Below are 72,089 nucleotides of genomic sequence, written 5' to 3'. Positions count from 1 at the left end.
TGCAATATAGAGAAAAAACTGGTTTACTCTATTAATAACCTCCTAGCAGTTTCATCAAGTAATTGCAAATATGTTATGACATGTTCCAAAATGTACATCTAATTGTGCCGAATTTAGTGAATCATTCATGGCAAACCATAAAAGTGGAAAACATCCTTGAAGTGGTAAAATATTACTGTTTTTGTAATTACAGTTCTGGTGAATCAGCAAAGTATTATCACTGGGTGTGACTGCAAAAATGTAAACTAATTCATGTGTGATAATGCACATAAGAGAATTATCAATTTAATTATTCTGTTAATTTTTCAGTCATCAGTTTCTGAAGTTTTCATGTGTCCCCTTTTCACAATAAACTGTGCATGCAAATAATTCCGGTTGATTTATCCCTGAGTCAACTATATTGTTTAACCATTTTCTGTGTTTTAGAAAATGGTGACAATTAGGGAGTACTTCCTTGGTAATAAATTTTCTTTGTGATGACTTGATGTCCCAAGGTCACCAAAGATTTTATATAAATTCACATTTTTCTTTTATAATTATGTATTAGCTATTTTGTTCCCTTCTGTTTCCTTTTGAATTTCTCTCCTTTCCATCTTTCCTTCATTCCTTCTTTTCTTCCTCCACACTTCCTTCCATCCTGTATATCTGTTTCCTTCACTGGCTCAGTGTGCACCCTGTCAGAACCAGATTGAGGTTGAATAACACTGGCACATGTCGTTAATTTTTTTGTTTTGCGGCAGCAGTACATTACAGTACATAATAATAATTTTTAAAGGCTATAAACTACAATAAGAATTATATATTTAAAATAAATTAAGCAAGTACAACTAAAAGAGTGAGGGAAAAACATAGTGAGGTGGTGTGCACGGGTTCATTGTCCATTCAGAAATCTGATGGCAGAGGGGAAGAAGCTGTTCCTGAAATGTTGAATGTGTCTTCAGGCTTCTTTTCCTTCATTTTGATGGTAACAATGAGAAGGTGTATCCTAGATGATGCGGGTCCTTAACGATGGATTCCACCTCTTTGAAGCATTACCTTTTGAAGATTGTGCTCGATGATGGACAGGCTGTTGCGCATGATGGAGCTAGCTGAGTTTAAAATTACTGTAGGCTTTTCTGATGCTGTGCAGTGGTCCCTCCACACCAGATGGTGATGAAACTAATTAGAATGTTCTCCATAGTACACCTGTAGAAATGTATGAGAGTCTTTGGTGTCATACCAAGTCTCTTCAAACTCCTAATGAAATATAGCCACTGTCGTGCCTTCTTTGCCTTTGCATCAATATGTTGGGCCCAGGACAGGTCTTCAGAGACGTTGACACTCAGGAACTTGAAACTGCTCACCCCTTCCACTGCTGATGCCTCAATGAGGACTGGTGTGTGTTCCCTCGACTTCCCCTTTCCTGAAGCCCACAATCAATTCCTTGGACTTACTGATGTTGAGCGCAAGGCTGTTGTTGCAACACCACTCAAACTGCTGATTCCTGTACACCTCTTTGTCACCATCTGAAATTCTGCCAACAATAGTTGAATCATCGGTAAATTTATAGATGGCATTTGAGCTGTGCCTAGCCGCACAGTCATGGGTGTAGAGGAAGTTGGGCTAAACATGACCCTTGAGGTACGCAAGTGTTGATTGTCAGTGAAGAGATGTTACTTCCGATCCGCACTGACTGTGGTCTCCCGATGAGGCAATCAAGGATCCAGTTATAGAAATTGGTATGGAGGCCCAGGTTTTGGAGTTTATTGATTAGTATTGGGAGTATTATTGTGTTGAATACCAAGCTGTAATTGATAAACAACATACTGACATAGGTATTGCTCTTGTCCAGGAGATCCTTAGCCGAGTGAAAAGCCATTGGGAATGCATCCACTGTGGACTAGTTATGGCAACAGGCAAACTGCAGTGGGTCCAGATCCTAGCTTAGGCATCACAAACCTCTCAGAACACTTCATCACAATGTACGTGAGTGCAACAAAGGCAGCTCACCCTGCTCTTCTTGGACACTGGTATGATTTTGAAGAAGGTGGGAACCTATCTCTTCAGTGAGAGATTGAAGATGTCCTTGAACATTCCCACCAGTTGGGTGGCACAGGTTCTCAGTGCACCATCAGGGCCTGATGCCTTGCGAGGGTTTACCCTCTTAAAGGATGTTTTGTTGACAGCTTCCAAGACTGAGATCGCATGGTCACCAAATGCTGCAGGGGTTCACGCAGGTGTCATTTTATTCTCCCCTTACAGTGTGCATGAAAGGTATCGAGCTTGCCTGGCTCTGGGCCACGCTTCTGCCAGTGGTTTCAATTAGATGTGCACAGATTGATGTCATGCTCCTTCACAACTTTGACTGAAGTACTACGTATTGTTTCCTGAGATGCAGCTGTGTGTAACGTTTGCAAACTCAGAGTTTCTTTCTCCCTGATCAAGCCCGAACCCAAGAATGACAACCATATTGATCTAGGTTCCCTCCATTACTTCCCCTCCATAGGGGCTTCCCATGGCACTGATCCTTCACCCCTCTCCTCCTCCTCTTCTCAACCCTCAAATCCTCCAGCCTCTACCTTCAACCATTTGAATTTGGCCTTACATCAGCACCCCCTACCCACTCCCAACAGAATCCTCCCCTCCCCTGGATCATCGCCCAATCATTCTTTGAACTTCTCAGCACCCAAAATGTTGTCCCACTTCTGGCACCAGCTCGTATGTCAATTCTGCTTCTGGAACAAGAGTAGGAAATGATTATGGAAGTATGGCAAGGAAACAAGTATTAAAAACAACCTCTCTAAACTTTAATCAGATTATTTTAAAATTGCAAGTAGTTAAATAACCAAAGTGCTGTTACGAATGAAGGGAGCAAAGTTGCCCCCCCTCCTTTTTGAGAATCGCAAGATCACTATTATTTCGGGTCTGAGACCCAGGAAATGAGAGAGACACACGTCATCTCAGTGATGAGAGAGACAATGCAGAATACACAAGGTGGAATGTCTCCTATTTGACAAAGAGAGAGATTACTGCTATTGTCTCTTGGAGAAGGAATTGTGTATTGAGTACTGTACTATTCATTGAAACCCCTCAGGGGACAACCAGAGTGGTCTGGTTGACGGATTGCATCATCCCAACCTGATTGACATCCGAGACCCCGTGAGTGAGGATAAAAGGAGGGTCTGGGGAACACCCCTCAGACGCACCAGGAGAAACGCTAGAAATCCAGTGACAGCGTTTTATAGCAAAAGCCGGTGAGAGCTCGTGTGCATCCTCCCTTGCCTGGGGTGGCGGGCTCATCACGGAAGAATGGTTTAGCTAAAGGAGAGGTCATACTTGAACGGCCACAACAACGAGACACAGACGGATCGAAATCATAAGGGAAGGTTGGCAAAAACAATAGCGGTAACTGTTCCCATTCTTCTATCTCTCTATCTCTCTCCAACAATTGCAACACAGCGACAAACAAACACTGGAGCCTGAGTGAACTGAAACAAACTTTATATTTCCTTCGGACAATTCATTATCCCCTAGACAACGATAGAGCTTATTTCTTGGACTTCCAGTAAGATGGCGATTGCTTAGCTGCTCCGAACTTTTGTTCCGTTACTGTCGCTATCTTTGCACTAAATGTCTCCATTTTTTAAACCTTAGTTAGGAACTTTTTCGGTTTCTTTTACTTGCCTGTGAACACATCTAACTTACAATGTCTAGCAAGAGTTCTAAATCCGGGAGAAAGGAAGCTCCGGCTCTCTCGGCTGAGACTCTAGCTGTGCTCGAACAGCTCCCAGGCAAAATTTTAAAGGAATTTAGAACCGCTTTGAAACAGCTGGAAGCCAAACTGGATCGGATCAACGATAGAGTGGACGAACATGCTGAACACTTATCTCGCATCGATTCGACCTCTGAAGATTTAGAAAGTCGTGTTCGATACTTGGAGACTCTCTGTTCCAGCCTAGAGGAAAAATCTAACAAACTTCTTTCCAAAATGGTGGATCTCGAAAATCGCAGCAGACGCTGTAACCTCCGAATTCTTGGGTTGCCAGAGGCCACCGAACAGGGATCAACCGTGAAGTTTTTTGCCGAGTTTCTCTGTGAGATATTCGGGAACGATTTGCTTCCGAACCCGCCTGAGCTCGAAAGGGCACACAGGGTCTACGTTCCCCCCGGAATTCTGGGCTCCAGCCCGCGACCGGTAATTTTGTGCTTCCATCAATACCAGGTAAAACATCATCTGATTATGGAGGCACGTCACAGAGGTTCTTTTACTTTCCAGGATACAATGATTCGCTTTGTGGAAGATTTTGCACCCCAGACCTTAAAGATGCGCGCTGAGTTTAAAGGCGTAATGAAAGTGCTTTTTGATCGTGGTTTTAAACCCTCCCTTCGCACTCCTGCCGATTTATGAATCAAGCTTAATACTGGAAAATATAAGTGGTTTAAGTCAGTAAAGGGGGCTGAAGCATTTGTGGCAAGTCTTCCGGCTATCCAGTCATCTTCAGAACCCGATCGGACCTCCTAAAATGGTGGATAAGTACTTCTCGTAGTAAAATTACTTTTTCTGGACAGACTTTACTTGAATCGCTCAGACATTATTCATTGAAACTCTAAGGGCTGTTGACAATCTCTCCCTGGATTTGGTGTGTCTTTTTTAAATAGCCATTCTGTGCTTAATGTTTCCCTATGGACGTTTAAATAGTACTTGTGTAATCTATTTTATTCTTGTTTAACTTTATCTATAGAGTTCTACAACTGACTCTAACTTGTTTTGCAGGTTTGAAGTCTTTAGTGAAGGCCTCCCTGTTTGTTGGTTCACAGTTTAATTGCTGATCTTATTTTTTCTTTCTTTCTTTATTTTTTCCTTCACCCTTTTTTTAGTCTCTGATTTTTTTTCTCCTCTCTGTAAATGGTTGATAAGTACTCTTCTTGAATTTATAATTTTCCCCTCCCTCCCCCTTTTTTCCCCCTTTCTCTTACTTTATTCTTCTATAATTTTTCGCAGGTAGGTTAGTTTTGGTTTTCTTCCGATTTTCTCTGTATTAAGTCTTATATTTCTGCAGAAGATGTTTCAATTTGTAGTTATGTTTTCTAGTGCATAAACTAGTTACTATTTGCTATAGTATTTATACGGAACTGCTGTTAATGACACAGATCTGGAAGTTGTATTTGGGTTAATTTTTTTGGTAGAGCTAGCTGCTTTTTTTGGTAGCTGTCTAGTTTTGGGTTGTGTGTGGGGGGGTGGATTTTCCTGTTCCAACATCACTCACTGTATTTATTGTTTTTCTTTATTGCTCAGGACATGTTTATGTTTTGATTTTAAGAATCTATGTTTACATTTCTGCTCCCAGACTGCTATTGTATTGCTTGACTTTTTATATGCCTGCTGCCTTTTATGCATTAGTAATTGATAATGGCTAGTGCACTTAAATTCGTGAGCTGGAATGTAAAGGGATTGAATCACCCTGTTAAAAGGAGGAAGGTATTCTCACATATTAAACAACTCAAAGCTGACATTGCTTTCCTTCAAGAAACTCATATTTGTTGTTTTGATAACTCCCGGCTTCTGTCAAAGTGGGCGGGTCAGCATTTTCATTCATCCTTTGCCGCTAAAGCTAGGGGAGTCTCCATTCTTATTAACTCAAATATTCCTTTTGAACTCCATAATAAAATATCTGATACAAATGGCCGTTTTATTATTGTTTCTGGTAAACTATATAACACTAAAGTTGCACTAGCAAACCTGTATGCCCCCAACTTTGATGATGTTAACTTTTTTGAACGTTTTTTTTCCTCACTACGAGACTTAAACTCATACTCTCTTATACTGGGTGGTGACTTCAACTGTTGGTTAGATCCTAATCTGGATCGATCGTCCTCTGTTACCAGATCACCTACTAAATCTGCCTTAGCTATCCAATCGTTTCTCTCTAATTTTGGTATCTCTGATATATGGCGTTTCCTTCATCCTACTGAGAGAGATTATTCTTTTTTCTCACATGTTCACCATACCTTCACTAGAATTGACTATTTCTTACTCGATAACCAACTTATTCCATTTGCCCACTCTTGTGACTATCAGAGTATACTGATTTCTGACCATGCCCCAATTACTCTCTCTCTGAACTTTCCTGGTCTCCCTCAGAGGAATAAACACTGGCGGTTTGATTCAACTTTATTATCGGATGATGATTTTTAAAAATTTATTAAGGATCAGATAACCTTTTATTTTAACACTAATACATCACCTGAAGTGCCATCCCAGATTGTCTGGGATGCCATGAAAGCATATCTGAGGGGTCAAATAATCTCTTACACAGAAATCTCAACAGAAGATCCTGTGCAGATCGATTAGACCTCATTAACCAGATTAAAGAATTGGATCAACTATATGCTCAAACTAAGAACCCTGAACTATACAAGAAGCGCGTTGAACTCCAAACTAAATTTAATCTTCTGTCTACTCAACCTGTCGAACGCCAACTTCTCGAAAGCAAGAGTCACTTTTACATTCATGGGGATAAGTCTGGTAAATTTCTAGCCAATCAGCTGAGGCGTTCCAAAGCCAAACAACATATTACAAAGATCCGGAAGGAGAATGGAGACCTTACATCGGATCATTTAGAAATTAATGACGCATTTAAAAATTTTTATTCTCGGCTTTATTCCTCTGAATCTTTGAATGACAATATCTCTGTTGATCAATTTTTAAAGAATCTGAATATTCCTTCACTTTCATCTGATTTTAAAGCCAAACTTAACACGCCTATATCATCAGAAGAAATATCTTTTGCAATTTCTGCACTGTCCTCAGGGAAATCTCCTGAACCTGATGGGTTCCCTGTAGAATTTTATAAATCATTCTCCTCACTTCTTTCTCCTCAGTTACTTTCAGTATTATCTGACTCGTTTAATTACGGCAAATTGCCACCCTCTTTCAATGAGGCATCTATTATTCTTCTATTAAAAAAGGGCAAAGACCCAACAGAGTGCTCCTTGTATAGGCCGATTTCTTTGCTCAATGTTAATGTAAAGATCTTAGCTAAAGTTTTGGCTCATAGATTAGAAACCGTTATTCCCTCCATTATCTCTGATGACCAATCAGGTTTTATTAAAAACCGTCTCCCTTTTTTTAACATTCGGTGTTTATTCAATATCTTATACTCACCTCCAACTGGGATTCCTGAATGTGTTATTTCCCTCGATGCGGAGAAAGCATTTGATCGTATAGAGTGGAACTACCTTTTTGCAGTCTTAGAAAAATTTGACCTCGGTCAAAGTTTCATCTCTTGGATCAAATTGCTGTACCTGTGTCCTACTGCTTCTGTTTTAACTAATTTTCAGAAATCCCAGGTATTTAATCTCAAACGTGGCACCCATCAGGGATGCCTCTTAAGTCCCTTTCTCTTTGATTTGGCTATAGAACCTTTGGCGATAGCATTTCGAAATTGTCCTGAATTGACCGGGATTTGGAGAGGGGGTGTTGAGCATAAAGTTTCTCTTTATGCTGATGACTTATTACTCTTTCTCTCAAATCCATCTACATCCTTACCTCTAATGTTTTCACTTCTTGACCAGTTTAGCCAGATCTCTGGCTATAAACTTAATTTACATAAGAGTGAACTTTTCCCAATTAATAAAGAAGCACAAGAACTAACATTTCGTGATCTCCCTTTTAAAGTAGTCCATAATCAATTTACTTATCTTGGAATTACAGTCACAAAGAAGTTTAAAGATCTCTTTCGTGAAAACTTTGCCAATCTTTCATATACTATAAAACAGAGTCTGGTACAATGGTCACCTCTATCTATGTCTTTGGTAGGTCATATTAATGTTGTTAAAATGTATGTTCTCCCCAAATTTTTATACTTATTTCAATCTATCCCAATTTTTATTCCTAAATCTTTTTTTGATTCCTTAGACTCTATTATTTTGTCATATCTGTGGAAGAATAAGCGCTCTAGAATTAATAAAATCCATCTCCAAAAATCTAAAAAAGAGGGTGGCATGGCTTTACCTAACTTTCGTTTATATTATTGGGCAGCTAATATACACTGTGCTACCTTTTGGTCTTTCTTCCACGGCCAACCCGAGTGCCCTAATTGGGTGGCAATGGAGTTGAGCTCCACTAAAGAATTATCTATCTCTGCACTTCTTGGCTCTGCACTGCCTAGTAGTCTGTCCAGATTAATAGCTAATCCTCTTGTTAGACACACTTTGCGTATATGGGCTCCGTTTAGGAAATGCTATGGTTTCCATGGTTTTTCCATTTCCAGCCCTGTCGCACATAATCACCTTTTTTTACCTACTACGTACGATTCAGCATTCCATGTTTGGTATAGGAAGGGCATTAGACATTTTGAAGATCTTTTCATTAATAATCGCTTCGCTTCTTTTCAGCAGCTCTCTGTTAAGTTCAATCTGCCCAATGCTCATTTTTTTAGATATCTCCAAATTAGACACTTAGTTCCTAACTTTCCTGAAATGCCTGTGAAAAATGCTATGGACTTATTTCTTTCCATTAATCCACTAGCTAAAGGTTTAATATCAATTATTCGAGATAAATTAGCAGCCTTACGACGGGCCCCTGTGGATAAAATTAAAATGGCCTGGGAGCAGGATTTAAATACCTCCTTATCCGATGAGAGCTGGGACTCATTCTCAAATCGGTTAACTCAACCTCTCTTTGTGCTCGCCATTGCCTTTTACAGTTTAAGATTGTTCATAGAGCCCATATGTCTAAATCTAAACTATCTCGATTCTACCCTAACATTAGTCCGCTCTGTGATAAATGCAAGAGGGGCGTGGCCTCTCTCATCCATATGTACTGGTTCTGTCCTAGCTTGGAGAAATTTTGGAAAGATGTCTTCACTACGTTATCGTGTATTCTGAATCAGCACCTAGAACCAAACCCCTTAATTGCTTTGTTCGGTTTCTGGAGCGAGACAGATTTATGTCTGAGTCCGACCAAATGCCGAATATTATCCTTTGCCTCTCTTCTGGCGAGACGCTTGATCCTCCTTAGATGGAGAGATGTTGCCCCGCCCACTCATGCGCAATGGCTTAACGACATCATGGCCTGCTTGGACCTCGAAAAAATTCATTTTTCAGTTCTTAATTCGGATCTAAAGTTCCATAAGGTCTGGGGACCTTTTATCGAGTACTTTCATAACCTTCCTCTTGACTAGGGTTTTATTTCCTTTTCGGTCCCTTGCTTTCAGCTCCCTTTTTTTTCTGGTAGTGGGCATTATTATCCTCTGTTGCTAAGTGTATTTACACTCTGGGAGTTTGATTGTCCTGATTTATACTCTCTATATTGTGTTGTGGTTGGTCTGGAGTTGTTTTTTTTTGTGTTGTGGGGCTTGGGGAAGATACTAAGTTTACTTGTCTTCAATTTAGGTGCTTTTTTTGTCAAATTCTCTTCCTTTGTAGCATATTGTCATTGTATGCTTAATTTTGCACTGTATTAATGTTCCTCATTGGGATTTGGGGTTTTTAATTTGTAAAATGTATAGAAAAACTAATAAAAAAATATTTTTTTTTAAAAAAGAGCTTATTTCTTATTGATGATTATTATACCCGCACTTTTAGGTTCAATATTGATGACGTATATTATCTGTATATTTGCATTGATATTATTTTCATGTATTTTTACTAATAAATACTGTTAAAAATAGTATCATCAGACTCCAACAGACGCCTCTATCTTTGCTGGTAAGTAACCCAGTTACGGGGTTCGTAACAACTTGGGGCCTTGTCTCGGGATTTGATACCAAATTGGAGGGCCAGTAAATCGGGCTTTTAAGTCTAAACTTGGATCTGGTTGCGTGGATAGCCAGATGGGAAACCAGCAAAGATGGACGTAGACGAATTTATAAAAAACCCGACTCTGGAGGCGCTAGAGGCTGCCACAAAGTCGGACTTGGTAAATATTGCGAAAGGACTAAATCTCGCAGAGATGAGGTCGTCAATGAAAAAGTGGGAGATGCGGAGGGCCGTAACTCAGCATTATATTGAGAAGAATGTGTTTTCGGTTGAGGTAGTGGAACAGATCCCCGAAAAGGTACCAGCTATTGGGACGGCTCAGTGAGAGTTGGAAAAATTAAGGTTGGAACATGAAATTAGGTTAAAACAGCTGGAAGCAGCTGAAAAGCAGAGGGAGCATGAAATTAGGTTAAAAGAGCTGGAAGCAGCTGAAAAGGAGAAGGAGCATGAAATTAAGGTAAAACAGCTGGAAGCAGCTGAAAAGGAGAAGGAAAGAGCTGAAAAGCAGAGGGAGTATGAGGAGAAGGAGAAACAGAGTCAACATGAGCAGGACATGGAGAAGTTAAGGCAAGAGAGAAGGGTCCAAGGGGCGGACTGAGAGGAGAGGTTTAATGTTAGTAGGGAGTTTAGGTTAGTACCTCTGTTCGAGGAGACGGATGTTGATAGTTACTTCTTGCATTTTGAAAAGGTGGCAGTGAATCAGAAGTGGCCCAGAGATCAGTGGGTGGCGTTGTTACAAAGTGTGTTAAAAGGGAAGGCACAACGGGCATATGTGGTGTTGTCTGTGGAGGAGGAGGATTACGAGGAAGTAAAGCAGGCCATTCTTCGGGCCTACGAATTGGTGCCTGAGGCCTATAGACAAAAGTTCAGAAATTTAAAGAAAGTGTGGAATCAGACATATGCAGAGTTTGCCTATGAGAAGGGTGTGCTCTTGGATCGCTGGTGTGCGGCAGAAAGGGTGGAAGAGAATTTTCGGCGTTTCAGGGAGTTGATTCTGATTGAGGAATTTAAAGGTTGTGTTTCGGATGATATCCGGATGTATTTGAACGAGAAGCCAAATAAGTCCATATCCGAATTTGCCAGGTTCGCAGATGAATATGCCCTAACCCACAAGACAAAGTTTTCCTCGAATAAGAGTTACCAGAAAGACCGTAGGAATGGTAGAGAAAGCCCGCCGGCTGAGGTAGAAATTCAGCCGGGAGCTAGTGGTAAAAATAAGGAGGAAGGAAGGCAAGATGGCAGGAGGGTTCCTGGCTTGACCTGTTTTAATTGTCGAAAGGTGGGTCATATTGCATCTAAGTGCTTTGCTCCGAGGAAGGAGACAGGAAAAGGGAAAGCAGCAGTCCCTACAGGGTGTATTGTGTTGATCAGTAACTCGACAAGAAAGCCCCAGGTAGATAGAATACGAGAGGGGCATGAGAAATTTATTTCAGAAGGGACCGTGTCTGTGAAAAAGGGAGAAACACCAGTTCCAGTGCGGATCTGGAGAGATACTGGAGCTGAGCAGTCATTGATTCTCAGTAAGGTACTAGATTTTGGTCCTGAGACTGGAGAGGTAGCTTTGAGGGGCATAGGAAAAGGGACAGAAGCTGTGCCTTTGCATAGGATCATTATAAATTGTGAGCTGGTATCTGGACCAGTTGAAATAGGGGTGCGATCAGAATTTCCAAGAACTGACGTGGACGTCCTTCTGGGTTAAGATTTAGCTGGTGGTGACGTTTGGTCAGCAATGAAGCTGACGAGCCAGCCTGTAAGTGTTGAGGACCCGCCCCTAGATTCCAAGATCTATCCCACATGCGCGATCACTCGCAGCATGTCAAGAAAGACAGCTGAGAAAGAGACCAGTTTAACTGAGTCCTGTGTGGATTTGGCTGAGACATTTTTACCGACCCTGTACCAAGAGGGGTTAGAGGGTGGTAAAACGGAGAGTAGTGAGGTGAAAGAGAGTAAAGGAGAGGAGGTAGACCTACCCTTAGCCAGGAGGAAATTTATAGAGACACGGAGTAAAAATGAGAAACAGATAAAGCTGTTAGAAGGTCCAGGGTTGGACATGGATGATCTGTCTGGCTGAAAATTCTAAATGTGTTCCCGATAATGAAATAAAGGCAGTCCTAGATGAAAAGGATGCCGTTACCTTGAAGGAGTCTGCTGGGTTAGCAGGTGAGGTTGTTTCAGCCCACAGGGTTGAGTTTACTCCGGAAGGGAGTTGCCCAGAGAGTAACTGGGAGGATCAGGGGAACTTAGAATTTGAAAAGGGGATGGGTATTGAAAGCCTGGAAGAGGCAGATGTCCCGTTGAGTGTGTTCAAGATGTGGATGCACGTGGTACTGAACCTAGTAATGAAACTCAGGAAAAGTCTGAGGTATCTGATTTAGTTGAAAAGGAATGCAGTCCTTTTGGGTCAGATGGACTTGGTTCAGTGAAGAAAGGGTTAACCTTGGTACTAATGGGAAGTGAGAATTCCCAGTTGTTTGTGTTAGAAGGTGTGTTAAAAGTTAGTGAGGAGATAAAAGGTGGTGATGTGGATATTATTATTGAAGGGAAAGGGAAAAGTGTAGTTCCTAAATTGAATGAAGAAAATTTAAAGTCTGGATTGGTGTCAGAAGCAGTAACCAGGCTGAAAGAACAATGGCTTGTTACCAATGTGCCTGCAAATCAATTACAGGTTGATTTGGAATGTAAAGGTACCCCACTCGCTAATGTTATTCGAGGGTGTGCTGTGAAGAGGCAGAATTTGAAATGTTGTTTGGACAAAGAAGGATCGCTTGCAGATATTAAACTGAAAACTAATAGAATGAAGGGTCCTGAAGATAAAACTAATGACTTGCTTAAAAATAAAGAATTGTGTGGAAGTTCAAAAGATGGGCTAAGTTTGGAAAACATTGTTGATAAAATAACTCCTATGAAAGGAGTATGCGAAAGCCTATTCCACACTGGTGAGTAAGCTGACCACGTGGGAGTTAAGTGGAAAACAGGCGAAGGTTAAAAAAAAAAATGCCACTTTAAATAACAGGATCTGGTTTTAAGGGATTTCGACAAAGCATGTAAGTAATAAAGACAACACCATGGAAGATTGACTGTTAAATTTAAAAGTAAAATAAAGATTAGTATTTGCATAAACTTTTGTAATGCACTACAGAATAATCACACATGTATTGGTTAACCTTTTGTAACATATACGTTAAGCCAAGATCACAACTCGTTTTGTTTTGCTGAAGAAAAGGAATAAAAGGTGAGTGGTTATTGAATTGGAGTCTGATGCTACAGGAATTTATTAAGGTACAAGATATTAAGATATTAAAGGAAGTGACAATGTAATCGCTAACTGTTTAGATGCTGAATTGAATGTATAACTGTATTACTCTGTAGTGAAAAAAAAACCTCCTTTGTATTGTGTTAGATTCTGAAATTCTGTAAGACGCTGTATTAGTTAATTTTTACCTGTGGTATTAATCCTTAGAAAGATGGGGGTGTTAAGAGTGAAGGGAACAAAGTCGCCCCCCCCCCCCCACTTTTTGAGAACCATAAGATCGCTATTATTTCGGGTCCGAGACCCAGGAAATGAGACAGATACACATCATCTCAGTGATGAGAGAGACAATGCAGAATACACAAGGTGGAATGTCTCCTATTTGACAAAGAGAGAGATTACTGCTATTGTCTCTTGGAGAAGGAATTGTGTATTGAGTACTGTACTATTCATTGAAACCCCTCAGGGGACAACCAGAGTGGTCTGGTTGAGGGATTGCATCATCCCAACCTGATTGACATCCGAGACCCCGTGAGTGAGGATAAAAGGAGGGTCTGGGGAACACCCCTCAGACGCACCAGGAGAAACGCTAGAAATCCAGTGACAGCGTTTTATAGCGAAAGCCGGTGAGAGCTCGTGTGCATCCTCCCTTGCCTGGGTGGCAGGCTCATCACGGAAGAACGGTTTAGCTAAAGGAGAGGTCATACTTGAACGGCCACAACAACGAGACACCGACGGATCGAAATCATAAAGGAAGGTTGGCAAAAACAATAGCGGTAACTGTTCCCATTCTTCTATCTCTCTCTCTCTCTCTCTCTCCAACAATTGCAACACAGCGACAAACAAACACTGGAGCCTGTGTGAACTGAAACAAACTTTATATTTCCTTTGGACAATTCATTATCCCCTAGACAACGATAGAGCTTATTTCTTATTGATGATTATTATACCCATTCTTTTAGGTTTAGTATTGATGACGTATATTATCTGTATATTTGCATTGATATTATTTTCGTGTATTTTTACTAATAAATACTGTTAAAAATAGTATCATCAGACTCCAACGGACGCCTCTATCTTTGCTGGTAAATAACCCAGTTACGGGGTTCGTAACAGTGGTATGTCATAAATAGCTTATTTTTCTAACATCTTATTTCCTGCTTGCTGATATGAACAACAGAGATGTGTTTTAATTACAGTGCTTATAGATATATTGCAGTCAACTGTGCAATCAAAACAAGCTGTTATCGCAGAATGAATAATCCCATTTTATTAAACACTTGCAATCCAAGAGTACATTGAATAACCACTTTACATCTCTGCCAATAAACATTCTTTTAACAGTGATTTGCTAAGGAGTGGTGGTTTGCTGTAACGTCTAATTAGAGAAAAGAAACTTAAATGCCAAGTCTTCTTTGTCAGATTCTAACAACCTAAGATGCTCATTATGAGTACGCTGTGGCTTTTAGACAACTGCACTTTGCTCACCACAATTGTTCAGGAAAAGTGAAGCATATTTGAAAAATCAAGTAAACAGAATGGTTTGATTGTAGCAGGAAGTACAAGAGGTTGCTGTTGGTGAGGTATCATCTGTTGGAACACAATAGCATAGGAGGTAAAGCAGGAGTAGGCTAATTGACATTTCAAGCCTGCTTCATAAATAAACACAATCATGGCACACTTTCCTGTCCTTTCATATCCATTGACTCCTCCGATATCCAGAAACTCTGAGTGCACTCAGGACCACAGTTCTTGGGCATTAGGAATTCCAAAAATTAGAAGCCCATTTCAGCCCTAAACAACATACTCATTATTTTGAGACAGTGATCCTTGTTCCACAATCTTCAATTATCATGTGGAGCTCTCTAAAATGTTTTGTCTGCTTCAGTGAGGTTACCTCTCATTCTTCCAGACCAAGGGGTCCGTGAAGACCCCTTCATTGTTAAGGAAAAACTTCCTCTCCCAGAGAGCTGTGGGGGTCTGGAATGCACTGCCTCGGAAGGTAGTGGAGGCTAATTCTCTGGATGCTTTCAAGAAGGAGCTAGATAGGTATCTTATGGATAGGGGAATCAAGGGATATGGGGACAAGGCAGGAACCGGGTATTGATAGTAGTTGATCAGCCATGATCTCAAAATGGCGGTGCAGGCTCGAAGGGCCGAATGGTCTACTTCTGCACCTATTGTCTACTGAACCCCATTCTAGACTTCTGAAAATAGAGGCTAGCCTATTCACTCTCTTTCTTGAAAGCTCCACCATCTCAAGAAATGGGCCAGTGAATCTTTGTTGTACCTTCTCTTTTTCAGGTGAGGTGACCAAAACTGTACACATTATTTCTACAGTAGTCTTACAAGAGCCCCATATAATTGTAGTAAGACATCTTTTATTCTTGTACTCAAATCTTTTTGTGTAAAAGCCACCATGCCAACCTTACAATTTGTCTTCTTAATTGCCAGCAGGTTAGCTTTCAGTGACTTTTGTGCAAAAATACCCAGGTCCCTTTGAACATTAATGCTGCCCAATCTCTTAAAAATACTTAGCACTTCTAGCTTGTGTACCAAAATTTTGCACTTTTCACATTGTTAACCAATTTTCAATGCACACAGGGAGCCCAAAACAGCGACTTTTATTCCCCTGCATCCCCTTTTATTCCCCCTGACTTGCTGGGTTCCACCAGCATTTTACATCTTTGAATATTTCTGACATTTATAGACAAAAACTTTTTTTTTTAAAACATACTATTGACAAATTTACCCAATAAAATTACATTGGTTTCAAAAATTAATATAAATCAAAATTCTGAAGAACAATTAAGTATAGTGACGTTATCCCAATTCATTCAAAGAAATGTCAGTTACCTGAAACTTGCCAATCTCCTTCCGAACTGTTTGCCTCCATTGAAATGAATGAGTCAGTCACCCTGTGCAGTTCCAACCTAGCACGAGATCCATGTCCAAATTTCTTTAACGAGTCCAATGTCAATGCAGTTAAATGGCAGCAGCAAGTTTCTTTCAGGAAATCTGGGATTTTTCCCATTTGCTTAATGTAGCTTTTGATATGCCAGGGTCGGCAAAGCAAATCTGGTATAATTTAGTTTTAATACACTGGATCAGTGGTTGTCAATGTGGGCCATGTGGATTTCATAGGGGACACGAGTAAAAAAAAACAATAAACTGGGAGCCACAGGTGTTTCTGATTGGGCCATGATAAGTTTACTGTGAAATATTACAAAACTATGTCAATAAAAAAATAAATGAATATATATAATTTAATTGGATCCCTGAATGAAATGAATGGGAACATGTGATGCATCTGAAGTAGCAAAAGAGTGTGTGTGTGTGTGGTGCAGTACATCAGTCATTATCTCTGCTGCTGCTTGGACCTTGCACAAATCACCATTCAGGGCCATCTGCTGAGCTCCTTGGACAACTCAGTCTTTTCAGCAGCAATACTGGATGTCGTGAGCTTATGCAATTCCCTTCACTGGTCACCCTTAAAAAAAGAATTGCAGGATGATGATCTGATTGATTATCTTCATCATTTGAAACAACAGCACACTGATATGATATTTTGGTTGAGAGACCGGTTGGAGATGCCTATTCCATATTGGGTGGTGGGTCTGTTTGGGGTGAATGTGAACGATGTTGACATCACATTGCAAGAATGTCTTATTGAGCTGCAGAGTGAAATAACATTTCAAGCAAAATTCAAACACAGCAAGCAAAGATTTCTGGGTAACTAAAGATATTTTAAAATGTTTCCACAACCCTGGGAGAAGCAAAGTTGTCTTTAATTGGGTGCCCCACCTCTCATCTAGTTGTATGTGGTTTTAGTCAAACTCTTCACCTGCTATCAAAAGCTCGTAACTATCTTGATGTTGCAAAAAGAGGTGATCTTCGATTATCTTTAACCAAGTTGCTACCAGACTCACAAAAACCTACTAATTTGTATCAGTCACAAGGATCTCACTAAATATCCAAAGTAACAAGATTGAGTGCTTTTTCGTTGCTGGTTGGAAGAATATTATATACATTATATATTAAGTATTCTATTCAGAGCTATGAAATAATTTTATTTTTCATTTACAACTGTAATGTTATATTTAACATAGCTATATTCTGTTTAAACATAAATACTGTCTGAATATTAGAATAATTAATACAGTTGACCAAAACAAAACTTTAGACTATTGAGGGTGTGGGACCACAGGGGTAAATCAAAGTGGGTCAGAAACAGTAAAAGATTGAGAACGATAGCACTAGATTCAATGTTGTGGTCAAATTGAGGCATTAATATAGCCCTCAATCATGGGAAAAGCAGACTTTGGATGTAGAATGGCCATCAGAATTTTGTGGTCAGTAATTGGTGTAAATCGTCCTCCCATCAAGAACCGATGCCTTCCTTTCAGTTTAGATGGTGTGCAAGACTCATCCTTCCTCCGTTAACAGGATAGTTAATGGCTGCACTAAATCCATAACTGGAAGCATTGCAAGGCAGCTTCAACTTGTGATTAACGCCCTAAATATGGCCATGCACTTCTTCTCACACAATTTTGGTGATGAACAAACCACTAGTAGGCAGTGATCATAAAATGACAAAATGCGCCCTGCAGTTTGAGAAGTTAAAATCAGATGTATCAATATTGCAGTGGAGTAAGGGGAATTACAGAAGCATGAGAGAGAAGCTGGTCAAACTGAGCTTCTATTGTGTTTCTTGTATTTACTGTGAATGTCCACTAGAAAATGAATCTCAGGGTTGTATATGGTGACATATATGTACTTTAATTTGAAACTAGAACTCATTACAATGAATTTGAGTTCCAGATTCACCCAACTAACAGGTAACAACTTAGCTGTTTTTGAAATCTGTTTACTTGCCGTGCTATTCTCATCGACATGGTGAGATAAGTATCTCCTGCACATTCCTGATATCTAACACTTGTAGAGTGTGCACACAAACGGAATTTGTGTAATTGAAAACAACTCCACACAGACTGCCTTGCTGGAGCTTTCAATCGACATGAGTGTAACCCAAACAACATAGTCATTTGACATAATCTTTAAAGACAGAACAGCCTTAAAGCAAAGATCATTGTTCAGAATCATTATTAGATAAACTGCAGCTACTGGTTTCTGGTTTTCTCTATTCACTTTTTAGCACCATGCCCCAAGTTTCTACCCCAAGATGCTGCAGTTTTGACTCCACTTCATCAGCTACCTCAACTTATATTTTAGATTTGTTGGCTGAATTCATTCACTAATGACCAATCACAAGCAAGAGAGAATCTGTGGATGCCGGAAATCCAAGCAACGCACGCAATATTGCTGGAGGGACTCAGCAGGCCAGGCAGAATCTATGAAGAAGAGTACAGTCAATGTTTCTGCCTTGGTCTCGCCCTGAAATGTACTTTCTTCCATAGATGCTGCCTGGCCTGCTGAGTTCCTCTAGCATCTTGTGTGTGTTGCACTGATGACCAATTCCTTCATTTCACTTGCAACCACTTTGGTGATTTTTCATCTCATGTAAGTTACACAATGTCACTGCTATTCTTTACTGCTTAAAGCTTTCAGGAATCTTTGAAATTCACTCATTGCTGCTGACTACCTTGGAAAAGGGTGCAACTCACAACTGCAACCACCCTCTATGATAAACAAGGTTATTGTTGTGAAGACAGGTGCAAAATTAACAGGAACTTCCTTATCAGAAAACTTTGAAAGGGTCAGGAAAGTAGTAATACGTTTATGATAACACTATCTTGTTGATTTTAGTGTATTCTTGTGAGATGTTTTGTTTCAATTTTTGTTTTAACATCACAATGATAAAGTCATCGAATAATACAGCACAAAAATGGGCCCTTTGTCCCAAATTATCCATGATGGCCACAGCTCCTCCCCTAGTCCCAGATGCCCACATTCACCCCATAGCACTCCAAGCCTCTCCAAATTCCTTGTAAAGGTTGCAGATGTACCCTCCTTGACCACTTCCAGTGGCAGCTCATTCAGGGTAATCTCTGTGTAAAGAGGTAACCTCTCAGATCTCTTTCCAGTCGCTCTCTTATCTCATATCTGTGCCCTCAGGGTTTGGACTCCCCAGCCCTGGGGGATAGACTAGGAATGTCCACCTTACCCATGCTCTTCATGAACTTATAAACTTTTATGAGGGAATAAAGATCTAGCATAGCCAACCTCTCCCTATAATTCATGCCCACTAGTCTAGGCAGCATCTTTGTAACTCTCCTCTGCATCCTCTCCAGTTTGACAATGTCCTTCCTGTAACTAGGTGACCAAAACTGCACACAAGACTCTAATGCAGCCTCACCAATGACTTGTATAACTGCAACAGAATATCCCTTCTGCTAAGCTCAGTACCCTGGCTGTCTAAGGCCAGCATGCTAAATGCCTTCTTCACCACCCAGGTGCTCGTACACTCACAGTTCTCCCTGTTTCACAACACCGGTTAGTAACCTTCTGTTCACTATATAAAACCTACCCTGATTTGACTGTCCAAAATGCATCACTGATCCTTCTGACCTGAAATCCACTTTCTGTTCCTCAACCCATCTCCCTGATCAGGATCTCTTTGTAATTCATTGCAGCTTACTTCACTGTGAATAAGACCCCCAAATTTGGTGTTGTCAACAAACTTGCTAATCGTACCATTGCATTCATATCCAGATCATTAGCCTAAAAAAGTGAGTAACAGAGGTCCCAGCACTGAGCAATGGCATCTCATTTAGTCACTGACCTCCAGTTGAATAATCCACCTTCAGCCATCACCCTCTGCTTCTTAACATTGAGCCAGCTTGCTGGCTCTGTGTGGATCCTGAGCAACCTAACCTGCCAGGACCACCTACCATGTGGGACCAAGAAGTTGATAATCTTCACAAAACTTGGTTACAAATGAATTCAGAATCACCAACTTTTGAAGGTGTCCTCGATGGTGGGGGGGGGGGGGGGGGGTGGTGCTTGTGCCCATGATGAGCTGGTGAGTCTGCAACCCTCAGCTGCCTTTTGTCATCCCGTCCCCTGGAGCCTCCACGCCAGGCGGTGATGCAACCAGTCAGAATGCTCTCCACCCTACATCAAAAACATTTGCTAAAGAATTTGATGACATACCAAATCTCTTCAAGCTCCTAATGAGGTATAGCCACTGGCATGTCTTCTTCATGATTGCATCGGTATGTCAGCCTCAGGACAGATTCCCTGAGAATGTTTGCTTTTGAGTAGGATTAGGCCATTCTGTCTATCAAGCCTGCTCCACCATTCGATCCTGGCTGATTTATTTTCCCTCTCAACCCCATTCTCCTGCCTTCTCCCCGTAACCTTTGACCTTAACCTTTCTAATCAAGAACCTACCAACTTCCACTTCAACATTTCACAACTGCCTGTTGTTCGTAGTTGCATGTTAAAAGAGCTTCCAACTTCCAACATTATTATAATTCAGTACCCTATGATCAAGCAGGGTAAGTTTAAAATGTAAATTATTAATAAGTTCCCCAAAGACAAAATCATAGCCATATGAAATTAGAAAGGAGTTTACAACATAGAAAACCTACATTCATTGTCTCATAAGCAAATATGATTTCAAAGAAGTTTGAAGGCCACTGAAAGATATGTGGGGAGTTTTAAGACTAGTATCCCCACAGATCAAGACCATTATTTACAAATGAGTTAAGAAGTAAGACACAACTTCTGACTTGTATTATTATTTAACATTTACTTATGCATGACATTCAATTCATCTGAACTTTGGAAAGGAAAATAGGGAAACTTGACATTTTGGAATTGAGTCTCAAGTGAGTCAAGTGAGTCACTGCTTTCATCAATTGATTCCTATGTTAATAAGACCACTAGAAAAATACACCCAACAGATGTATTTGTTTTGTGTTCAGAAAGCCACATTTACCTGGTAGAATTTGTTTATACAGGTCCTCCCCAGGTTATGGCAGTTTCAGAGAACGGTTAGTAATTTGAACAATTCACAAATTGGAAATATGCCCACGAACTGAGTTCCTACAAGACAGAAAATACCTGCAGCTCTGTAACAGACCAGCAGTCAAATCCATCCCTACAGTAACCCAGACACTTTTTTGTGAGTTGGCCTGTAGCTTAGTAAACTGCATCATTTAATAAAGGCAAATCCGAACGTAAACAGTTCTACACAATGCAATTCACATTAGAAGAAACAGATTAGCAAAGAGATCACATAAAGCCCTGTGCAAACATATGCGAGGGAAAAGCAAGCACTAGGCAAAGCAAATATTGTTCAATTGCACTATTGAACACAAGACAAAGAAGTCTTACAATGATGAATGAAGTGGATACGGTCTTTGAAGTTACAAGTGTACCAAGTTTAACAGTTACACCTAAATACAAAATTATGATTTTCAGGACATACATTGCTATCTTCATGTGCGGACAATTAGGTGGTTAGATCATTGCTTGGCATCTAGATAAGACCTAATTTAAGCAACAGTCTCCCATGACAGAAGGTGAATTTTAAGGTGACTCTCCCTTTTGACTTTTGACTTTTGAGCCCAGTAAATGATCTGGCGCTTTTGAAATTGTCTGGAGTTTTCAGCAAACTAGAGTTTTGTGAATGCAGGTACAGCCAGGGCAGCCATCACTGGGGGTATACACTGCATTGCTGTCTGATGGTGGAACACAAACTCATGGTCAGCTCCATTACTCTGCACCAATTAAAGCATCGAGCAAGATTGAAATCGGTCAAAGTTCTAAGTAAATTTATTATCAAAGTACATATTTGTCACCATATACAACTCATTTTCATACAACTCATACAATTCATTTTCTTGTGGGCATATTCAGTAAATCCAATAAACATAATATAATCAATTAAAGACTTCACCTAACAGGGTGGACAACCAGTGTCCAAAAGACAACAAACTGTGCAAATATAAAAGAAGAAAAATTATAATAATCAATAAATAATAAATATTGAGAATGGGAGATGAAAGTAAACTTGGTAAGTGGGAGGCTTTCAAAAGTGAAGTTTTGAGAGAACAAAACATGTAAGTGCCTGTCAAAATAAAAGTTAAAGAAAACAAAGTTAGGAAACATTGTTATTCAAGACATATTGAGGCCATTGTTATGAAAAAAAGGTGTATAGCAGATATAGGCACTTAGGAACAAATGGTGTACTTATGGAGTATAAGAAAGGTAAGAGAACACTTAAGAAATCAATCATGCAAAAAAAAAGACATGGGGTTGCCCTAACAGCCAAGGTGAAGGAGAATGATAAGGGATTCTACAGATACGTTAAGAGCAAAACGATTAAAAGGACAAATTTGGCCCTCTGGAAGATCAGAATGGTAATCTATGCATGGGGCCAAAAGAGATGGGGGAGATCTTAAATGGATTTTTTGCATCTGTATTTATTCAGGAGATGAACAAAGAGTCTATAGAAGTGGGGCAAAGCAACATTGAATTCAATAACCCCATACAGATTACAGGGAAGTAGGTAACACACACAAAATGCTGGAGGAACTCAGCAGGACAGGTAGCATCTATGGAAAAGAGTGCAGACAACATTTCGGGCCAAAATATCGACTGTACTCTTTTCCATAGATGCTGCCTGACCTGCTGAGTTCCTCTAACATTTTGTGTGTGTTCCTTGGATTTCCAACATCTGCACATTTTCTCTTGTTTGTGACAGAGAAGGAGGTCTTTGCTGTCTTGAGGCAAATTAGAATAGATGAACCCCCAGACCCTGTGGGAGTCAAGTGCAGAAATTGCAGGGGCCCCACAGAGAGATTTAAATTATTCTTAGCAACAGGAGAGGTACCAGATAATTGAAGGATTGCTAATGTTGTTCCGGTATTTAAGAAAGGCTCTGAAAATACACCAGGAAATTATAGGCCGGTGAGCTTGACGTAAGTAGTGGGAAAGTGATTGGAAGGTATGCTAAGGGATGGAATATATGAGTATTTGGATAGACAGGGACTGATTGGGGATTGTCAGCATGGCTTTGTGCTTAATAGGTCACGTCAAACCTATCATAGAGTTCTTTGAGAAAGTTCCATTTTGGGCACTACCTACAAAATACCCGGGACGTCTTTAGGGAGCGGTGTCTCAGAAAGGAAGCGTCCATTATTAAAGACCTCCAGCACCCAAGGCATGCCCTTTTCTCACCGTTACCATCAGGTAGGAGGTACGGAAGCCTGAGGGCACACACTCAGCGATTCAGGAACAGCTTCTCTCCCTCTGCCATCCAATTCCTAAATGGACTTTGAAGCTTTGTACACTACCTCACTTATTTCAATATGCAGTATTTCTGTTTTTGCACAATTGTAATAATCTATTCAATATACATAATTGATTTACTTGTTTGTTTATTATTATGTTTTATTTTATTTATTATTTTTTTCTCCCTCTCTGCTATATTATGCATTGCATTGAACTGCTGCTGCTAAGTTAACAAATTTCATGTTACATGCTGGTGATAATAAACCTGATTCTGATTCTGAAAGTGGATGAAGGCAAGGCAGTGGATATTTTCCACATGGACTTTAGCAAGGCATTTCACAAGATCCTGCATGGAAGATTGGTTGAGAAGGTTCAGTCACTTGGCATTGAAAAGGAGGCAGTAAATTGATTTAGACGTTGGCTTTGCGGGAAAAGCCAGAGAGTGGTAGTAAATGGTTGCCTGTCTGACTGGAGGCCAGGGATTGACGCTGGGTCTGTTGTTGTTTGCCATCTATATCAATGATCTGGATGGTAATGTGGTTAACTGGATCAGCAGATTTACAGATAACACCAAAATTGGGGGTGTAGAGGATAACAAGGATGACTATCAGAGCTTGCAGCAGGACCTGGACCAGCTGGGAAAATGGGCAGAAATGGCAGATGGAATTTAATTCAGACAAGAGTGAAGTGCTGCACTTGGTCAGGACCAGCCAGGGTAGGTTTTACACAGTGAACGGTAGGGCACCGAGGAGTCCTGTGGAACAAAGGGATCGGGGAATACAGGTCTATAATTCATTGAAAGTGAAGTCACAGGCAGATAGAGTAGTAAAGGAAGCTTTTGGCACATTGGCCTTCATAAATCAAAGTAGTAAGTACAGGATTTGGGATGTTATGTTGAAATGGTACAAGACATTAATGTGGCCCAATTTGGAGTATTGTGTGCGGTTTTGGTCACCTACCTACAGGGAAGATGTAAATAAGATTGAGAGAGAACAGAGAAAATTTACAAGAATGTTGCCAGGACTGGAGGGCCTGAGTTATAAGGAAAGATTGAATAGGTTAGCACTTTATCCCTTGGAACATTGAAGATTGAGGGGCGATTTGTCATGGTATACAAAATTATGAGGAATATATACAGTATAGGGTAAGTGCAAGCAAGCTTTTCCACTGAGGTTGGGTTGGAGTACTGTAGGGTAATGTAATTGGTGGAAACATCCATAATTCATAACCACTTCAAGAAGCTGGTCTGACGTGATGAAGTAATTATGTAAGTTTCTATAATCGCACCTTGTGTTCAATGTTTGAAGTACAATGAATGAGTTGTTACCGTTTTTCTTAAACATAAAACATCTCACATCATTTTATTTGTGAAAAATAACACTGGTGACCCTGATGCACTGGGCCGGTTCCAGTGTTATTGAACATGTCAGCCAGTTTTGAAACTGCTGGAGCTTTGGGAGTACAATGCCGTCACTTGGTTCATACAAGCTGAGGCCCGATTCGTGCAGTGAGAAATCTCCGCTGACAACACCAAGTATTTCGATGCGGTAGAGTCGCTCAGCAGCTTTGCGGCTGCAAGAGTGGCGCGCTTCCTAGGTAGTTTAAATGGTTCAGCATGGACTAGATGGGCCAAAGGGCCTGTTTCTGTGCTGTGCTTTTCTGCAACTCTAAGGGTCTTTGAAAGTGAGACTGTAGGTTGTGTGAACCAAGTGAAGCTGAGTGAAGTTATCTCCTTTGGTGTAAGAGCCTGATGGTTGAGGGGTAATGACTGTTCCTGAACCTGGTGGTGAGGGTCCTGAGGCTCCTGTTCCTTCTTCCTGATGGCAGCAGCAAGAAGAAAGCGTGACCTGGGTGGTGGAGGCCCCTGATGATGTGGTGGAGGCCCTGGTGGAGGCCCCTGATGATGGATGCTGCTCCATGTAGATGTGCTCAGTGGTAGGGAGGGCTTTACTCACAATGGACTGGACCGTATCCACTACTATTTATAGTGTTTTCCCTTCAAGGGCATTGGAGTTTCCATACCGGTCTGTGCTGCAACCAGTCAATATACTCTCCACTACACATCTTTAGAAGTTTATCAAAGTTGAAGGTGAGAGCAGAAAATGAGTTCAGTGCACTAATCCTGCCTTTGACCAACCTCCTTCTCTTGCTAGGACCGTTGGGCGGGACGTGCAGGAGTCATATCGCCAAGGTCAGGAGCAGTTGTTGCCCTGCAGCCAACAGGCTCCCGGATCGGCTTCACCCGCCTCACCTTTCAACCTGAATTTGACGTATGTTGTAATTGTGTTGCTTTTTGCGCAACCAAAGAGTTCTGGAGCTGTTTAAATATTGAGTCTTGCAGAGGGATTTCCCAGAGGTCTTTCTGAAATTGCTTCATACGATCTAATTAACATTCTGCAAAGGCGCAGTATTTATGGGATTAGACTCAGGGGAACCAGATAGATTATCAGGATGCAATTGCTGGGGAAAGGCTCACTGAATGGACTGACTTTTTCAGTCCTTCTTTTCATATGTTTGAATGAAGGTTCAGACCTAAAGTATCATGGCTCTTATAATAACACATTTCACACTTGGAACAGAATCACCTGTATAAAGCTTTGGGTAAGATATTAAATAGTACCATTAAAGATTCTTATGCAGCTTCCTGTATATGTTCACAAATAGAAACCTAGGTCAGTGATTTGCCATCAACATATTCTTTAAAGTGATTTTTTCCCACAAATAACTGCCAGTTTTAGTCTGCTTTTTACTTAGTTTATTGCTCAATTAGGGGAACTATCAACTTCTTAAGTAAATATTTGAGCTTCCTTATTATCATGCTTGTTACCGATAAATCACAGCCGATAAGATTCAAAGTAACAGACACACAAAATGTGGGAGGAATTCAGCAGGTCAGGCAGCACCTATTGAAAGGAATAAACAGATGACATTTGGGGCCAAGACCCTTCCTTGGGACAGTATTTCCTCCAGCATTTGGTGTGTGTTGCTTTGCATCTCCAGAATCTGCAGACTTTCTTAAGTTTATATAATTCAATTTCTCTGAGATCCAAGACATTTTAAATAAACAAGTTGAATAGGGAGTTAACATTGGCATGTGACAAAGGTAATGTCGCAGTAGTTATGGGGGATTTCAACATGCAGGTGAACTGGGAGAATCAGGTTGGTGCTGGACCACAGGATAGGGAGTTTGTAGAGTGCCTACAGGATGCATTCTTGGAACAGCTTGTACGAGAGCCGACCAGGGACAAGAAAGACCATTCTGGATTTAGTGTTATGTAATGAACAGGATTTGATAAGCGATCTCGCAGTAAAGGAGCCATTAGGAGGTAGTGATCCCAATATGATAAGATTTTATCTGCAATTTGAGAAAGATAAGGGCAGCTCGGAGGTGTCAGTGTTGCAGATGAACAGGGGAAATTATGGAGCCATGAGGGAGGAGCTGGCCAAAGTTGACTGGACGGATAGCCTAGCAGAAAAGACAGTGGAACAGCAATGGCAGGTATTCTTGGGAATAATGCACAAGGTGCAAAATCAGTTCATCCCCCAGAGAAGGAAGGATTCAAAGGGGGGAAGGGGCCACAGTGGTTGACAAAGGAAGTCAGAGATTGCATAGCATTAAAAAAAAGGAAGTATGACAGAGCTAAGGTGAGTGGGAGGACAGATGATTGGGAAGTTTTTAAGGAACAACAGAACTTAACTAAAAAGACAATACGGGGAGAAAAAATGAGGTACGAACGCAAGCTAGCCAGGAATATAAAGGAAGATAGCAAAAGCTTTTTTAGGTATGTGAAGAGAAAGAAGATAGTTAAGAACAATGTTGGGCCCTTGAAGAATGAATTGGGTGAAATTGTTATGGGAAACAGAGAAATGGCAGAAGAATTTAATGTGTACTTTAGATCTGTTTTCACTAAGGAAGACACAAGCAATCTCCCAGATGTAATGATGGGCCAAGGACATAGGGTAACAGAGGAAATGAAACAGATTGACATTAGGAAGGGAATGGTAATGAGAAGACTGATGGGACTGAAGGCTGACAAATCCCCAGGTCCAGATGGTCTGCACCCTAGGGTACTAAAGGAGGTGGCCCTGGAAATTGCGGATGCATTGTTAATTATTTTCCAATGTTCCTTAGATTCAGGATCAGTTCCTGAGGATTGGAGAATGGCTAATGTTATCCCACTTTTTAAGAAAGGAGGGAGGGAGAAAACAGAGAACTATCGACCTGTCAGCCTGACATCGGTGGTGGGGAAGATGCTAGAGTCCATTATTAAGGATGAAATAGTGGCATATCTAGATAGCAGTGATAGGATTGGGCCGAGCCAGCATGGATTTACCAAGGGTAAATCATGCTTGACAAATCTGTTGGAGTTTTTCGAGGATGTAACCAGGAAGTTAGACAGGGGAGATCCAGTGGATGTAGTGTACCTCGATTTTCAGAAGGCATTTGATAAGGTCCCACACAGAAGATTGGTGGGTAAAATCAAAGCTCAGGGCATCGGGGGGAAGGCATTGACATGGATAGAAAACTGGTTGGCAGATAGAAAGCAAAGGGTAGCGGTGAATGGGTGTTTCTCGGAATGGCAGGTGGTGACTAGTGGGGTGCCACAGGGCTCGGTATTGGGACCACAGCTGTTTACCATTTACATTAACGATTTGGATGAAGGCATAGAAAATAACATCAGCAAATTTGCTGATGATACTAAGCTGGGTGGCAGTGTGACATGTGATGAGGATGTTAGGAGAATTCAGGATGACTTGGATAGGCTGGGTGAGTGGGCAGATACTTGGCAGATGGCGTTTAATGTGAGTAAGTGTGAGATTTTCCACTTTGGGAGTAAGAACAGGAAGGCAGATTATTATCTGAACGGTGTAAATTTGGGTAAGGGAGAAATACAAAGAGATCTCGGAGTCCTTGTTCATCAGTCACTGAAGGTGAATGAGCAAGTGCAGCAGGCTAATGGAATGTCGGCCTTTATTACAAAGGGAATTGAGTACAAGAGCAAGGAAATTCTCTTGCATTTGTACAGAGCCCTGGTGAGACCACACCTGGAGTATTGTGTACAGTTTTGGTCTCCAGGGTTAAGGAAGGACATCCTGGCTGTAGAGGAAGTGCAGCGTAGATTCACGAGGTTAATTCCTGGGATGTCTGGATTGTCTTACGCAGAGAGGTTAGAGAGACTGGGCTTGTACACACTGGAATTAAGGAGATTGAGAGGGGATCTGATTGAAACATATAAGATTATTAAGGGATTGGACAAGATAGAGGCAGGAAATATGTTCCAGATGCTGGGAGAGTCCAGTACCAGAGGGCATGGTTTGAGAATAAGGGGTAGGTCATTTAGGACAGAGTTAAGAAAAAACTTCTTCTCCCAGAGAGTTGTGGGGGTCTGGAATGCGCTGCCTCGGAAGGTAGTGGAGGCCAATTCTCTGGATGCTTTCAAGAAGGAGCTAGATAGGTATCTTATGGATAGGGGAATCAAGGGATATGGCAACAAGGCAGGAACCGGGTATTGATAGTAATTGATCAGCCATGATCTCAAAATGGCGGTGCAGGCTCGAAGGGCCGAATGGTCTACTTCTGCACCTATTGTCAATTGTCTATTGTCTAAAATCCATTGCTCTGACCAGAACAAATTCACCCGGATTTCAAATGTATCACAAAAAGGATTTATATTTTTGGAGAGGCATAATTTGAGATGTAGTGTGTTGTTTTGTGTTGTTCTGGATGCTTTATTCATATGACCTTATTAAATCATCCTCATGTGAAATAAGGCTAAGTATATGCTCACTGACCAATAATAAAGATGGCAGTAGTATGAATTTCTATATAATTTATTCTTTTTGTCTTCTGTATACATTCATTGACTTGGAAAAAGTCGTCAATAAAAACGTATTTTCTTGGCACCAAGTTGTAACTCTGTTTCCTTTTCCACAGGTGCTGCCTGAACATTTCCAGCACTTTTGGCTATTATTTCACATTTCCAACATGTGCAGAGTATTATCATTTGCTTTTGTTTCGTATCTGCTTTTCCTGAGGAAACAGAACGGTTCTTGACAATAATCAGAAGCTGGACCAGAATTGGGTTTATTATCACTATCTTATACAACATAAAATCTGTTGTTTTGCAGAAGCAGTCCAGTGCAAAGACAAAAAAATTGACTGCCAATATGAAGAACCATTGGACTGGACCAACAGTGGTTAGTTGCAGAATAAAATTTCAATCTCCAAAAGTGCAGGTTGCAACTCAGTGCCAGACCACAGAAATTGCCCCATGTTGACAATGGCTCACCCCAAGGCTTGCTGGTTCACTCTGTACAAACCATAAGTGGCCTCCTGCTGTGAACTGGCAGTTGCAGGTAGTAATAAAAGAGATGATCCTTTCACTTTCAAACGTAAATCTCTAATGTGGGTGGCTGCTGTGACCTTAGTAAACTAATCCTATTCATTCTGTACATTTTGTAGTTTTTTCACATAACTTAAGAGTTAATTTTCATTTTGTATCTCAAATTTTGTTAACATGGAAATATTTTGCCAAATTAAATTGGTGCCCTGATGGCAGCTCTGCAAATTTGATGGCACCAGATTTAAAACTTGCTGGGCTAAGCAAGTTGCTGCTTCACCAAATACCAGACCAGAGCAACAATCTGGAGTCCAACCAGTCTATTCTCAGAAGAGCTCCACCTGCTGTTCCAACGTTAAATAATGAATTCACTTTTTTCATTTAAGCCATCTTGTGCTATTACTACAGACACACGTGTGCACCAGATTGAAACTTCCTCAATTTAGCAACGGTAGGAAAGGATTCTTCTTGCAAACTTGTGTATTACGAACACAGGAGCAGAAGTAGGTTCTTTGGCTACTCAAGTTTGCTCTTTTTAATAGGGTCATGGATGATTTGATTTCAACGAAAATTCCCCATTCCCATCTACCTGCAGTAATCTTTAATATCCTTCCTCTTCAAATATCTACTTACTCTATCTTGAAGACTTGAAAGGACAGTGATACTGCCCTTCAAAGAAGTAGCATCAATATCATGAAGTGCCTATGGAGGCCAGTCATGGCACACATTGACTCCAGTTTTCCAGACGATCTTGACCCAATGCAATGTGCCCACTGCCAGGCCTGCGGTGGACACCATCTCCCTGGTCCTATTAGTCTCTGGAGCATCTGGCCAGTAAAGACATCTACATCAGTCTATTGTTTATTGACTACAATTCGGCCTTCTATAGTACCGCAAGCAAACTTGTCTCCAAACTCTGGACCCTGGAAGTTAATGCCTCCCTCTGCAACTGAATGCTTGACTTGCTGACCTCCCTGCACACCCTGTGTAACCAGATTCTGCTCTAACTTTATCTACAAATTTGCAGCTGATGGGCCGCGTCAAATGACAATGAGCTGGACTACAAGAAGGAGATCAGGATCCGTGTTAAATAGTGTCACGGCAACAGCCTTTCCCTCAATATCAACAAGAGCTGATCGTTGATTTCAGAAGGTGGGGTGGGGAAGAGGGGTGCACGTATTCCAACCTATATCGACGGTGTTGAGGTTGAAAGCTTCAAGTTTCTAGGTGTGACCATCATCAAAGGCCTGTCCCAGTCCAACCACATAGGTGTCATGGTCAAGAGATCTCATCAATGCCTCTAATTCCTCAGGAAGTTCAAGAAATTCAACATGTTCCCTTCGACACTTACCAATTTTCATCAATGCACCATAGAGACTATTCTGTCCGGATGCAGAATGGCTTGGTGTGGCCCCTGCTCTGCCAGTGACCACAAGAAACCGCGGCGATTCACGGACACATGACGGGAACCAGCCTCCCTTCTATGGACTTTGTCTATACTTCTCGCTGCCTCAGTAAAGCAGCCAAAATAAGCAAGGGCTCCACCAACCCCGGACATTGTCTCTTCTCCCCAACCAGATTGGGATACACCACTTGTCAACCAGATTGAAATCCCTTTACAGGTTTTCCCTAGGGTATAAGAGCCTGACCACATACAACTGAATACCTACAATATTATTAAATTTAGTAGTCCGATACCTTTCAACAGCAGAAATTGTTTCCTCTCTCTCTCTGCTTTATAATAACTGCTCTTTCTTACTAGTTTTATTTGATTTTGATTCTATTCATTGCAATATTGCAGAGGTATGATTACCATATGGAATTAATCTTATGTATTATTGAGCTATGAACAAAATCAACCAATTTGTTTCTGTACAAACACAACCTGCTCATTACCCAGGGCTGGCCTGTACACTTGATATCTATTTCCTGTTGAGCAACCAATCTTCTCTCCATGTTAAGACAGTACCTGCTACACCAACTATTTCCCACTAAGACTCTTGGTACAGCACTTTAAGGAAGGCCTTCTATAATTCCAAGTGCATAGCTGCCTTGGGAAAGCAGCCAACATGTCATGGACCCTCCCACATTGGTCGTTCTGTCGTGTTTCCACCCCCCCCCCCACCCGAATGGGCAGAGGAGGCAAAAGCTTGAGAATATCTACCACCAGGCTCAAGGACAGCTTCTACTCTGTTGTGTTAAGATTCTTGGATAGATCCTTTGTGAACATCTCTCGATCTATCTCAGCACGGCTCACGCACTGTATTTGTCTACACGCACCGCACTTTCTCTGGAACTGTAATACTATATTCTGCATTCTTTTTGTCCTTTTGTGCTTCCTCGATGTATTTGCATAGGGAATGATCTATCTGGAAGGCATGCAGTCAAAAAGCACGTACCAAGATTATAACAGTCTTGATTTCCTGTAGTAGATTAAGGAGACAAAGGTTATATTTGTAACTTAGAGTGTAGTATTAACAGAAAATTCCCATTGCTTATTTATGGTTATGACTGATCTAAATGTCTCTACTTCAATAAAGGCAGGTCAAAATAAAACAGCGGGCACTTCCTTAGATGGGAAGGTGGTGATTGATGAAAGCAGGAAGCTGGGTAGTTAGTGCAGTGGTCCACTCTGTCCATCACAAACACAGAGGCCTTTTGGTTCAGGATGTATGGCCTTCAGGTTCTCACTACTATCTGGAATGCTCAGTCGCCACTTTTTGTGATCACCTGTCTCAGGGGTCAGTGGGGTGGTTACATTTCTTCAATATGCCTTAGATGACACCTTTAAATCTTTTCCCAGACTACCTAATGACAGCTCAGACGAGAATTCTCTCCTGTTCATATTACTTATTAAAGAAAAATCTGTATCATTGTTCTCACATTTTCATATCAAGAAATCAAGTGGAACAATAAATCATATTCACAAATCTCCAGGTGACAAAATCAATAGACTAAGGGAAGTTACATTATTCCTTACAATTATTATTATTATTGAAGATTGTTAGAATCAGAATCCAGTTTAATATCACTGCCATACTGTTTGTCATGAAATTTGTTGTTTTGCAACACATAATAATAACCATAAACAACAATAAATAAACATGTATATATGAAAATTAAATTCAACAGGTAGTGCAAAAAGAGAGGGAGAAATGCAGAGGTAGTGTTCATGGATTCATTGTCCATTCAGAAATCTGATGATGGAGCAGAAGAGACTGTTCCTGAAGTATGGACTGTGTGTCTTCAGGCTCCTGGACTTCTTTATTGATTCCCCTTCTTGGCAGCAATGAGAACAGGGCATGTCCTGGATGGTGGGTGTCCTTAATGATGGATGCCACCTTTTGAAGCATTGCCTTTTGAAAATGTCCTCAAGGCTGGGGAGGCCAGGGCCCATGATGGAGCTGGCTGAAGTTACAACATTCTACAGCTTTTTCCGATCCTGTGCCGTTGCCCCCTCTATACAAGATAGCGGTGCAACCAGTTAGAATGCTCTCCACAGTACATCTGTTGAAACTTGTGAGTGCCTTTAGTGACATACCCAGCCTCCTCAAACTAACATGAAATATAGCCACTGTTGTGGCTTTTTTGTGATTGCATCAATATGTTGGGCCCAGGATAGATCTTCAGAGATGTTGACACCCAGGAACTTGAAAATGCTCACCCTTACCACTTTTGATCCCTTGATGAAGATTAGTATGTGTTCCCTTGACTTTCCCTTCTTTAAGTCCACAGTCCACAAAAATTTCTTGGCCTTACTGATGTTAAGCACACGGTTGTTGCTGTGATACTGCTCAATCAGCTGTCCCACCTCGCTCCTGTACACTTATGCATCACCACCCGAAAATCTGCCAACAATAGTTGTGCAGTCAGTAAATTTATAGATGGTGTTTCAGTCATGGTTGTAGAGAGTAGGGCAGTGGGCTAAGCATGCATCCTTGAGGTGCATCAGTGTGATTGTCAGCCAGGAGGAGATGTTATTTCTGATCTGCACAGACTGTGGTCTCCTGATGAGGAAGTCAAGGATCCAGTTGGAGAGGAAGGTGTAGAAGGCCAGATTTTTAAGTTTACTGATTAGTCACGAGGGTATAATTGTGCTGAAGGCTGAGCTGTAAACGATAAACAGCAACCTGGCATAGGGATTACTATGGTCCAAGTGATCCAAGGCCAGGTGGAGAACCAGTGAGACTGCACCTGCTCCAGACCTATTGTGGCAATAGGCAAATTCCATCGGTCCAAGTCCTTGCTTAGGCAGGAATTAATTTTAGCTATGATAAACCTCTCAAAAGCACTTCATCACAGTAGATACAAGTGCCATTGGTCAACAGACATTCAGGCAGCTCACACAACTCTTCTTAGGCACTGGTACCGTTTCTTTTTAACTAATAAAGTTGAAATTACTGCCTTTGAAGTGTACAATAAGGCATGTTATATATATTTAAAATGCCAAGAGGATTAATTTGTGCAATCCATGATCCTTTGCCTGGAATGGAATTGTGAGAACAAACTTAGAAGTTTAGGATTAAAATGGTTTACATGAAATCAGCGTTTGGAAGAATCTTTCCAACCCTTAATTAGCTGGATAGCTTTCCGACCATCTTAGGAGATCTGCCGTTAAAAGAGAACATTCTCTGGGAACGCAGTGTTTTTTCTTGCACTCTGGTAAGGCCACAGAGCCGGTAGGGCTGCCTTGTGCTAGTTACTGCCAAGAGTCACTAACAAGCAACGACATGAGGTGCTGAAATCACCGGGTTGTGGGCCTCCAACCCGAGCAGAAAACAGAAAACCGCCAGGCCGCTTCTTCGCGCAGGGGGAAGAGGGTCATTTGTCAGGGCATGTGGCGGAGGAACAGCCGGGCCAAGATCTGCCATTCCAGTGTTTCAATACTTCAACTCACCCTGGTCCACAGCAACACAAGCCTGAAATGTATATATGTGTGTGTGTGTGTGTGTGTGTGTGTGTGTGTGTGTGTGTGTGTGTGTGTGTGTGTGTGTGTGTGTGTGTGTGTGTGTGTGTGTGTGAGTGTGTGTGAGTGTGTGTGAGTGAGTGAGTGTGTGTGTGTGAGTGTGTGTGAGTGAGTGTGTGAGTGTGAGTGTGTGTGAGTGAGTGTGTGTGTGTGAGTGTGAGTGTGAGTGTGAGTGTGAGTGAGTGTGAGTGTGTGTGAGTGAGTGAGTGAGTGAGTGAGTGAGTGTGTGTGTGTGTGAGTGAGTGAGTGAGTGAGTGAGTGTGTGTGTCTGTGTGTGTGTGTGTGTGTGTGTGTGTGTGTGTGTGTGTGTGTGTGTGTGTGTGTGCGTGTGTGTGTGTGTGTGTCGGTGTCGTTGGATTTTCCAGCATCTGCTCATTTTCTCACACTGGTCCATTATTTATTTATTGGTTCATTTTGGTTTCCTTTCTGCGGGACTATTTCCCGAGCATTTTGCAGCCTACCTGAAATTCTACGATGCGAACCATTTCCCACTGCGGGTCACGGAAGTAGTTACCGTCACTGTAGAATTTCCTTCCAGCTGACAACAACGGGCAGAAACTCCAGAATGTGACTACGCTACGGGAGTGGTCTGAACATTGACACTGCCGCGACGCGACGTCACCTGGCTGGGAAAGAGGGAGGAACAGGTATCCCTATAAATACTCAGACAACAGTCACAAACTCAGAGAACAGAGTCATAAACTCAGAGAACAGAGTCACAAACTCAGAGAACAGAGTCACAAACTCAGAGCTCTGGTGAAGCATCGGACTACTGGGAGCAAAAATGTACAAAAGATTTCCGCTCAACGTTCGAATCATTGGATTAATACGACACAAAAAGCAAAAGGTAATCTATTTTATAACTATTTATAAATAGATGCAAATAACGTCCCGTCCTGTATTATTCGAGTATCAGGTTAAAATGTTGTCCTCATTCCCCGTGTTCTGTAATAGTTCTATCAGCTGTACGTTAGTATTTATATTAAACTTAATTTTTTTTTTCCATTCCCAGTCTTACCTTGCCTCCGTTCTGTGGTCGGATCGAAATGATGTTATTGTGTACAGAACGTTTGACGAGTTTAAGAAACTCCATGTAAGTATTCCGAAACTAGGTAACTTTTAAACAACCCCTCTTCTGTGGTGCTGGCATATTTATCTATTTTACTTCTTCTGAATGACAGAAAACGGTTGTAAAGAAGTTCCCGTTGGAGGCAGGGCGCATTAAAAAGTCAGATCGAATGATTCCAAAATTCCAAGGTAAGATGAATGTAAACTTGAGATCAAAACCCAAAACTCAACTACAGAATTATGTGTCTTGGTTTTGGTAAATATTAATAAAACTATAAGAAATAATCTTAATTCTTGAGATAAACTTTACATGCCTCGCGTTACTTTAAAACAATCTACTCGTCAATTTGTTCAGTAACTATCACCAAAAGTGCTTTACTGATGACCTAAGTTCAGGATGTGAAGTATTTTGCCTACCTTGCAGATGTTTCCCGGAAGGAAAAACGACGCACCCAAGTAAGTAAGTCGGTCCTCAGAATGGGCATACTGGAACATTACTGCTCGGAGCTATTGCGAACCAGTGTTAAAATCTCAGAGGATCAAGATGTTATCCAATTCTTCCTCCCCACCGAAAGTGACTTGGCGCCGTCTTTCCCCTCGGACAGGTGAGTTTACGAAGTACAAATCAGTCCATCCAAAAAGTTATTAGGGGTTACTTGAATTTGTACCTGGTTACCCCTGTATCAGAACTCTAAAGATTATTTCCCGTTGATCAGTTGTATTGATACAAACCTTGTCTTTGTAGTGTTATCATCATGCCATCTGCAATCGGACGGAGAAAGAATACATGGAAACGCACACGCGCAAAAAGTATCGAAACCATCACACAGCCGATGGCCTCGGAGAGTTACAAGTGCATTGCTACTTATGAGGGAAAAGATAACAGGAACAATCCGTTTAAGGTGTTGGAGGACGAAGTAGTTGATGTCATTACCAAGAACCCATCAGGTATATTTTTTTGAAACAAACCCGGACTTTCTCTTTGCCGTCACATCACGGGAGCAGATAGGAAATCGATTATTTAGTTTGAGGAACACACACACACACACAATGCTGGAGGAACTCAGTGGGACTACCGAAGTGTTTAAGCCCGAAACGCCGACTGTACTCTTTTCCAGAGATGCTGTCTGGCCTATTGAGTTCCCCTAGCATTTTTGGGTGCGTTGCTCGGATTTCCAGCATCTGCAGATTTTCTCCTGTCTGTGATTTAGTTTGACGACCCATTGTGATGCATAGTGCTTTGGTTAAGGATGAGGAGACTCGACCAGCTCTGCTACTGGAAGGTTCCAATTCTGCAGTTTCAATGAAACGTATTTTGGAGAAGGTTCTTAAACGTCCATTAGAAAATATTAATGATATAAAACAGCCCTGATTAGGTGTGGTGTGGCAGAAACAATGTTATGTGGCACTATAGCTCACTCCAGTAATTAAATGGAAGTTTCCAGAAAAAAAAAATCGAAACGATTTTTAGTGGGTGGTTCCTACTAACCATTGGTGTAGCTGTTCAACATTTCAACAAAACAAGAACTAGTATGTTTTGTAATTCATTTTGTTAAAATGAAAGTGATAATTACCACCAAAGCAGATCATAAGTTTGATGGGAATAAACCAGAAAACAATAGAAATGTTCATCAGGTCAGTCAGCACATATGGGGAAAAGCATTTAATATTGATAAGCACTCATCAGAAACTGAACCATTAACTCTGCCTCACTCTGCAGATCAAGTATCCAAGATAAAGTTAACTTTATTTGTCACATGTGCATTGAAACATTCAGTGAAATGTGGTGTTTATGTCAAATCAAACCAGTGAGGATTGTGCCGGGCAGCTGGCTGGTATCACCACACTTCCAGCACCACAATTCACTAACCCTAACCGTACGTCTTTTTGGAATACGGGAGGGAGCTGGAGCATCCGGTGCACTTGGAGGAAACCCACACAGTCATGGGGAGAACATACAAACTCCTCACAGACAGTGGCGGGAATTGAACTCCAATCGGTAACTGCAAGTGGTACAAAGCGAAGCACTAACTGCTACACTACTATGTATCTGTAGCTGTAGAGAGAATTTCCAGAATTTTCTATGTAATTCCACGCCCTCCCCTATGTCTGCATTATTTGATCACAGCAATAGATGTTTGATGTAGATATTCACATGAAAACTTCTTGATCTAAAATGTCACAAAATTTGTTTTGTAGGCTGGTGGCTTGTGGAAAATGAACGGAAACAGTTAGCCTGGTTTCCTGCTCCTTATCTCAGGAGTCTCATGTCTATGCCGTTGGAGAGTGAAATAGATGGTAAGTTCAATATGTCTAGGCATCTCTTTGAGTACTGGAGTGTCACCCAGAAGCAACAGAAGATGCTAGAGAAAGACAGTGAGTGAGTCAGGCAGGATCTAAAAGAGCAATGGATGGCTGATACTTCATGTCTGTACTCTTCAGCTGCCCAGTTGACTATCCATTTCCCTCCACGCAGGCTGCTTTACTCTCTGAAATGGGTCTCCATGTAACACAGAAACTAGATTTAACAAAAATTAGCATGGCGCAATTAGAGATGAGATCAATACCAAAGGACTGTAGGGACATCATTTATATACGATCTCTGCAGTATAATATTCAAATCTCTTGACAATTTCTAATTTGTGTACTAGAAAACTTAAATTATTTTGCATATTAATTAAAATCAGAATCAGGTTTATTATCACCAGTATGTGTCGTGAAATTTGTTAACTTAGCAGCAGCAGTTCAATGCAATACATAATATAGAAAAAAATAAAATAACAGTCATAATAAATAAGTAATAATGAAGTTACTATGATAGTATTTAAGGCACGTAGGCAGCTTGTAATTGAACACTTATTAACTTGTAGAATTTATCTCTTCTCCTCAACCTTAAACAGCTCTTCTATCTTTTTCTTAATTTGGCACTGTTTGGCATCTATGAAAGCTATCACACTGTTAAATTCCAGAGTCTGATTCTGTGCTACATTCAGGCTGAAAGAAAATGCAGAATTAAGACCCACATTTTGAGCCATTAAACCCCAATATCAATTGCATTCCAGAAAACTATCTAAAAATGTCAGGATGTGCTTATTTTCTCCTTTTACCTTTATAATTGACAAATGAAAGCCAATTAAGATCCCTGTATTTTTTGTAGATCTTAATTAAGCAGAAGGCAATGTCTTATTATACTTCAAATAATTATTTAGCAATGTCAACATGTTTGAAAAAATAATTTTGGTCTTTTTCAGTTTCTGTAGATTATGGATCTCAGTATTACGCTATTGAAAGCTATGAAGCAAAGAATGAAGATGAACTATCCATGCATGTTGGAGCCATGGTTGAAGTCTTAAAGAAATCTACTGATGGATGGTGGCTTGCCAGGTTTGTCTTAATTTCTTCTTAATTCTTCACCAATAGTGTCAGCGATAAATTGTGAATTACATCTAATCAGCAAGATTTGTACTTGATTTGAAGTTATTAATAATTATGTAGCTTCTAAATGTAGCAAAATCTTTGATTGAAATTTGTGACAAAGTAAAAGAGCTTTTTAAAAAGTTTATCATCATCCCATTCAGGATATCTCAAAATGCTTCATAGCAATGAATGTGATAAAATATAGTTCCCACAGTTGTTGTTTCAAGTGTTAATATTGAGTCTAAAAAACACCTTCATTATATCAAGGCATAGCTAAATAGGAAATGGCATCAGGACTTTTGGAGTCTGGGAGAAATTCTAAATGTGCTCTAATTAGTATCAACAATTTACAAAGCATTAAATTTACCACTGTGCATTTTGAAAACTGTGAAGCAACTTAAAGACTAACTTTCATGATTTTATTGATAAACAGGTATAATGGACTGTCTGGATATGTCCCATCTGTCTATCTTCAGCAGTACAAAAACCCGCATTCAAAATTCCAGTTCCTCACCAAGGCAACCATGTACAAATCTACCCCAAACCTCAGTCTTCCTGACAAAGATCCATGTATTCAATCAAGTAATGCAGAATCGGACAATACTAGCCATTATTTGTCAACTACAAATACCAAAGATGTCACCAGAAGACACTATCAGCAAAAATCAATGTCTATTAACTGCTTGACTGATGAAAACATATTTGACAATGAGTTAAACTTTCATGATGTAGATCAGTTAGAAAATTTGAGTGATGATGGTAGCATGTCCACTGTAAGTTCAAACAAGTCACATTTATCTGAAGACAGCAGTTCAGACAGTCTCAACAGCTCTCAAAGCTCTGTTGACATGGCAGAACTGCTTGAAAAGAACCAATTCACATCTAAAAATCTGAATTATTCTGATGAGAAAGGGAGTGATTTAAGAAACATCCTTGAAGCTTCCACAAGTGAGAATAACTCTACTGCAAATCCTGTACCCAAGATACCACCAAGGCCACAGAGAGAAGAAATATTGTCAAGATGTACAACCTTAACCAAGAACATGATTATGAAATCCCAAAATAATTTTGCCATTAAGCATACCAAAAAAGTTGAAATCACTCATTGAGAGTTTCAGTGAGAAATGAACTATTGTTTCTATTCAAACAATAAGCAAGTTAACAAAAGTATGCAGAAGCTGCAGTTTTTATATATTCATTTGGAAAATTTGGTAACCAGATTTTCCAATATCTTACTGGTTTAACGATTTGTTCTGGTTAATGTGCCATTTTTTACTTAAAGGATTTAATATTTCAATCCTTAAATTCTGTCACAAAGAACACTAACTACCATATTATTTTTTAAAAATTCTTCAACTGCATTGCAGTCTTTATCTTGTACCACAGAAGTGTAGCGGTTAGCACAACGTTATTAGAGCTCAGGGCATCGTGGATCAGTCCTGGCGTCCTCTGTAAGGAGTCCGTACGCCCTCCCCATGAAATGCAGGGGTTTTCTCCCGACACTCCAATTTCCTCCCACAGTTCAAAGACAAATCTGGTAAGTCAATTGGCCATTGCAAATTGTCCTGTGATTAGGTAGGATCAGGGTTGTTGGGGGCTGCTGGGCTGTGCAGCTCGATGGATTGGAAGGCTCTATCCTGTGCTATATTTCTAAATAAATAAATAAACTGAGGTGGTAGTTAACTCTATACACTAGTGTAATTTCAATGAATATGATTATGTAACTCTAGATTTATTATATAATTCTAGAAAATCATAGTGAACTGAACATAGGAATAATTTTCAATAGATTAATCATAATAACTAAATGTACATAAATTTAATGACTTAATTGAGTAATTTAATCAATATAAGTTGTTCAATGAATTAAATTAGTTCTCAGTTAGAGATACCATCATACAAGTTTGAGAATCAAAAAAAATACCAACTCCAGACTCTGGAAATATGAAGTAAAAACTGAAAATGCTGAAAATACTCAGCAGATCAGGCATCATCTGTGGAGAGGGAGACAGAGCCAGCACTCAAGGTCAAAGACCCTTTTTCAGAACTTTCTTTGATCAAGGTATGTGAGGGAAATACAATGGTGTTTCAATGAAGCTTGAAAATGCAAACAAGTGTTCTATTGGAAACCTCAGTTGCCGTAATTTTAAAAAAATGTGGATCTACCATCAGATACTTTTAAAAGGCAGCACACCATTACAATGTTTGTCCAATGCTAGTGTAGCATCACTGCTCCCGAAACAATCAAATATGCCATTTTACTGCATCAAAATTGTTAAAAGTTAGTTCAATAATGTGAACTAATACACTTTTAATAGATGACTGTCAATTGACAAAAAGCTACAGGATATGTCTACAATTCCCTTGTATGCTTTTTCTTTCAAAAAGAATTAACAAAATATTGAGTATCAGGCAAGGGTAATACTAAACTTTCAGTAACTGGAACTTGGGCCCTCAGCTGTAAAATTTTGTGGTACCTTAACTTTGTGTATAAAGCAGGCATATGAACAAACAACTGTGGACAATTTAAAGAGTTCAAGAACACTACATTATCACCTATTGAAAGGAAAATCAGTAGTGCTATCTGAATACAGTCGTTAGACAATTGTTGAATTAAAATTTGAATGTACAGTATTGTATTTTCCATAATGGAAAAAATACTGTTTTATTATCTATCACCTACTTATATTAAGACATGTTACCATGGAGGATAAATATTTTCTTTTGCTTATTCTGTCCTCTGTGTTTACGTATTCTTGGTTCCTTTGTTCCATTGTATACTTTATTTATAAATATGTTAAATTTACCATATATATTATATTTTGAAGTTTTAATAAACTTATATAAGTATGTGTTATGTGTGAATACGCTTCATTTATTGCCTGAAGGAACTTGTTTGACTTATCTTGGAAAAGAAAACAACTCTTCTACACACACGTTGGTTATTTAAATTATTGTAATACAATCAAAAGCTACTCCTCGTCCCCATTTTAGATTCACGGCATCTTCAGATTTTCAATTTTCAAAATGCCAGATAAATGACACATTAGCTTGGCTAGGGTTAGAACAGGTATTTGTAGCCATGGATCCACAGCAAAATGTCTGTAGGTAAAAATTCTGGATTCCAAAATGCAACTGGCCCCAAGGATTTCGGATAAGGGATTGTGGACCTGTATTGCATGCATCACAGGAATCTACAGTGTTAAAGACACATTTGATTAGTCAGTGTTCATTCTGCTATTCAATGGTATATTAAATTCAACTGTAAATTAAGTGGGATGCAAATCATTTACCCGACCTGAAACAAAATATTTATCAGACACTTCATATTAAAATTTTGCTGCGATTCTTAGTCCAGTTGCTCTGTAGAACATTTCACACACTTTTTCACTTTATGAACAACACACACAACTGCAAGAACTCAGCAAGGCAAAGCAGCCTTCATACGAACACGACCAGAATCTCAGGGCGATATATACTTTGGTATTAAATTTACTTTGAACTTTAAACAGATCTGTACAGCCTTGAGCGGACTATTTATTCTCCTCTATTGACACTGCCTGAATTGCTTCATTCCTCTTGCATTTTTGTGTGTTGCTTAAGATTTCCAGCCTCTGCAAAATCTCGTGTTGATTTATAAAGAGTAAATATCTCCTCATAGTATTGTGATTATACATGAAGTCAACATTCGTGCAGATATTGGCGAAGTTGAAACCATGCTTCTTTCAAAGTCTTTGTGAAATTCATTTTATTCTGAGGCAACACATTTGCCAATGTCCAATAATTTAATAGCTGTGTAAAATTTCTACGGCAAGCCATTCTTAGTTCTACCGATCACCTGCATTCTACACTTCGTGGCCACTTATCAGGTACAACTGTACACATTCTCATTAATGCAAATATCTAATCTGCCAATCATGTGGCAGCAACACAATGCATATAAGCATGTAGATATAGTCAAGCTGCTCAATTGTTATTCAGACCAAACATCAGAATGGGAAAGAAGTGATCTAAGTGACTTTGACCGTGGAATGATTGTGTTGGTGCCAGGTGGACTGGATAGAGTATCTCAGATCCTGCTGATCTCCTCAGATTCTCACACACACAACAGTCTCTGGGGTTTACAGAGAATGGCATTAAAAACAAACAAAAAAGTCTAGGGAGTAGCATTTCTACGGGCAAAAATGTCTTGTTAATGAGAGAGGTCAGAGGAGAATAACCAGACTGGTTCAAGCTGGCAGTAATTCATGCATTACAACAGTGGTGTGCAGAAGAGCATCCCTGAATGCAAAACATGTTAAAGCTTAAAGTGCATGGGCTACAGCTGTAGAAGGCCAAGAACATGTCTAAGTACACTCAGTGGCTACTTTATTAGGTACATCTTGTCCTATGTGTATGAACCCTGGTTCTTTATTGCCTTTAAGACAGTCTATTCCTCTATTTGTTTCCTCCATTACTTAAGAGGACTCGAAAACAGGGGTTCCCAACCTTTTTATGCCATGGACCCCTATAATTAACCAAGGGGTCTGTGGACTTTGCCATTTATTGTTGTTTTGTTGGCAAACATAGAATCTTTAGTCACTTATGTAATTGAAAATTACTACGGTTCTAGCACTGATCATTCAGGCATTCCATTAATCACAGGTCGAAAGTAACCTGTCGATCCCGATTCTCTATTTCCTGTGCAATACCTATCACTGGCATTTGTTAACTTCTCTGTAACTTCCTTATTCCCATAAAAATACCCTTGTCTCATATTGTTTATTTCTTATATTCTTCTTTTTCAAACTCAGAGATTTTCATTTTCATTTTTTTGTCAGCTCTTCAATTTTCATCGATCATCTTTGTAGGTTTCTAATACTTGCACGTCCCCCAGGCTTACTTCTACACTTTTGATTGTATTTTCCTACCTCTCATGCCACCTAAACTGTTATTAGCTAGTCAATTGGAATTATATGCCCTGTGGAGCTTTTATTTCTCAAGGGAATGTATATTCCTTAAAAATCATAAAACCATTCCTTCTTTCTTTCTTTTTACAATATTTTTATTCAGAAGAAAAAAAAAGATTTACAGTGCAACACATAGATACATCACAACATACCTTGTGTACATTCATATATTGTAATAAAATTGATCAAAATGTTATAGCATAACACATAAAGGTATACCACTCTGTAATCAAAAATTTAAAGATAGGTCATACATCATAAAAGAATTTTTTTTATATATAATAAAAGTCAACCCCCTACCAACTACCAAAGAAAAAAGCTGATGGATGATAATGGATAATTAGAAAAAAAACATATTCACTTAAGAAGAGAAGATTAAAAATATACATAAAAGTCTGTGCACTGTTAAACTTTATAAATTGGAAAAGTAATTTAGGAAAGGTCCCCAAATATCATAAAAAGATTGTTTTGAATTTAAGACTGAGCAGCGGATCTTTTCTAAATTTAAATAAGACATAATATCACGTAGCCATTGAAGATGTGTAGGAGGGGTAGACTCCTTCCATTTAAGCAAGATTGCTCTTCTTGCTAAAAGAGAGGTAAAAACTAAAACCTGTAGGTTAGGAGTATTTAAAGTTATATCTTCATTTGCAATAATACCAAACAAGGCAGTAAGGGGATTTGGGTCAAATTGGACCCTAAAAAGTTGAGAGAAGTTATGAAATACTTACCGCCAAAACTTTTTAATTGTAGGGCAGAACCAAAACATATGAATTAAAGAGGCATCAGCAGAGTTGCATTTATTACAAAGTGGAGAAACATTCGGGTAAAAACTGGAGAGCTTCTGTTTAGAAATGTAAGCTCTATGAACCACTTTAAATTGTAGAAGAGAATGACAAGCACAGAAAGATGATTTATTAACCCGTTTAAGAATTTTATTCCACCTATCATCAGAAATCTGACAATTTAGGTCATCCTCCCAAGCTTTTTTTATTTTATCTAAAAAGTCTTGTCTAGAATCAATCAACAAGTTATAGATACCAGTAATAGAACCATTAACAAAAGGTTTTAAATTTAAAAGATCATCCAGTAAATTTTTATCAGGACCTATAGGAAAAGTAGCTAATTGGAAACGTAGAAAATCCCTAATTTGAAGGTATCTGTAAAAATGTGATTTTGGGAGTGCAAATTTATTTGACAATTGGTCAAATGAAGCAAGAGATCCTGAGATAAACAGGTCCCCAAAACACTTAATACCTAATTCATCCCAATCTTTAAAGACTTTATCAGTCATGGAAGGGATAAAAAAAAAATTAAGGAGAATGGGAGATGATAATGAAAAATTCGCTAAACCAAAAAATTTTCTAAATTGAGACCAGATCCTTAAAGTTTGCTTAACAATTATGTTATCTGTTGTTTTATTTGCTGAAAAAGAAGAGTATGATCTAAGAAGAGAGACAATAGAGGAATTTTTGACAGAATTAACTTCTAAGGAGACCCATGATGGGCAATCTTTAAGATAAATAGGACCAGAAAGTAATATTCCTTATATTGGCAGCCCAATAGTAAAACCTAAAATTGGGTAGGGCTAGTCCACCCATCTCTTTATTTCTTTGTAAGTAAACTTTACTTAAACGAGCTTGTTTATTATTCCAAATATAAGAGGTTAAAATTGAATCTAAAGAATCAAAGTACGTTTTAGGAATAAAAATAGGGAAGGCCTGAAAAAGATATAAAAATTTAGGAAGAATCTTCATTTTAATCAAATTAATTCGGCCAATTAGGGATAAAGAAAGAGGGGACCATTTAAAAAGCATCTTTTTCACATAATTCAATAAGGGGTTTAAGTTTTCTTTTTAGTAATTGCTACACCTAAATATGTAAATTGACTTGTAACAACTTTGAACGGAAATTTGGCATTTGATGACATTAGGTCATTTAAAGGAAATAGCTCACTTTTATGTAGGTTCAGCTTATATCCTGAAAAAGAACTAAACTGGGAGATTAAAGAAAGAACCAAAGGTAAAGAAGTTTCAGTGTTAGAGATAAAAAGTAAAATATCATCAGCGTATAATGAAATTTTATGAGACATACCTTCCCTTAGTATACCAGAAATGTCCTTAGCTTCTCAAAGTGCTATTGCTAAGGGTTCTATAGCTAAAGCAAAAAGTAAAGGACTAAGAGGACATCCTTGTCTAGTTCCCCGCTGTAATTTAAAGGGCTTAGAAATTTGGGAGTTAGTAATAACCTGAGCGGTAGGAGAGAAGTAGATTAATTTAACCCAACAAATAAAATTAGGCCCAAAATTAAACTTTTCTAAGGTCTTAAAAAGATAATTCCACTCAATCCTATCAAAGGCTTTTTCTGCATCTAAGGATAATATACACTCTGATATTTTTTTGGTTGGTGAATATATCACATTCAATAACCGACATATATTAAAATGTGAGTAACAATTTTTAATAAATCCTGTCTGGTCATGTGATATAATAGATGGTAGAATATTTTCAAGTCTTCGAGCTAAAATTTTGGCTAAAATTTTTGCATCAACATTTAATAAAGAAATCGGTCTGTATGAAGAACATTCAGCTGGATTTTAATTTTTTTTAAGAATAAGAGAAATAAAAGCTTCATAAAAAGATTGAGGGAGTTTACCTGATTTAAAGGACTCTGATAAAACAGAGGATAAATAAGGTGTAAGTAACATAGTGAAAGTTTTATAAAACTCCCCAGGGAAGCCATCGGGTCCTGGGGTCTTACCAGAATGTAAAACACGTATAGCCTCAGCCACTTCTTCATTGGAAATAGGCTGATATAACTGTGTTAGACTATCAGCAGACAATGTAGGAATGTTGATATTACAAAAAAAAGCATTCATATAGGTATCATCTGAAGAAGAGTCAGACTGATACAAACTTAAGGTAAAAGTCTTTAAATACGTTGTTAATTTCAGAATGGTCGGATGTCTTAGTTCCATTATCTTTAAAAATTTCTGTGATTTGACGATTAACTGTAAAAGAATTTAAGTGATTGGCTAATAAACTACCAGTTCTATCCCCGTGAATGTAAAATTGAGTTTTATCCCTCAACAACTGTCGTCCAATTAGGTAAGTCAGCAGAAGATTATACTTGGATTGGATTTCAATACGCTTATTATATATACTTGGATCTAGAGATAGGGCATACTTTCGATCAAGATCTTTTAATATCGCTGCTAAGTCAGACCTTTCTTTGTCAGTTTTTTTCTTTATATAGGTAGAGTAAGAGATAATTTCTCCACAAATATATGCTTTAAAAGTATCCCAGACTATATTACCAGCAGTATCTCCTTTAAAGAAAAAAGTAATATGGTTTTCCAAAAACTTTAGAAAATTTTTATCAGATAACAATGATAAGTTAAAAAGCCAACTTCTATTTGGTACAGAGTAAACAGGTAATCTTAAAGCCAGAAGCACAGGTGCATGATCAGACAAAGCAATCTCCTTATAATCACAGGATCGTACCAGTGTAAGCAAGTTTCTATCTATAAAAAAATAATCAATCCGAGAGTACATATGATGAACCTGAGAGAAATATGAATATTCCTTTTCTTGGGGGTGTAAAAAACGCCACACGTCAAGAATACCACATTGAGATTAAAAAGATTTAAAAAGTAAGACTGATTTATTAGTGACAGGGGTTTTACTTGAAGAGCGGCCTAATATAGGGTCAAGCCAAAAATTAAAATCTCCACCCATCGTTAAGGAATACCGATTCAAATCAGGCAGAAAAGAGAAAAGACGTTCAAAGAACAAGGAGTCATCTGTATTTGGAGCGTATACATTCGCAAATACAATTAGTTTACTCCCAAGACTACCCGAAACAATAACAAAGCACCCATTTGTATCAGAAATTACATTATGTTGAATAAAGGATAAATTCTGATCAAACAGGATAGAGACGCCTCTCGATCTAGATTGAGAGGGTGAGTGAAAATGTATACCCTTCTATCCTTTGAAAGAACATGAAATATCATCTTTACGAATATAGGTTTCTTGGAGAAAGATTATATGAGTTTTAAGTTTCCGGATATAAGAGAAAATCTTATTTCGTTTAACAGGGTTATTTAGACCTTTCACATTAAAACTGAGTATATTAATAAAAGAATCCATCAAGTATCCTTTAGTAATGTATAAAAGGTAATCACAGACATGTAGATAGTGAATAAGTAAAACAGTGAAAACATCCAATCAGCTTTATAGAAGAACCCATTTCCCCCCTCCCTCCCCCCAAAGAGAGAAATCAGCCAAGGGAGGCTGAAGACTAATTCTAACGTTCCCAACCCAAAACTCCGGTGGCTCCAGAAAATATATATGTATAGCTGAGCTGAATAAACAATTGTAAATATATATATAAAAAATCAAAGTAAATAAGTTTGCTAATTACGATTAAAAAAAACCATGGGAAAATATAAGTATTAGTCTTGGTAAAAAAGGAAAGACAGATAAGGAAAATCAAATATGGAAAATCAATAAGTAAAACAACATGTACTCGCGGGTGCAAAAAAAGAGTAAAGAAACAAATAGAAGATAATTAAAAAGGGAAGTGGTTTAGATAACTTCCTACATAACACTGAGAGAATATAACATATTGTTTAAAAAGAGCTGCGAAAAACATCAAGAGAAAATGGATGCAGTCTGCCTGCATGTTTTGCATAGTTTGAAAGATAACAAGGCGCCAGTTACCTAGTCAAACAAATGATTAAGACTTCGTAAAACCAAGAAACCTTGTTATCAACAAAACGTCAATTACTTGATTGAACACCTGAAATTAAAATATTTAACATAAAACAACTCAAAGTTGAATTTAAGGATGGAGACTTTGTAAAAGATTCTTAGCTTCTTCAGGCTTCGTAAACCAAGAAACCTTATTATCAGAAGTAGTAACCTTGAGTTTACACGGATCTCTGCGAGAAAGGCGACAGCCAAGCTTAAAAAGATCAGACATGACCTCTTTAAAAGCCTGTCTAGCTCTTAGAACTTCCGGTGGATAATCTTGAACGATCCGAAACTGTTGATCACGAAATTGTAATATACGTTTCTTCCTTGATTCACAAAGGATCTGTTCTTTAATCTGATAGTCATAAAAGCAAATGATAATAGAGCGAGGTTTGGCAGTATCCCAATTAGGCGGGGTAACTCGGTGAACGACCTCAAATTTTGGTAGTTCCAATAATATATCAGGGAATAAATCTTTCAGCATTTGAGCACAAAAATCAATAGGTTGATTAACCTCCAGTTTTTCAGGAAGTCCAAGAATTCTGATATTGCACCTCCGGTTCCTGGTCTCCAAATCTGTAAGATTCTTCAGTAACGCGTCGTATTTTTTAAGTTCTTCCTTAGAAATTCTCTTGAAACCTTCGATATCCTTCTGCAACACTGGCAGAGATTCTTCGTGTAGCTTAATACGAATTTCATGGTCATTCACAGTCTGCTGTATATTTCCAAGTTTCCGATTAAGCGTTTTCAGTTCAGATTTAACCAGGTCGAAGGAATTCTGTAACAAATCAAACCTGGATTCCAAGTCATCCAGTTTATCCAATTTTTTGAGTTTCTCTGACATTTGTTGAATCATTTCAGTCAAAGTCTCTAAAGTAGTCTCTTTTTTTGACAGCTTTCTATTCATGGTGCTCTCACCGAGATAGGTTTAAACAGCAAACTAAGCAAATAATTTTGGAGCACGTAGCTAGTGCAACCTACTCCATTACAGCCACCAGAAGTCCCCAAACCTTTCCTTGAATGTCTGTTATTACTTTAAAAATATACCAATTTACACGAAGCATTAGGCAAAGTTTAATTACTTAATGCCTGAAGCTGTCACCAGTATTGTGATGGACCAGGAAATGCCTCAGCTCTGTATCTTATCCCTGTAGTGACCAAATTTTTCACTTGTTTGTGCAATGTGCTTTATCTGATATATTTAGAGATACCACAGCACAGAATACACCCTTCTGGCTGTGCTGCCCAGCAACCTCTGACAACCCCGACTTAACCGTAATCTAATCACAGGACAACTTACAACGAGTAACTAATGTACACAGCAGGTGTTTGGACTTTGGAAGTAAACCAGAGTACCTGGAGAAAACCCATGCATTCCACAGGGAAGATGTGCAGAGACTCCTTACAGAGGATGCCGGGTTTGAACTCACAACTCCGATGCCCCGAGCTGTAATAGTACCCTGCTAACATCTACCATGGCACCCATTTATCTCTAGTTTACATATCTGGAATTTGTTAAGCACTGGCATCTCACTTCAAGTGATAAATTGTTTTTAAGAAATACTGATAATGTAGTTCACTTAACTTTTCTCTCATTTTTTAAAAAAAACTTCTTTCTCTTATACTTCCTATTTTTCATTCACTACACCACAGCCACTACTTACTCTTGGCCACACTACACAGAGAGGTGGATCCCAGATTGGACTCCACAGCCACCTGAGGACCCACCAATAGACAACTCCTTAGGAGAACATCACATTCAACCCTCTTGATTGCACTACTTTCCTTTTGAAAACTACTACAGAATCGGTTTACACAATACTTTCAAGGCAGTGATTTCCAGTTGGTAATAATTCACGAGGATAAGAAAGAGATCCTCATTCTCATCAGGATTCTTTTGCCAACGATATTTAGATGTATAACCTCTGGTTATTAATTTTCCTGCTAGTGGCCACTGCTTCACCTTATCTCTAAATGCCAACATAATTTGAAAACAAGTATTAAGCTTTTTGTTCTCTAAGGAGAACAATCCCTTCTTCTCCGGTCTTGCAATGTTACTCAAGTCCCTTTTCCTAGTAGTCTTCCAACCTTCACTAAAGAAGGGATATTCCAAAAGTTGCAGTGGTAAGGGAGATAGATGGGTGGGCTGAAACTTGAAAAGGATGAGATACTTTGGTTACCAATGTTAAGCTTAAAGAATGAATCCCAGGTTGGAGGACGGCGCTGCAGAAGTGGTTCAGGGTCACGTTTCTCAGGGTGGCACAGAGGTACAGCTGGTAATGCCACTGTCTCACAGCTCCAGAGGCTGGCTTCAAATGTTAGCAAAGCCAGCTCTGAACCTGGCCCGGAAGCAATAGATCGGGGACCTGCAACAATGGATAAACACCAAAGGAAGGCTGGACAAGGCTTAAACTACAGAGGTCAGAAGTTAAAGCACATTAAAGCTGTGCCACAATTTCATAGAGTGCTACAGCACAGAAACTGGCTCCCCACGATGGAAATGGCAATGCAAAGGGAGTGCTCCAAGGCCCTATGAAGCAGTAGAAGACACAGACGACCTTTCAAATTACTCAATTGTCATTATTGGTGTCAGAGTCTGTGGTTCCCATACTGGGCTTACTAACCACTTCAGAATACACAAATGTTTGATCCTGAGAGATTGTCCACAAATGAAAACATATTAAGGCTCTCCGTGCACAACCCACAGGAGGAACAAGGAACTGCAATGTAATTTTGAAGCAAGCAAAGAGCTGTATTAAGTTTTATAACTGGCTTCCAGTTGCATTATTATTTAAAAATCTCAAACATCATTATAGCTTTTATGGTTTGAGAAGTTAGAATTACATCTAAGGCTCCAGCTCTCTCCTTTTTAGCTCATCATTGTCTACACTCAGGGCCAGAACATAAGAAATAGGAGCAGGAGTGGGCCATCTGACCTGTTGAGCCTGCTCCGCTATCCAACAAGATCACGGCTGATCTGGCCATGGACTCACCTCCACCTACCTGCCTTTTCCCCATAACCCTTAATTCCCTGACTATGTAAAAATCTATCCAACCTTGTCTTAAATATTTTTACTGAGGTAGCCTCCACTGCTTCATTGGGCAAAGAATTCCACAGATTCACCACTATTTGGGAAAAGCAGGTCCTCCCTCATCACCGTCCTAAATTTACTCCCCCCCGAATCTTGAGGCTATGCTCCCTAGTTCTAGTCTCACCTACCAGTGGGAAACTCGGGAGATGAAAAATGTAAATTGCTTACAGTATTTTAGAAAAGTATGAAGGTGACAAATCTAATCATTAAGTAACTGATGGAGGCCAATGCCATCTTGGGGGAAATGTGTGGATTCCTTGCACACAGTGGCGGGGGTTGAACCGGGCCACTGGTAATGTAGGGTGATATGTTAAAGCTGGAGGCATTTAGCTCTTGTGGGAATGGACAGTTCATTGGTAGCACAGTAAAATCATTTTTCTTCCCCATCTAGCCAATATCTTCTAAGGTATAGACTCAAGAGTAGCAGATTGCTGTTGTGAGGTGTCATAGCAAGTGGCTGAGGCAGGTACAACAGTATTTAAGATGCAGTTGGATAATTACACAGTGGAACATAGCCCAGTGAGAAATTGGAACTATAAGGGTGGACACTGTGGTCAGCAAGGACTTGTTGGGCCGAAGGGCCTGTATCCAGGCTGTATTGCTCTGTGAAACAGGATTACTTTAATGATAGGGAATTCTGGTCAGCCCTACCAAGAACCATATTCACATCTTCTGCAGGGGTTTGTGGATGAACTGAGCTTGTTACATTATCTATTTAGTAGTTTAAACTAAGTAACATGATTTAATGATGAGCAAAATCATCAACATAAAACATTTTTTTTTCAAATTACAATGGTCACTTAAAGTCTTTCCATACCCATAATTCATAATGTTAGGTCATTTGGCTCACTGAGCAATCCTGTTCTCTCTATATCAATATCTTCAGATTCTACCATTGAACTACACATTAGGCGCAATTAGAGAGGCTAATTAACTAATCAACCTGTATGCCCGAGCTTACTTCCATACCTTTGGGATGTGGAAGGAAACGAGAGCAGCCAGGGTAAGTTCAACAACCAGAGGGAGAACAGGAAAGCTCCACACAAACAGCACTGGAGGTAGACTGAGGCCAGTTCCCTGGAATTGTGAGGAAGCAGCATGATTTACCATCAGCACCACACTGCCTCCCACTCTCAAAAGCATTCTGCAAATACAATTTCCTAATAAGTAAGAGCTCTATAAACTTGAACTAAGACACAATTAATACGTAGGAATACTTGCTTGTGAATGTGGCAGACACTCTTCCAGTGATATCTTGCAATAATTTTTAAGCTGTGTTAATTGAAGAAAGATGGGGAAACAGCCATCTGTTTTTGGTTAAGAGCATTGCTTCTATTAATTAAGGGTTTCCTCACCGAAGTTTAGTGTGATAACCAAATGTGGAGATTTGTTTGGGCTTCAAATTTCAAACATTTATTTGTTTGGAGCACCTGGTTACCACTTTCGTATGGCAGCGTATTTGGTCAGGTCATGAGGCTACAGCATGAGGTAGTCTGAATCTTAATATAAGTGATGGCTTGGGAGTCTCAGCTGCTTTAGCACAATGTCCAGAAAGGTGTTTATGATGCTCATGGCTTTAAAGACAATTCTGATTCGTTATTTTGAAACCAGATGAAGTCTCCTTCCTTTCTCACCCACTTTGCTTTTGGTAGTCCTGCTGCATTTTAATCATGGCTTTCCATGCAGATGGCTTGGAAGCTGCCGTGTCCTTGGGCACTTTCATGAGATTGTGGATACATTTCAGTATACGAAAGAGTAAAGACCTGGTCACAAGCCCATGGGAATCTTTGGGGGAAAAAATAATTGAATCACATTCTTCTCTGAAGAATCATGTTTCAGACCCTCCAAATCTTGGACATCTTGGTCTTATCTGGGGAGGCCAGCTTAAACGCACGCATGCAATTTATTCAGGCTCCAATGAACTTGTGGCAGAACTCACCACGACGGTCACATCTGAAAGTTACTGGTGTACCATCTAATCCCAAGTGAGTGACAGAAAACTGCAAAATATATTTCATTTCTCATTCATCAGGGACATAATTTTTTTTTAAATTTCTCATATACTGGAATTGGGATCTACACATATTAGTGGAGCCAACAAGATGCAAGATAGTGAGCACAGAACAACGATATGGTCTTATCCTGGACACAAACTGATTGCATCTCTGTACTGTTATGTACCCCTAGGGTTCATTTTTTTTCTGTGGCCTGTCACTTTAAAACACTGAAAGAATTGAGACTGACTTTTGTGTTTTTGTATCTCTACTGACTGCAGAGTTGCTGGGTTGCTATGGTGAGCAGCAATTGTTTATACAAATGGCGGTTTGTTTAGGATAAGCAAGGTCTGATGATCCTCTTACAGAGGCACAGGGTCAAGATGGTTTCGGTCAATGAAAGACACACAGCAGAAACACGGAAGAAATAGACACTGGATGAGCTTTGAGTGCCCACGAAGGGTGGGTTTTGCTCGCAGTGTGAAAAAGGGGTGATTGGTGGAAGGCTATCAGTGTGTTTAACCCTTGCTTTACCGCGTGAAGACGGTACCCTTTTGTGTGGTCAGTTGGTGACTTTAACAGGACTTAGGAGGGCAACGTGGAAGAATCGATGGCATCGGCTTACCTGGAAAACAAATCACCTCTCTCTCTCCTCAATTCTACTCAAGTCAATATCATGAACTGAACTGACTTCATTCCTATACCATCGTAAGACTGTACCATTTAGCACCTAAGCTTGAAGAAGTTTGGGGTTTTAAATTTACACACTTACATATGCATAAACTCAGCTAACCTGTTTGATTTATCTGGTTTTATTACTATATTATGCAGATATTAATAAATAGGTTTTGTTTATAGCAAAACCAGACTCCAAGCGTGTTCCATTTCTGCTGGTTCTTTTAACCCGTTACGGGATACGTAATAGTACTTACTGCAATTTCAATCTCTGCCCTGCAAAAACAAAATGATCGGAATTAAAAACCATTACAAAGGCCAGAAATGCAAAACCTGAATCCAACTTTATGAATTCTTGGAATGGTACTATTCAATAACAAGACTAACATTCTACTGGCTTTTGATATTAACTTTTAATTACTCCATTTTAGCAGAATGTCAAGATTATTCAAACTGAATTGCCCCAATTTGATTACTCACCCTGTGGCCCATGGAAAAGCTTTTCCTAAGCTGAAGATAGAAAATGTCCAGGAGAAGATGATTCAATCTTCGCAAGGTACATTTTTGATAACATTTAAGTGAATTCAAACGGAATCTTCATTATTTTAGAAAAATTAACATTTTGCATGCCAATGCACAAAACGTATGAACAATTTATATTGTAGTTATATGGAGAAAATTTTGAATTATCCTTTTTACCATCACTAAGGTTAAACTGAGCTGTGATAATACTCCATGTAGTAAGCCTTTGTAACATGAAAACCAACATTTTGCCCAGTGATGATCATAATCATTACAAAAAACTGTGCTTAACATTCTGGAAACTTTATTGTAAATATCTGGCACAGAAAATATAAAATTAGAATTGTCCTTTTTAAAGATCACATGCTTATTTTCATATGAAGGAAAGAAATTCACAAATTATATGGATTAAAACTCCAAATGCATACGTTATGCACAGGTGGAACGAAATACAAATCCGTTAATATTAAGGAACTTTACAGTGTGCTACAAAGATTGCAGCGTTTTGGAAGTTGATGGAGCATCAGTTCCTTTTCGCAGATTTTGTTTTCTTTCTGGTATTAGGTCGCTTTTGTTTCACTTTTACTACAGTTATTTTTTCTATCTGATCACCAGCACTCTCATCTTCCTCCAAATCACTCTCACTTTGCTCTTGAGGCTCCAGATTCTCCTTGAAGTACTCCCCACGGGGTGGGAGACGCTTTAGCTTGTTGCAACTTCCTTTGTCCGATGCAATAAAGTTAGTATCACTGTCGTCATCTTCTTCAGATTCGTACCTCTGGGTACAAACGTTTGTTGGTATAATAGCCTTTTTGCTCTCATTAGCTGTTTCGTCCAGTGGAAATGATGGCGTGATCTCCATTGCCTCAGTTGGTGGATCAGTATCACTGGGGGATAAAATACCAAAGTGGCAACTCAATGACAAGATTATCTTTAATTGATGAACAGTTCTAATTTCCTCAGATATTGTACTTTCGACAATTGTTGCTTACTCTCAAACTATCAGTTGTAAACATACTACACACTCTGTTACATGCTGGCAGCATTGCTTAGCTGGAATAACATCAAGAATTGGTGGTAGAACTCAGAAGCACTGGTTGCTGTGGCTGGAGAACACTAGGGAATTAAATAAGCAATGTATAACAATCACAGCACGGAAACAGGCCATTCCGGCCCTCCTAGTCCGTGCCGAACTCTTAATCTCACCTAGTCCCACCTACCCGCACTCAGCCCATAACCCTCCACTCCTTTCCTGTCCATATACCTATCCAATTTTACCTTAAATGACACAACTGAACTGGCCTCTACTACTTCTACAGGAAGCTCATTCCACACAGCTATCACTCTCTGAGTAAAGAAATACCCCCTCGTGTTTCCCTTAAACTTTTGCCCCCTAACTCTCAAATCATGTCCTCTCGTTTGAATCTCCCCTACTCTCAATGGAAACAGTCTATTCACGTCAACTCTATCTATCCCTCTCAACATTTTAAATACCTCGATCAAATCCCCCCTCAACCTTCTACGCTCCAATGAATAGAGACCTAACTTGTTCAACCTTTCTCTGTAACTTAAGTGCTGAAACAATGTAATACAAATATTTCTGAAATCTATCTGCAGTTAGAGGACAGAATGGATGCAATGTCCACACAGGATTGTTGACAGCTTGTAGTGTGTGATGAGAAAGTACAAATTATAGGGGTGTGCAAAGGTAATAGAATGGCAGTAAGAAGTCTTGAAAATGCTACGCTTACAATTAGTGAGGAAATAAGAGAAAACAAGAGGTGTCATTTCAGCTAGGCAACACTAGAGATACGTTAGTCAAGTAGTTTCGTCATAAGCAATAAAGACTGCAGGGCAATTGAAGACCAATGTTCAGAAATCATCTGTAGATTTGGTTAGTTGTCTTGGTGTCGTAATAAAGCAAGAAGCCTTTGTGAGAAATTCAAGGTAGTTGGAGGATATACATGATATGGACTATCACACCTTGGTCTCATTTACACTGAAATTGCAACAGTATCAATGGAATTTGCAATTTACTGCAACTCCCTGATAAGTTCAAACATGACACACTTGACAATTGTATATGGTGTATACGTACTTGGCTTTCCCAGTCAGTCTCATATTCTGCCACATATAGTCCAAAAACATAGAAGCCTGCAACATCCTGCTGACTCTCTGCAAATGGCGCTCTGTAAGCATTCAATAAAAGGCAAATCAACTCAAGAAAGAAGAGTCAGCTCAAGCTAATCATCATCTACCCAAAACTGATGTAAAGTAACAAACATTTCAAGATCACTTGAGAGTCAGTAATGGAAGTCATAACTATAGTGTGACTCTGAGCTTTTCTGACTGCGAGTTTTTAGACATGTGTATTCTGGTGCTGAGCAGTAAAAATTGACAAGCATGGTAATTGCATACAACAAAACCATCATAAAGTGAAAGAAACATTAACAATTCTTTACAGCTCTGGGGCTAGGCAGTAGCTAAAGCACAGTCCATAAATCTGCTTTGAATCATTATCTTAGGTAACGTTTCAGTTAACAACGTATCTCAGAGATAAAACATATTGCACAATAAAATGATATGAAATTAGTCATATGATAACAAAAATCAGAAGTAAAAACAATCATAAGCAAAAAATACCAAATGCTCTTCCTCTTGACCTCTCTCACGTAGTCCTTGCTAAAATGACTTGCATGAAGTTTAATACCTTATGGGAATCTATGTCAATGACAGGAAGTGCCACATGATGGGAAAGGATGAAATTAATGGATTAATCACTCACATTTTATGCACTAACTCTTCAATCTAGTAATACTGAACAACAATGTCAGCTGCACCCAAGGAGACTCACTGAAATCAAACTAAATTACATCAATGGTATAATAGCCAAATTACCAGTATAGGGAATCAGTGCCTCGAGACCAGCCTTAATTCCATTGTACTGAAGAAGATGCTCAGGAGTTTCATTTCTTAAGAGGATCTGGATGACATGCTGAGCTTCATGGCAGTTTTTAGAGTTTGTGTTCCATACCATGCAGAATTTTAAAACAGACTCTAAGGAAAATAAGTACACTAGTTAATTTTTCAGATGCATTTACAGTATATGCAACATATACAGTGGAACACAGCTTTAGAAAAAATAACTCTGCAATAGTCAATCTTATCATAGGAGACAATGCAACAAAATTTGTAAGAGCTTATAACTGCACATAGACACACTGTCTCCAAAATTGATTTGTCTGAATTTAGCCAAATCAGTGCATAATGTCAAACATAAGATCAGGAAAAAATTTCACTCTACGGAAATTGCATTTAAACATTTTACGTTAACTGTTAAATATTATTTTTGATTAAGTAATTATAATATACCACCATAACCATCAGGTGGTTCAGTGGAGTTCTTATGAATACAATTTGCAGGTACTTAAAATCTTGTTATTCATAGATGCTGCTTTAACACAGTAAAGATGGTGATGTTTGTGATCCATTTCTAGCTGCATTAATAAAACAGAACCAAGTTTTTAATAGAACTTGAAAATGATAACATGTTGCAACTAAAGCTGAATGGTGGAACACGTTACATTTGGTGACATACAAAATAGTTTGACTGATGCCGGCTCTTGACCTGAAACGTCAGTTATCCTTTTGCCTCCCCAGATGCTGCTCAACCCACCGAGTTTGTTTGTTTGTTCATTTTTCACTCCAGATTCCTGCATCTACAGATTACTGTGTCACCATATGATTGCAGCAAGATGTCTTTACTCTTGTTCTCTAATCTTTTTTGGAATAATGGCCAATAGATTGTTTTTCTTCCTAATTACCTGCTGCACAATATCACACAGATAAACGCACATTATATCCCTTCCTGAGGTTCAGTGAGTCAAGATTCTACATAGCTCAGGAATCCATTCTCCGTAACATAAAAACCAATAAACCTTTGTGACAATGTTTCTTTTACCTGTGATCTATCGATGTGCATATGGAACAATGAAGCTCAAAAGGATTAAGGTGACCATGTCTCCCAACATCAAGAAAGAAAGATTCCAATTTGACCTTCTCACACCAAATTTGCACCTGAAGAGCTTTGGTCAAAGTAGTTTCTCACCAGCTTCTCCACTATGCTCTCAGTCTACAATTCTCACTACCTCAATAAAGCAGCCAGCATAATTAATGACACCGTCCACCCTGGACATTCTCTCTTCTCCCTCTCCCATCAGGCAGAAGGTAAAACCCTGAAAACCATCCGGCTCAAGGACAACTTCTACCTCACTGTTATAAGACTCTTGAATGGACATCTTACACAATAAGATGGACTCTTGGCCTGACAATCTTGTTTCGATCCTGGGCTTTATCACTTGCCTGTACTGTACTTTTTCAGTAGCTTTTATACTATATTATGCATTGTTATTGCTTTATCTTTTTCTAACCCAATCCACTGTGTAATGATTTGTATGAACAGTATGCAAGACATGTTTCTCACTGCATCTTTTCACATGTGACAATAATAAACAAATACCAGTTTTGTAACAGTAAAAGATAATTATCTACTTGTTTCATCTCCAGCTTCTCCAACAGAAAATACAGTTGCAAGAAAAGGTGTGAACCCTTTGCAATTACTGGTTTGCTGCATTAATTACTCAAAATGTGGTCTGATCTTCATCTGTCACAACAATAGACAAACACAATCTGCCTAAACTGATAACAAACACAAACAATTGTACTTCTGCTCGTCAATACCAAGTACACCAGCTCAACAATCACAGTCTATGTTTAAAAAAAAGTATGTGAACCTCTGACCACTACTTTTCACATTATTTGTCAGTGATATAGATAATGGAATTGATGGCTTTGTGGCAAAGTTTCCGGATAATATGAAGATTGGTGGAGGGGTAGGCAGTGCTGAGTAAGCAAAGCGATTGCAGCAGGACATGGACAAATTGGAAGAACGGGCAAAGAAGTGGCAGATGGAATACCTTTCCTGTAACACCATAGGATTTTATCTTGTTAAGCAGCCTCATGTATGCTACTTTATCAAATGCCTTCTGAAAATCCAAGTAAATGGCATCCACTGCCTCTTTGTCCACCCTGCTTGTAACTTCCTCAAAGAATTTGTCAGGCAAGATCTCCCTTTACAGACACCATGCTGACTTTGAGCAATTTTCATCATTAGTCTCCAAGTACCCCAAAACCTCATCCTTAATAATAAACCCCAACATTTTCCCAACCACTGAGGTTAGGCTAACTGGACTATAATTTCCTTTCTCTCGCCTTCCTCCCTTTTTAAAGAGTGGAGTGACATTTGCAGAATTAATGCAGAAAACCAGGTTCACAACTTTTTCATGCAACTGCAGGTGTGGTAAGTGGGAGAGTTGTGAGCAAAGATAAGGGACCCTTCACTTAAAACTAAGGTAAAAAGAAATTTCTTCTTGCAGCGGATGGTAAATCTGTGGAATTATCTGCCTTGTTGGGTAGTGGGTTCTGATTAACCACAACTGGAGATGGATCAATATTCAATAGATTGAGGGATACAGCAATAAGCAGAAATGGCACAGAAGAGGTAGCCAAGGCCAGCACAGATTCGTCATGACCATAGTAAGTGGCAGGGCATGTTTGAAGGATTGACGGCCTACTGATCCAGCAACTTTCTTGTGCTCTTGTGTCTCATGATACAGCCATACCTTTCTGATCCTGTCGCAACTTGAGGATTGTTGACTCCAGTTTTTCTTTTCCATTACATTCACCAAGAAGAGCTATAAGAAAATGTACCAGGAATTAATATTTAGTTTAATTATACTTTATGTGCAAACAAGTTTATTTTATTGTTCAATTATGCATTTAGTTCAACTGTTATATAAGTAGGTGTATTTACAATCGTAGCTCTTTCGTGCAGTCCATTGAATCAACACCAGTTTCCCCTGGAGGGATTCAGTCCTTCCCATTCCCCTGCCTGACAATTACTCTCAAATGCCCATTCACTTCCCTTTTAAAATTCATATAGCCTTAGAAAACTACAGCACAAAAACAGGCCCTTCAGCCCATCTAGTCCTTGCAGACTCATTTAAACTGCCTAGTCCCATCAACCTGCCCTCGGACCATAGCCCCTCCATTCCCCTCCCATAATTGTACATATCCAAACTTCTCTCAATGTTGAAATAGAAATCCCATCCACCACTTGCGGTGGCAGCATGTTCCACATTCATCAGCCTCTAAGTGAAGATGTTTCTCCTCATGTTCCCTTTAAACACTTTGCATTTCACCCTTAAGCTACGATCTCTAGTTGAAGAACCTTTTTCCAAAAATCTCACCGGCAGCAAATTGCAGATGATACTCTAAATACTTCCATCACATTTGCACTCTATATTTTTTCCCTCACTTTAAATTTGCATCCAATCCATGAACCATCTGCTAACAGCATCAACCTTCTCTATTTACCCTGTCAACACATCATGATCCCACGCACATCCATCAAATTTCCTCTAAACCTTCTTTCCTTCAAGCCAAGTAGGCCTACTTTATCCATTCTAACCTGAAATCACTCCTCCATGGAACAGAACAATTAAGTACTTCATCACAGTTTTAAAAACTCTATGATAATTAATTTCATCTTTAGGCCTTTAACTGTTCTATCTGATTCAAATCTCTTATTTAATATCACTGATGTAACTTATCTAGTTAAATTAACAACAGGCAAGTTGCCATAACCATATAAAATGCTAAAACTTGCATTTCAAGGAGATATAATGGTGTAAAAATTATGATTATTAGTAGCTCTAAGAGGTCTGGACTCAGGAGGCCACTCAACAGAAACAGTTAATCATAATGGGCTTAAGCAGTCAAATAAAACATGCCTATTTATATAATTACACTTAATTGAGTAGCATATTTTTTCCATGTCAAGGATAGTGTAGTTCCAATTTAGAGTTTATGATAATTAAGCTCAGACAAATTAACTTGGTTTGTGCTGTCTCTGGCTGAAATGCAGAGTGGGTAAACAGACCCAAAAAACTTCAAAATTAAACACCAGATGCATTTAACCTGGCTAACTGAAAATACTAGCCTCTAATCTGTGGCTGCACTTTACATGGCTGGTCTAGGGGGCTATTTGGTGTGGGTGGTGGGGGATTTCAGTGATCATAAGCAAATGATGTCAAGGGAATTTGTTTCAACCATTTCTGATTGTCCACTGACCTGCTACTTATCAGAGCACACAGCTGCAGTTCTCACCGGCTACTAGTCAACACTTCCAAGTCAGCTACAACACAGTAAAACTACCAAAGTGGAAAGCTGCCAAGTATAGCAGAGTGAGGGCAGGTTCCATCAAAGTCTTTGTGACACCTACCAAGGAATAGATGACACTAATGTATGATTTGGACTCCAGATTGCATTACAACCAATTTAGATTTTGGCTGGTTCGTGAGAAGTAATAACCATTACATTATAACCGCCAGTCAGTGACCATGAGTGTTAGGAGTGCCTTACCTTGCAACCTCCCCTTGGTATTTAATTGTGTCCCCATTATCAAAAGCCTCATCAGCAACTGAGCAAACTCACCATCAACGTGAAATTAACTGGATAAATGCTTTTGTTACAAGTTGATGTCAAAATTTGGGCACATATGCTGCGGAGTCCCAAGCCCCTTTCTCCCCTCCAAGTTGTGTGAATGATAAAATCTGGCCAACATATCCAGAGGAGGAGAGAACAGTCAAAGTTCATCACATTGCATGAATGAATTCATAGGAAACCACAATCAAGGTGAAAACAAAGGTCCGTCACAGCCTTTATGATACCTTCGTGCACCCAGTTAAATTTTGGGGTAGGGTATAGCAAGGTGAAAAAAAGATGGTTGCTGAGAAAGGGCTACATAATTGCCGATTAGCACTGTACTAATAGACCAAAGCACGATTTAATTTCTTTGGAACTATAAACAATGTACATGTCAAGCACACAAGGTCAAAGTGCTATTCTCTACCACAATTAACAGCCTCATTCCACAGGGATGAGTGAATGAATATCAGATACAAGTGTATAAAATGAGAGGCGGAAAAAGAGAGATGCCCCATTGGCATGTCAAGAAACACTTCTGCTTCTGGCACTCCCATAACTATGTAATTGTCTGGGAGGGGCAAGGACCAGTAAACTATTAATTCCCTAACCCACGATGGGAATAATATAGCTTTGAATTAAACTGTGATCTATCCACACAAGTATTCTCCCAAATGGTCCTGTCATTTACTAGAGTTCAATGGCACACAAATGAACATACATTACACATGGTGACAATTATACGTATCTGTGCCACTACCTGATTCAGTGCACAGACTGCAAAGAGTTTGTTAATCAATTACGATGTCTAATCTCAACTAAAGAGCAAGCATTTGTTACACTAAATATTTCAATTAAGATGGCTGATCTTGATCACAACTGACTGTCCTTTGCTCCAAACTAAACTGTTCAGGAATCTCTAAATACGTTGCCAGATCTTTTTCTAGGATCGATGATCATTTAAAGAAAATGAGCTTTGAGCTCATCTAACTCTCTCCTATTCGGATTGGAATTACGAGTTTGATATGCAGACCTTGTAGCTACCATCAATCATACTTCGGTTGTTTGTTTGAGATAATGTTCAGTAGGAAATTAATCAAATTTGATTAGAATTTAGATGTTTTCAGCTGTCTCTGTTTTATATTTTCACACTTCCAGGGTCGAATTGGTTGTAGACTAGATTTTACAAGGCGGTGACTCCACCAAAAGCCCAAGATTGATCATTAATTCAGCAAATCTAACTGAAAAATCACTGCACGCATTGTCTTCTGCACTATAATGGATAGGGACATATACACACAATAAACCCCACCCTACCTGTTTAATTGCTCACCACCTACCCCAGTAAATGTATTGGGATTATAGAGACTAGATGTCTGTAAGCCGATGAGTACATATGGTCCAGCATTCTAAGAAGCAGGCTTGATCTGAAGGGCATGTGAGGAATTCGCCAGTCCATGACATCAAGAGTGATTGTCATACATAGCTTTGCTTCTACTGCTTTTGATGGCCACTGTCATCTTATAGCCCAGTCCTTTTTTCTTATGCATCCATATTTCAAAACGGCACCACACAGAGTTGCAGTGGCTTCAAACTCTCCCAATCAGGCAAACGTTCTACAATATAGCTGACAAGAACTTCTGAATATCAATATCAAATGTATTAAGAGTATTGATAGCTCTCAGCTCAGTATCACAGAACACATACCGCCAGAGATCGCCATTAACACCAAGGCAAGCCAGGCACCAGCCCCAGCTGGGAGACACTAGAGACAGCACAATAGATTGAGCAGCATTACAATCTCATTGTCCATAGCAACGACAATGAAGCTCTAGCTAACTAACACCAAATACCAGTTATGAAGATATAACTTGGCTCAGATTTCCTTCAATACTGATGATTACTGGGTGATCTAAAGGGAGTCATTAAGATCACTAGTCAGTCTCTTAAGTTTGACAATGTCAATTCTGCTTCTGGAGCAAGAGTAGGAAATGATTATGGAAGTATGGCAAGGAAACAAGTATTAAAAACAACCTCTCTAAACTTTAATCAGATTATTTTAAAATTGCAAGTAGTTAAATAACCAAAGTGCTGTTACGAATGAAGGGAGCAAAGTCACCCCCCCCCCTTTCTGAGAATCGCAAGATCACTATTATTTCGGGTCTGAGACCTAGGAAATGAGAGAGATACACATCATCTCAGTGATGAGAGAGACAACGCAGAATACACAAAGTGGAATGTCTCCTTTAGGAGATCTAGGCCTCATATGGAGCCAGTGATCATTAATGGAGAATGTGTGGAGCAGGTTAAGACCTACAAGTATCTGGGAGTACAGTTAGACGAGAAGCTAGACTGGACTGCCAACACAGATGCCTTGTGCAGGAAGGCACAGAGTCGACTGTACTTCCTTAGAAGGTTGGCGTCATTCAATGTCTGTAGTGAGATGCTGAAGATGTTCTATAGGTCAGTTGTGGCGTGTTGGGGAGGAAGCATTAAGAAGAGGGACGCCTCACGTCTTAATAAGCTGGTAAGGAAGGCGGGCTCTGTCGTGGGCAAAGTACTGGAGAGTTTAACATCGGTAGCTGAGCGAAGGGCGCTGAGTAGGCTACGGCATTTAGATGCATATCATATTTTTTACTGAGTTAAGTATTGTATGTAATTAGTTTTGCTACAACAAGTGTATGGGACATTGGAAAAAAAGTTGAATTTCCCCATGGGGATGAATAAAGTATCTATCTATCTATCTATTTGACAAAGAGAGAGATTACTGCTATTGTCTCTTGGAGAAGGAATTGTGTATTGAGTACTGTACTATTCATTGAAACCCCTCAGGGGACAACCAGAGTGGTCTGGTTGAGGGATTGCATCATCCCAACCTGATTGACATCCGAGACCCCGTGAGTGAGGATAAAAGGAGGGTCTGGGGAACACCCTTCAGACGCACCAGGAGAAACGCTAGAAATCCAGTGACAGCGTTTTATAGCGAAAGCCGGTGAGAGCTCGTGTGCATCCTTCCCTTGCCTGGGTGGCGGGCTCATCACGGAAGAACAGTTTAGCTAAAGGAGAGGTCATACTTGAACGGCCACAACAACGAGACACCGATGGATCGAAATCATAAAGGAAGGTTGGCAAAAACAATAGCGGTAACTGTTCCCATTCTTCTATCTCTCTCTCTCTATCTCTCTCCAACAATTGCAACACAGCAACAAACAAACACTGGAGCCTATGTGAACTGAAACAAACTTTATATTTCCTTTGGACAATTCATTATCCCCTAGACAACGATAGAGCATATTTCTTATTGATGATTATTATACCCGCACTTTTAGGTTTAATATTGATGACGTATATTATCTGTATATTTGCATTGATATTATTTTCGTGTATTTTTACTAATAAATACTGTTAAAAATAGTATCATCAGACACCAACAGATGCCTCTATCTTTGCTGGTAAGTAACCCAGTTACGGGGTTCGTAACAACTTGGGGCCTTGTCTCGGGATTTGATACCAAATTGGAGGGCCAGTAAATCGGGCTTTTAAGTCCAAACTTGGATCCGGTTGCGTGGATAGCCAGATGGGAAACCAGACGAAGATGGACGTAGACGAATTTATAAAAAACCCGACTCTGGAGGCGCTAGAGGAGGCCACGAAGTCGGACTTGGTAAATATTGCGAAAGGACTAAATCTCGCAGAGATGTGGTCATCTATGAAAAAGTGGGAGATGCGGAGGGCCGTAACTCAGCATTATATTGAGAAGAATGTGTTTTCAGCTGAGGTAGTGGAACAGATCCCCGAAAAGGTACCAGCTATTGGGACGGCTCAGTGAGAGTTGGAAAAATTAAGGTTGGAACATGAAATTAGGTTAAAACAGCTGGAAGCAGCTGAAAAGCAGAGGGAGCATGAAATTAGGTTAAAAGAGCTGGAAGCAGCTGAAAAGGAGAAGGAGCATGAAATTAAGGTAAAACAGCTGGAAGCAGCTGAAAAGCAGAGGGAGTATGAGGAGAAGGAGAAACAGAGGCAACATGAGCGGGACATGGAGAAGTTAAGGCAAGAGAGAAGGGTCCAAGGGGCAGACCGAGAGGAGAGGTTTAATGTTAGTAGGGAGTTTAGGTTAGTACCTCCGTTCGAGGAGACGGATGTTGATAGTTATTTCTTGCATTTTGAAAAGGTGGCAGTGAATCAGAAGTGGCCCAGAGATCAGTGGGTAGCGTTGTTACAAAGTGTGTTAAAAGGGAAGGCACAACGGGCATATGCGGCGTTATCTGTGGAGGAGGAGGATTACGAGGAAGTAAAGCAGGCCATTCTTCGGGCCTACAAATTGGTGCCTGAGGCATATAGACAAAAGTTCAGAAATTTAAAGAAAGTGTGGAGTCAGACGAATGCAGAGTTTGCCTATGAGAAAGGTGTGCTCTTGGATCGTTGGTGTGCAGCAGAAATGATGGAAGAGGATTTTCGGCATTTAAGGGAGTTAATTCTGATTGAGGAATTTAAAGGTTGTGTTTCGGATGATATCCGGATGTATTTGAACGAGAAGCCAAATAAGTCCATATCCGAATTTGCCAGGTTCACAGATGAATATGCCCTAACCCACAAGACAAAGTTTTCCTCGAATAAGAGTTACCAGAAAGACCGTAGGAACGGTAGAGAAAGCCCGCCGGCTGAGGTAGAAATTCAGCCGGGAGCTAGTGGTAAAAATAAGGAGGAAGGAAGGCAAGATGGCAGGAGGGTTCCTGGCTTGACCTGTTTTAATTGTGGAAAGGTGGGTCATATTGCATCTAAGTGCTTTGCTCCGAGGAAGGCGACAGGAAAAGGGAAAGCAGCAGTCCCTACAGGCTGTATTGAGTCGATCAGCAAATTGATGAGAAAACCCCAGGTAGATAGAATACGAGAGGGACGTGAGAAATTTATTTCAGAAGGGACCGTGTCTGTGAAAGAGGGAGAAACACCAGTTCCAGTGCGGATCTGGAGAGATACTGGAGCTGAGCAGTCATTGATTCTCAGTAAGGTACTAAATTTTGGTCCTGAGACTGGAGAGGTAGCTTTGAGAGACATAGGAAAAGGGACAGAAGCTGTGCCTTTGCATAGGATCATTATAAATTGTGAGCTGGTATCTGGACCAGTTGAAATAGGGGTGCGATCAGAATTTCCGAGAACTGACGTGGACGTCCTTCTGGGTAACGATTTAGCTGGTGGTGACGTTTGGTCAGCAATGAAGCTGACGAGCCAGCCTGTAACTGTTGAGGACCCGCCCCTAGATTCCAAGATCTATCCCGCATGCGCGATCACTCGCAGCATGTCAAGAAAGACAGCTGAGAAAGAGACCAGTTTAACTGAGTCCTGTGTGGATTTGGCTGAGACGTTTTTACCGACCCTGTACCAAGAGGGGTTAGAAGGTGGTAAAACGGAGAGTAGTGAGGTGAAAGAGAGTAAAGGAGAGGAGGTAGACCTACCCTTAGCCAGGAGGAAATTTATAGAGACACGGAGTAAAAATGAGAAACAGATAAAGCTGTTAGAAGGTCCAGGGTTGGACATGGATGATCTGTCTGGCTGAAAATTCTAAATGTGTTCCCGATAATGAAATAAGGGCAGTCCTAGATGAAAAGGATGCCATTACGTTGAAGAAGTCTGCTGGGTTAGCAGGTGAGGTTGTTTCAGCCCACAGGGTTGAGTTTACTCCGGAAGGGAGTTGCCCAGAGAGTAACTGGGAGGATCAGGGGAACTTAGAATTTGAAAAGGGGACGGGTATTGAAAGCCTGGAAGAGGCAGATGTCCTGTTTGAGTGTGTTCAAGATGTGGATGCACGTGGTACTGAACCTAGTAATGAAACTCAGGAAAAGTCTGAGATATCTGATTCAGTTAAAAAGGAATGCAGTCCTTTTGGGTCAGATGGACTTGGTTCAGTGAAGAAAGGGTTAACCTTGGTACTAGCGGGAAGTGAGAATTCCCAGTTGTTTGTGTTAGAAGGTGTGTTAAAAGTTAGTGAGGAGATAAAAGGTGGTGATGTGGATATTATTATTGAAGGGAAAGGGAAAAGTGTAGTTCCTAAATTGAATGAAGAAAATTTAAAGTCTGGATTGGTGTCAGAAGCAGTAACCAGGCTGAAAGAACAATGGCTTGTTACCAATGTGCCTGCAAATCAATTACAGTTTGATTTGGAATGTAAAGGTGCCCCACTCGCTAATGTTATTCGAGGGTGTGCTGTGAAGAGGCAGAATTTGAAATGTTGTTTGGACAAAGAAGGATCGCTTGCAGATATTAAACTGAAAACTAATTGAATGAAGGGTCCTGAAGATAAAACTAACGACTTGCTTAAAAATAAAGAATTGTGTGGAAGTTCAAAAGATGGGCTAAGTTTGGAAAACATTGTTGATAAAATAACTCTTATGAAAGGAGTATGCGAAAGCCTATTCCACACTGGTGAGTAAGCTGACCACGTGGGAGTTAAGTGGAAAACAGGCGAAGGTTAAAAAAAAATGCCACTTTAAATAACAGGATCTGGTTTTAAGAGATTTCGACAAAGCATGTAAGTAATAAAGACAACACCATGGAAGATTGACTGTTAAATTTAAAAGTAAAATAAAGATTAGTATTTGCATAAACTTTTGTAATGTACTACAGAATAATCACACATGTATTGGTTAACCTTTTGTAACATATACGTAAGCTAAGATCACAACTTGTTTTGCTGAAGAAAAGGAATAAAAAGTGAGTGGTTATTGAATTGGAGTCTGATGCTACAGGAATTTATTAAGGTACAAGATATTAAGATATTAAAGGAAGTGACAATATAATCGCTAACTGTTTAGATGCTGAATTGAATGTATACCTGTATTACTCTGTAGTGAAAAAAAAACTCTTTTGTATTGTGTTAGATTCTGAAATTCTGTAAGACGCTGTATTAGTTAATTTTTACCTGTGGTATTAATCCTTAGAAGGATGGGGGTGTTAAGAGCGAAGGGAGCAAAGTCGCCCCCCCCCCCTTTTTGAGAACCGCAAGATCGCTATTATTTTGGGTCTGAGACCCAGGAAATGAGAGAGATACACAGCATCTCAGTGATGAGAGAGACAATGCAGAATACACAAGGTGGAATGTCTCCTATTTGACAAAGAGAGAGATTACTGCTATTGTCTCTTGGAGAAGGAATTGTGTATTGAGTACTGTACTATTCATTGAAACCCCTCAGGGGACAACCAGAGTGGTCTGGTTGAGGGATTGCATCATCCCAACCTGATTGACATCCGAGACCCCGTGAGTGAGGATAAAAGGAGGGTCTGGGGAACACCCCTCAGACGCACCAGCAGAAATGCTAGAAATCCAGTGATAGCGTTTTATAGCAAAAGCCGGTGAGAGCTCGTGTGCATCCTTCCCTTGCCTGGGTGGCAGGCTCATCACGGAAGAATGGTTTAGCTAAAGGAGAGGTCATACTTGAACGGCCACAACAACGAGACACCGACGGATCGAAATCATAAAGGAAGGTTGGCAAAAACAATAGCGGTAACTGTTCCCATTCTTCTATCTCTCTCTCTCTCTCCAACAATTGCAACACAGCGACAAACAAACACTGGAGGCTGTGTGAACTGAAACAAACTTTATATTTCCTTCGGACAATTCATTATCCCCTAGACAATGATAGAGCTTATTTCTTATTGATGATTATTATACCCATTCTTTTAGGTTTAGTATTGATGACGTATATTATCTGTATATTTGCATTGATATTATTTTTGTGTATTTTTACTAATAAATACTGTTAAAAATAGTATTATCAGACTCCAACGGATGCCTCTATCTTTGCTGGTAAATAACCCAGTTACGGGGTTCGTAACAGTGGTATGTCATAAATAGCTTATTTTTCTAACATCTTATTTTCTGCTTGCTGATATGAACAACAGAGATGTGTTTTAATTACAGTGCTTATAGATATATTGCAGTCAACTGTGCAATCAAAACAAGCTGATATCGCAGAATAAATAATCCCATTTTATTAAACACTTGCAATCCAAGAGTACATTGAATAACCACTTTACATCTCTGCCAATAGACATTCTTTTAACAGTGATTTGCTAAGGAGTGGTGGTTTGCTGTAATGTCTAATTAGAGAAAAGAAACTTAAATGCCAAGTCTTCTTTGTCAGATTCTAACAATCTAAGATGCTCATTATGAGTACACTGTGGCTTTTAGACAACTGCAGTTTGCTCACCACAATTGTTCAGGAAAAGTGAAGCATATTTGAAAAATCAAGTAAACAGAATGGTTTGATTGTAGCAGGAAGTACAAGAGGTTGCTGTTGGTGAGGTATCATCTGTTGGAACACAATAGCATAGGAGGTAAAGCAGGAGTAGGCTAATTGACATTTCAAGCCTGCTTCATAAATAAACACAATCATGGCACACTTTCCTGTCCTTTCATATCCATTGACTCCTCCGATATCCAGAAACTCTGAGTGCACTCAGGAACCAAGCTTCCACAGTTCTTGGGCATTAGGAATTCCAAAAATTAGAAGCCCATTTCAGCCCTAAACAACATACTCATTATTTTGAGACAGTGATCCTTGTTCCACAATCTTCAATTATCATGTGGAGCTCTCTAAAATGTTTTGTCTGCTTCAGTGAGGTTACCTCTCATTCTTCCAGACCAAGGGGTCCGTGAAGACCCCTTCATTGTTAAGGAAAAACTTCCTCTCCCAGAGAGCTGTGGGGGTCTGGAATGCACTGCCTCGGAAGGTAGTGGAGGCTAATTCTCTGGATGCTTTCAAGAAGGAGCTAGATAGGTATCTTATGGATAGGGGAATCAAGGGATATGGGGACAAGGCAGGAACCGGGTATTGATAGTAGTTGATCAGCCATGATCTCAAAATGGCGGTGCAGGCTCGAAGGGCCGAATGGTCTACTTCTGCACCTATTGTCTACTGAACCCCATTCTAGACTTCTGAAAATAGAGGCTAGCCTATTCACTCTCTTTCTTGAAAGCTCCACCATCTCAAGAAATGGGCCAGTGAATCTTTGTTGTACCTTCTCTTTTTCAGGTGAGGTGACCAAAACTGTACACATTATTTCTACAGTAGTCTTACAAGAGCCCCATATAATTGTAGTAAGACATCTTTTATTCTTGTACTCAAATCTTTTTGTGTAAAAGCCACCATGCCAACCTTACAATTTGTCTTCTTAATTGCCAGCAGGTTAGCTTTCAGTGACTTTTGTGCAAAAATACCCAGGTCCCTTTGAACATTAATGCTGCCCAATCTCTTAAAAATACTTAGCACTTCTAGCTTGTGTACCAAAATTTTGCACTTTTCACATTGTTAACCAATTTTCAATGCACACAGGGAGCCCAAAACAGCGACTTTTATTCCCCTGCATCCCCTTTTATTCCCCCTGACTTGCTGGGTTCCACCAGCATTTTACATCTTTGAATATTTCTGACATTTATAGACAAAAACTTTTTTTTTTAAAACATACTATTGACAAATTTACCCAATAAAATTACATTGGTTTCAAAAATTAATATAAATCAAAATTCTGAAGAACAATTAAGTATAGTGACGTTATCCCAATTCATTCAAAGA

At 39.7% G+C, this 72,089-nt stretch overlaps 1 protein-coding gene across 1 annotated transcript; it reads left to right on the top strand.

Annotated features, from left to right (window-relative positions):
* Positions 1 to 35,174: 35,174 nt before the first annotated feature.
* On the top strand, positions 35,175 to 41,838 carry LOC140735549 (NADPH oxidase organizer 1-like). Its single transcript, XM_073060733.1, has 8 exons — positions 35,175 to 35,348; positions 35,514 to 35,594; positions 35,683 to 35,758; positions 35,994 to 36,174; positions 36,315 to 36,517; positions 37,769 to 37,867; positions 38,821 to 38,953; positions 39,420 to 41,838. Exons 1-8 carry the CDS (start codon positions 35,286 to 35,288, stop codon positions 40,093 to 40,095), a joined length of 1,512 nt encoding a protein of 503 aa, XP_072916834.1. The 5' UTR covers positions 35,175 to 35,285; the 3' UTR covers positions 40,096 to 41,838.
* The last annotated feature ends 30,251 nt before the right edge of the window (positions 41,839 to 72,089 follow it).

This window comes from Hemitrygon akajei, chromosome 11, assembly GCF_048418815.1.
Source record: "Hemitrygon akajei chromosome 11, sHemAka1.3, whole genome shotgun sequence".
NCBI classification, from domain to species: domain Eukaryota; kingdom Metazoa; phylum Chordata; class Chondrichthyes; order Myliobatiformes; family Dasyatidae; genus Hemitrygon; species Hemitrygon akajei.
This window is presented reverse-complemented; position numbering and strand designations above follow the sequence as displayed.

Excerpts from the sequence above, each read along its gene's own strand:
- LOC140735549 (XM_073060733.1), top strand. The coding sequence starts at position 35,286 with ATGTACAAAAGATTTCCGCTCAACGTTCGAATCATTGGATTAATACGA. Across the intron at positions 36,175-36,314 it reads CCGTCTTTCCCCTCGGACAG|TGTTATCATCATGCCATCTG; the intron begins GTGAGTTTACGA and ends TTGTCTTTGTAG. Across the intron at positions 36,518-37,768 it reads CATTACCAAGAACCCATCAG|GCTGGTGGCTTGTGGAAAAT; the intron begins GTATATTTTTTT and ends TTTGTTTTGTAG.